The sequence below is a fragment of the Erythrolamprus reginae genome, chromosome Z, assembly GCF_031021105.1.
Source record: "Erythrolamprus reginae isolate rEryReg1 chromosome Z, rEryReg1.hap1, whole genome shotgun sequence".
Taxonomy (NCBI): domain Eukaryota; kingdom Metazoa; phylum Chordata; class Lepidosauria; order Squamata; family Dipsadidae; genus Erythrolamprus; species Erythrolamprus reginae.
The window spans coordinates 118,119,876-118,191,964 of NC_091963.1; the positions used below are offsets into that span (position 1 = coordinate 118,119,876).

Sequence of the window (72,089 nt, forward strand, 5' to 3'; positions counted from 1 at the left end):
CTGGTCAGTGGATTAGCCTGTATGAGTAAAATTGTCCACCTGGTGAGCTTGGCTGAGAGGGTCGCTGGTGTGGGATGATCTCCAGCAATAAATCCTAACAAGGGCTTGTGGTCAGTGACCAGCTCAAATTTCCTGACAGATAGATATTTGTGAAACTGCTTCACCCTAGCTACTGCAGCAAGTGCTTCCCAATCAAGTTGACTATAATTGCGAAAGCATGTTGGAAAAGTAAACGACCGGAGCCTCCTGGCCATTGGGCAATGGATAGCTCAGGACAACCCTGACCCCAAATTGCGAGGCATCACACACTAATACAACTGGTAGAATCCCATTAAATTGAAGCAGGAAAGTGACCTCTGACAGCAGGTGCGTTACTGCCTGGAAGGCAGCTGCTTTGACTTTTCCCCAAACCCAAGGTGTCTACTTTGACAAGAGCTCAGAAAAGTTGGCTTTATTTTTAAGGAATACATTATAAAAGTTCAGCTAAGAATGTAAGAATGCCTGCAGTTTGGTTTTGTTGGTAGGAGTAGGGGCTTCCCAGATTGCCCTAACTTTGTCCTTAGTGGGGTATATGCCAGACCCATCTATTCTGTTCCGCAGGAATTCTACTTATGGCACCCCAATCTGGCACCTGCTTTCCTTGGCTCTGAGTTTGATAGCCCTAAACCTGCTCAGAACTTCTCTTGGCCTTTGGTTTAACTGGCTTTCATTGATTGCAGTGATGAGCACATCATCAAAATAGGGCACTGCCCCAGGAATTTTATTTAATAACTATTCCATAATGCCCTGAAATATTCCTGGGGCCACACTGACACCAAATTGTTTCATCCAATGCCATTTGTAAGATCACATTAGGTTTGGCAAGTAGTTTCCTCTGCAAACAAATGTCGTGCACTCCACATACTAGTTGGCCCAATAATATGTCGTCAATGTCTCGGAAATCACAGTGCATGGCTGCTTTTTGTAATGTTGCTAGATAAGAGCTGGGATGGTGCAGCAGGTAGAGTGCTGTACTGCAGGCCACTGAAGCTGACTGTAGATCTGTAGGTCAGCGGTTCAAATCTCATTACCGGCTCAAGGTTGACTCAGCCTTCCATCTTTCCGAGGTGGGTAAAATGAGGATCCAGATTGTGGGGCAATATGCTGGCTCTGTTTAAAAAAGTGCTATTGCTAACATGTTGTAAGCCGCTCTGAGTCTAAGGAGAAGGGCGGCATAATAATCGAATGAATGAATGAATAAATAAATAAATAAATATTAATTTATGGATTCACCATCTCATTGTAGTCGCTGTTGGAATTCATGCCATTTGACCACTTTTGAGTGCACTGGAGCATAATATGTCTGCAGCATGTTCTGCAATGTTGCCCATGGAACCATCTGTACTGGTGTTGGTTCTGCCAGAAACTCAGCCATGTCGCAAATCTCATGTCCACAGTGACTGAGCCAGATTTTGGAGTTTGTTGGCCTTTAGGAAGCAGCAGAAGCGGATCGTGTAGTTTTCCTTTGCTGGATCATAGGGACTTGGCGGGTATTGCAGTTGAATATGCAGTGTAAATTCTCTCTACCGCCAGGCTGGATCTTTAGTGTCTTCTTCAGCTCTTTTACTCAGGGCCCTCTTCAGTATCCCATCCTCGTTGCCACATATTAAACACCAGGAATGAAGAGGTTTGAAACAGGGTTAAAAAAACAGCTCTTTTATTGTAACAGTGAATAAGATCCAGCGGAGAGCCAGGCTGACAACTTCCCCTTTTATAGGGAATGTCCAATGCCTCCACCAATCAACACTCTCCATTTTTCTACTTGAATAGTGGATCTATCTCTATGCAGTCTCAATATTTAACAGGTTTCCCTTCTGGAAAAGTATGTAAAAGTGTCATTGTCAAATGTAGCATTGCCTTAGAATACAGGTTTGGTGTTCTGTTAACACATTAGGTCAAACTAGTTTGTCATCTGCATGTGATTTAAGAGTATAAATTAAGAAACAATAATGAAAATATTATCACAATGGAAGTATCAAGTTTTTATAAACCATGGCGGAGTGCTGCAGTGCAGTGGAGTTTTAAATGATTGTTACAGGTGTTATTATTCAATGCCAAAGTAGGTAAACATGGACGCCCAGGAGAAATTAATAGGATATCAGAATATCTATGGGATATACGTTTTCCTCCTGCATTCATGATTAACCAAAGTTTCATTCATATGCAGTTCTGTTCCATTTGCTCTTTCTTACTTATCCACCAATTTAATCCACCCATGTATTAACAGGGGTGTCAAATTCAATTTCATTGCGGGCCACATTAGGCTTGTATTTGACTTCAGGGGGTGGGAGTGGACGTGGTCAGGGTGGGCATGGCCAGCTCGACATCACTCGTGTTGGGGCACCAGTGGTGGCCTAAGTGCTCTGCCAGTGAAAATGGGCTTCCAAGCTCCATTTCCAATAGACGGCCTCCTGCAACCCTCTGCCAGTGAAAACAGAGCTCACAAGGGCCGTACATGGCTCCGTTTTTGCTGGCAGCGAAGGATCACAGGCTGATCCTTTGCTGTTTCCAGGGCGATCCTGTGGGCCAGATCTGAGCACTCTGCAGGCCCGATCCAGCCCATGGGCCTTGAGTTTGATACCCCTGTTCTAGAGTAATCTTCACTTGCTCACAGAGTTACAGGGGCACCAAGAATATGAAGAATAACTATAAAAATAGTAATATTTTCTTAGTGGCCAAACATGCATTGTGTGATAAAAGCATGGATCCTCTGGACTTTGAAAATATGACCCAACAACTGTTGCTTCTCCCTCCCTCTCTCCCATCTTACAGGTTTATCCAAGGCAGGGTGGGCAACTGCTGCTTGCAACCCACCTGGTGGGGGGCTTCTATTGACTCTACCACCCTTCTTCTTGTCCCTCTGATCTTCAGCCCCATTCCATGGGGGTGGATGGCATGTATGAGAAGAGCAGAATGCTGAATATACAAAACAGCACATGGAGTAGTCGTCAGGAGTGGTACCAAGACAGTTTGGTGACAGGACAACTCAACCCTGGTATGAAATCCTCCTGTATGTATGTTTATATGTGTACAGGCAAACATATCCAGGATATGCTTTGCCTTTTGAGTTTCCTAGCAGTTCAATGTGTCCAGCTCTGAGTCTGGGGAAGCAGTGAGGAAGCCACACGGAAGCTATACTTTTTTTCTATTGCTCCAACACATTTTTCCTAGATTGTCTTCTTTTATTTACAAATAGACAAATCAGTGCTTCATTATAACCAGGAGATATTAAATCTAGCCTATCCAGCCTGGCAGTCTTCTAGAATTCTCATTAATCACCCTTTCCAGCAAAAATCAAAAGTTGGGCAAGATCAGTCACAGCCTTCTCCAACTATATCAAGATACAGTGGTACCTCTACTTAAGATCTTTTCTAGATAAGAACTGGGTGTTCAAGATTTTTTTGCCTCTTCTTAAAAACCATTTTTTACTTAAAAACTCAAGCCCGGAAAAATTTCCCAGGAAATTTGAGAGCAGTACGAAGGCCCGGCCCATTTCCTGCCGTTCCCCCTTTAATCCCGGCCATCTGGGCTGCCAGAGGAGCCTTTTGGTGGCGCTTAAGGAGACTTTGGCAGTCCAGAGCGAACAAAGCATTTTCCTTTCTTTGGGTGCTTGGGCAGGGAATAAGCCTCTGCTAGCGCCCAGAGAAAAGAAATGCTCTCTTTGCTCTGGGCAGCCGAGGAATCACCACCATGAAGGAAAAGCGGCGGCTACAAAGTGAGTGAGAGGAGAGGGGAGCCCTTCAGCATGGGAAGGAAGAGGCAACAGATAGCAGCAGCAGTAGCCAGTGTATGGGAGGCAGTGTATGGGATGCAGCCTTGTGCCGGATGTATTGGAGGTGCGTGCTCCTCCTCGCTGCCTCAGAGTCCCTCTTTTTTTTAAAGCCTTAAAGTTTTAGATTTTTTTTATTCCCCTCACCTCACTTTCTTCCTTCGGCAGCGACTGTCTTCCTCCTACTCCTCTTCTTCCTCCTCCTACTCCCACCCAAATTCCGAGCTTTAATTTCTTTCCTAATCGGTTTGCATGCATTATTTGCTTTTACATTGATTCCTATGGGAAAAATTGCTTCTACTTACGAACTTGTCTACTTAAGAACCTGGTCACGGAATGAACTAAGTTCTTAAGTAGAGGTAGCACTGTACTTGTTTCATCTCCAGGACCACTACATGGTGTTTTCTGGTATTCACCAGGATCAGGTGGGGATTGCTGCTCCACCCACACCCGGGGTGTCACGTGCATAGCTCCATGTCTCCTGTGGCACGTGCATAGCTCCATGTCTCCTGTGGCACGTGCATATGCTGCAGTGAGATTTTGCTTCTGCGCATGCTCAGGAAGCAAAATCTCACAGGGAGATGCACATGTGAGATTATGGTGATATTTTTGCTCCTAAGCATGCGCAGAGGCAAAAAATTGACCAAATCTCATGTGTGCGCGCCCACAAGAGCAAAATCTTGCCGGGCTGTGTGTACTTGTGGAAAATGAGAAGCTGTGCACTTAGCTCCATTTTTACTATCAGTGCGATGGCATTGATCATCCCCACTACTGACCAGGACACAAAAATGCTTTGGTACAGACCACTAATAACTCATAACTCAGGCCAGCAGGAGTTTATTTTGAGTCACAATTTCAATTGCCCACAAAATGGTGTTGTCATTTCTAATTTCTTCTTTCCATTCTTGGATATCTTTAAGAATGTCTTTGAACAGATCTTTTATGTCTTCCATCTTTTACAAAATTAATATATCAAAAGGTTTTGTCCTAATATCCAATTAACCTTTATATCATCTGTAGTAAAGGAACTGAGCAGTCACAGCAGGTATAACTCAACTTTATTTAAACACAGAACTGAGGTAACAAAACACAACGACAGGGTTTTATACTTCCCAATTAACCAATCAGAACACAAGACTACTCCCGCCAAAAGTCTCCCCCTGCTGGTAGCCTAGAACATGACACTCCTTTCCCCTAGGGGGGGGGGAGCATACAAAATCATCCAGGTATGCCGGCCTACGTCTGGTGCGCCCCGAACAACGAGGCATGCTCTGGTGCCCTTTGATTTCTCTAGATAACACTTGTGGGCCCTTTAACTCCACTGTTCCTTCGGCCAAACCCTCGGCTTCGACTGTTGGGACCTTTGGGGGTTTCCCATCGTTCCCCGTAAACATCTGGGGAGGACCCATGTGTAACTCATCCCTCTCTAGGACGGAATACTCCAAACAAGGAATGCCCTCCCCATGGCCAGGACCTTCTTCCTCTCTCCCTGGGTCAAGTACATCAGCTGACCTGGCTCTTAATTGGTCCACATGACGATGCCACTCTCGCCCATCAGACAACAACACTGTATATGCTCGAGGCCCCCGGGTACCGCTAACAGTGCCGGCAACCCATCTAGGCGAACCCATGAAGTTTTGGGCAAAAACCAAGTCCCCGGCTCTAAAACATCGAGCAGCTGTATTTTCTCGTTCAGGTTCAGTGTACAAAGGATGAAGTCTGTCTAACACAATTCGCAATTTCCGTCCCATTAAAAGTTCAGAGGGGGCCTTTGATGTTGAAGTGCAAGGGGTGGTGTGTTGAGCCAATAACATCTCATCTACTCTCTCCTGCAGCGTACTCGGGTGATTTTAGACAGCATCTCTTTAGTGCTGCGCACCATTCTCTCCGCCATGCCGTTGCTGGCCGGATGCCACGGGGCAGTCCTAGCGTGACGAATACCTAACCCCGCGAGGTAGGCCTCAAAACCCCCAGAAACAAATTGTGGACCGTTATCGGAAACGATAACGTCAGGGTACCCGTGAGTTGCAAATAGAGCTGATAGCCCCCTGATAATGTCTCTTGTTGTTGTAGATGACATAATCTTGACCTCTACCCACTTCGAGTACGCATCAACCACTATCAGAAGCATCCTTCCTTCCATCGGACCCGCAAGGTCGATGTGAATCCTGGACCAAGGCATATTGGGATTTTCCCACTGAAGGGGGGCGGCTGCAGGAGGGGCTGTATGATTTTGTTGACAAGGTTGACAACTGGCAACCTTATTTTCCACTGCCTTGTCTAACCCCGGCCACCAGATGTAGCCTCTCGCTAACGCTTTCATCCGGACTATTCCGGGGTGGCCAATGTGTACTAACTCCAACACTCTAGACTGTAAATAAGGGGGAATAACTACCCTTGAACCCCATAACACACATCCCCGTAACACAGACAGTTCCTTTCGGCGGACCCAGTACGGTACAAAAGAAGGCTCACTGCAAGAAGAGGGCCAACCGCGTAAAATCCATGACATCACCACAGAGAGAACAGGGTCTTTTGCTGATTCGGAAGCAATTGTGGCAGCAGATACTTTGATAGGGCACGACTCTATGGCTAATACGGTGGAAATGGGAGCAGGGTCTGTAACAGGTATAGATAACGGACATCGGCTCAACGCATCCGCGTGAGGAATGGTGCGACCTGGTCGGTACATCAGATCATATGAATAGTTAGCTAAAAACAGGGCCCAACGATTTAAACGAGGAGAAAGAATTTCGGGCGTTTGTCTATTTCCCGCCAGTATTCCCAGGAGGGGTTGATGGTCTGTAACTAATTGAAATTTGCGGCCATATAAATAATGATGGAAACGCTTGACTCCCGCCACCAGAGCCAAGGCTTCTTTATCCAATTGCCCATAATTACGTTCAGGGCGGCCTAATGTTCTTGAATAATATGCTATAGGAGCTTCCTTTCCTGAAGGTAGAATGTGACCCAGAACTGCGCCCACCCCATAAGGGGATGCATCACACGTTAATATCAATGGCAAGTTTGAGCTATATTGTACTAAAATATCATGAGATACCAACACCTCTTTAATGGCCGTGAATGCGTTGGCCTCCGCTCTACCCCAATGCCATGGAATCCCTTTAGCCAATAATTTATGCAGTGGTTCTACAATTGAAGCCTTGTGAGGGAGGAACATTGCATAAAAATTCAATAAACCCAAAAAAGATTGTAGTTCGGTTTTGGATCTTGGTTCCGGAGCCTCTGTGATAGCTCTTATTTTAGCAGGGGTAGGATGAATTCCTTTGCTATCTATGAGGAAACCTAAAAACTCAACACTTTGAGAAGCAAAAATACATTTTTCTGATTTAACTCGCAACCCCACGTCTTGGAACTTCTGAAGTACGGCTCTGACTCGCTCTAATAACTCTTGGCGGGATGAGGCGGCTATGATCACATCATCGAAATATGGCAAGGTGCCAGGGATTCCATATAGTAGGCGCTCCATAAGCCCCTGGAATATTCCAGGGGCAGAGCTTATTCCAAATTGTAACCTAGTACAACGGAACGCCCCCCGATGGGTAATGATTGTTTGTATATCAGCTGTCTCAGTGTCCACTGCTAACTGTTGGTATGCACGAGACAGGTCAATTTTCGCGAATACCTTTCCTCCCTCCAATGAATGTAATAGATGGGCAACCATGGGTACAGGGTAGGAATGGTGTGCTAATGCTCGGTTAACCGTGCACTTATAGTCCCCACATAAACGCACAGATCCATCTTGTTTAATTGCTACCACTAAAGGGGTTTCCCATTTGGCTTGGTCAACCGGCTCTAAAATTCCCAGGCTAATCAAACGATCTAATTCTGAATCCACGTTACCCTTAATAGCTAAAGGCACTCGCCGGGGCTTCAGGCGAACTGGAGGAACTAATGGATCGAGGGTCAAAGAAACTGGTGTGCCCAAATATTTCCCTAGAGTACCATCAAAAACTGTAGGAAACTCTTTTGCTAACTGTTGAGACATGGTTAAATCATTAACAACATTTATACCCTCTATAGTGAACCCCAATGCTGAAAACCAATCCAATCCCAGTAAACTTATAAAAGGGCCATTTACAATAACAATGGGTAACCGCCCCTTAAAACCTTTGTACTGCACAGGAAAATGACCTTGTCCCACAGTGGGAATGACGTTGCCTTGATAGTCCTTTAAGAAAACAGTGCACGGGCCCAAACGACTTTTAGACAAGCGGGGAAACAATCGCTTGATAGTGCTCCAAGACATCAACGAGACAGAGGACCCTGTGTCGAGTTCCATAGGACACAAAGATCCACCAATTCGCACGTACACAGAGATTTTTGAAGACTTCGCTGCTTTTCCTTGCTGAGATGACAGCTGCGGAGCTTGGAGAGTGTTGATTGGAGTCGCAATTTGAATGACGTTGCAGGAGTCACGGCGGCCGAACGGTTCCCTCTGCCACGCCCTCTGCTGTTGAAAAAATGGCTCTCTGACAGGAAAAGGCTGCGTGCTGGCATTCCTTCGCATACGACAGACCCTTGCTATATGACCTTGCTTTCCACAACGGCGGCAGTAAGCCTCGCGGAATCCACAGACTGCTCGGGGGTGATCTCCGCCACAACCCCCACACGAGGAACGCGATGCCCCCAGGGAACGGGGATCTCCCGAAGGTGCTTGCCTTTGCCTGGATGAGGTGGCTAATTTATTAATTTCTTCTTCCTCTTCTTGCCTCAAATTTTTTTCTATTTCTGGTGGCAAAATTGCAGCAGCTGCAGTGCTATGCGTAGTGGCTGTGTCTGCAGGCAGATCCATCTCTGCCAATGACTGTGTAGACATCTCTACAGCCCTAGCCTCTTTTAACGCAGCCGCTAGTGTCACTTCAGACATTGTTAAAAGCCTGCGCCGAAGTCTGGCATCCCTCACCCCATAAATTAAACGATCCAAAAGATAATCATCCAAATCTTGAAACTCACAGGATTTTGCTGCGCGCCGGAGGGCTGCCATGTATTGGTTAATTGTCTCCCCCTCTGCCTGATTTCTGTGATAAAATAAATATCTACGAGCGCTGCGAGACGGTGGGGGGGCATAATGGTTTTGTAGAGTTGTAAGAAATTCCCCCCATGGCACATCATGAATAGATCGAGGGGCAAATAATGACAGGGAAGTCTCTAACATGTCTGTCCCACAAAAACTCAAGAAATAAGCCCTTTTTCTGTCTCCAGAAAGATCTTTGTAATCATTTGAAATCAAGAAGCACTCAAATCGGGCGAGATAAGCTTCCCAAGATTCCCCTTGAGGATTAAACGGAGGAAAAACTATTTGTGTTGACATTCTGATTTACCGGTTCTTTTTTCCTCACGACGGCAGCTAGAAATGTGGATTCTGATCCAACTTTCCTTCGTCGCCAGTGTAGTAAAGGAACTGAGCAGTCACAGCAGGTATAACTCAACTTTATTTAAACACAGAACTGAGGTAACAAAACACAACGACAGGGTTTTATACTTCCCAATTAACCAATCAGAACACAAGACTACTCCCGCCAAAAGTCTCCCCCTGCTGGAGGTTTTGTCCTAATATCCAATTAACTTTTATATCATCCAGAAGCCAAAATTTTCCAAAACAAATTGTATCCTTCTTCCTTCTCACCCTTTCCAAGTTCAAATAAAGTTCAAGTCCAAGGTGCTCTCTTTCTATTTATTTTCAGTTCCTCTTTATCACTTGTTAGAGAGAAAACAATCTGCCAAATTCCATTGCATCAAGGAAAATTCAGTGAAAAAACAAATTCAACCAAATATTACCTCAACTTCACCAGCAGATATCTTCAGTAAGCAATCACAATTGTTCTCATTTCTTCTATTCTGGCTTCTATAGCAACTTTAAAGTTTGATTTATGCTAATTCCAAAAGTCCAATCTTATGTTCCCTACTTTCATAAGTAAAAACAGTTAAATTCTTGGATTTTTAAAGAAAATTTTAAAGTTCATTTAAATTCCAAATAATATATCCAAAAATAGTACAGCCGCAGCCATTTCCACTTCCGCCCAACTTCCAAAACAAAGAAAAATTTTAAAGTCCAAATCAGAGTTTCCTCTGGCAAATTCGCTCACCCTTTCCAGCAAACTTTTATTTTCCAGCACAAGAAATTATATTTCTTCTCCTTTCAGATGACTCCCGACGCTTCAAAACCTATCTTCCTAGCACGTATTCATGGCAGCTATGGCAACTGAGGTCGTTTCAACCACTGCCGGTTGAGGTCACAAATCTACCTGTCGCGGGGCATGCCAGCCCCAAAAATGGCAGGAGACAAAGTCTTCTTTTTCACACACAACCTTCCAGGGAGGTTACGGGCCGATCCGTCCAGAATTGGCATCCCCAAACAGCGGGGATTCGGCATCTCCCTGCAAGCATGAAGGAGAGGCTGTCTTGCTGCAGCGCTGATCATGCCCCTCTCGCTTTTTTTATTTTTTTAAATGAGGCTGTAATCTCTTGAATAGGGATGGAGTCGGAGCAACGGAATGGAGCTGAGTGTTTAAGGGCCAAATGCCCTTCCTGTCGCCAATGAGGAGTTTGCAGCAGATATTATGTCTTTGTGCCCAGAGAGAGAAATACAATCTGCCTCTACCTAATGCAGGAGTGGTGAACCCTTTCCCCCCTCAGGTGCATGAAAGTGTTTGCTCTTGCACTGTCTCACATTCCAAAATAGCAGTGGGAGGGGGGGAAAGCCTCTTTCCCCAAATGGAGCTGGGGGAAGAAGACTCCCAGTGAAGGGCTGCTCTTCTTACCTGCTACCGGAACTCCCTCGGAGGCCGTTGCGGACTTCGGTGCACCATCGGTTGCAGGTGCACCCACTGGCGCAAGATTTGGCTTCTGTGCATGCGCCGCAAACCAAATCTTGCGTGAAGATGTGTGTGAGAGCGAGATTTTGGTTATTTCTATCAATATTTTTGCTTCTGTGCATATGCAGAAGCAAAAAATTAAATCTCACGAAGGGGCACGTTGGGGGTGCGCAGCTGCGCAATCATCTGTGATTTTCCTCCCGGAGCTGCGCATCTGGGAGCACTGGCTGCTGCCCGCCACTGAAGTCTCCCATCTGCAAACATAGTTGGTAAGGGGAAGTAGCCTCTTTGCTCAAATGGAGCTGGGAGGTGGAAAAGCCTCTTTCCCCAAAAGGAGCCCTGCGGAGGAAGCCTCCCATCTCCAAACGGAGCTGGGAAGGGAGAAAAGCCTTGAAAGGCCAAACAGCACTGGGGTGAAATCTGCAGAGATCTGGGAAGGCCACAGAAAGTGAGGAGAAAGCAGGAACTTATCTGACCCCAAATCAGCTGGCCGGTGGGACGCACTTGCACATTCGCAGTGGAGCTGACCTGGTCAACGGCTCACGTGCCTGCAGAGAGGGCTCCACGTGCCACTTGTGGCACACGTGCCATAGGTTGCCATCACAGACTTAGGATCTGAGTCACAGCCCCCTTTTTGTGAGGTGAGAGCTCCCCCTCTAGGCCACCACACAACTCCTATTGTAGAAATGTAAATGGCAGCTTGGTTTGCCATCTGATGCTCTGGTGCTGCTGCCGACTTCCTCTTGATCAAATAAGCTTCTAAAGGGAACCTGTCCAGACCTCCAAATCATCTCAGAGCCGAGGTGGCACAGTGGTTAGAGTGTAGCACTGCAGGCTACTTCAGCTAACTGCTAACTGTAGTTCAGCAGTTCAAATCTCACCACCAGGCTCTAGTTTGACTCAGCCTTCCACCCTTCTGAGGTGGGTAAAATGAAGACCCAGATATTGCTATTGTTGGGGGCAATATGCTGACTCTGTAAACTGCTTAGAGAGGGCTGTCAAAGCAGTATGTAGCGGTATATAGGTCTAAAATACTATTGCTATCTCAAATATCGGTGCTGGAAATGCCCTTGGATTACTCCTCCTCCACCCCACCCCAAAATCTGGGATTCCCAGATCCTCTCCCTGCCAGGTAAATCTTTTTTCCACTCAGCATCACAGACACATCTGTCTAATTATTAATTGACTGTTCTATCAACTAAGGAAAGAGCTTATGAGAAAACATGGTTCACATTTTGGGCAAACTCCCTAGAAGGAGTGTTTGATGGAACAAAGGAGATAAGAAATGCTTTGAATTCCCAAGCATGTGATTTGCAGAGTCTGTTCTGTATGGATGCATTGGGAGCTCTGAAAACAGTGCTGGAGATGGCTGTGGGGATATTAGGACATATGTGGCTATTCACTATTCTAAACCAGGAGGGGGGTACTTTATGTCCTGCTTGACTGACATGTGAAATGACCAATAAGATTGCCAGATATTTGGTTTGAAGTAGCATGGCATTTGTACCTGCCAATATTGAAGCTCTACACTTCTTGGCATGACTTCCTCTGTGCTCTCGAGCATACTTGAGCATACAACCACACCACAATATTTACAGGTTATCATGAATTCAGCAAACCTTAATGCTAAAATGGAACTTCAAAGATGATGTGTCATTTAATTCTCATTTCTGAAGGCGATCGGGAAGGAAAAAATGGACAATGGATTATTTCATGGCTGGCTTTAGGATTTCCTGGAGCACCTATAAATTAGGACTCATTTTATTATATTGCAAACCTTAAATAATTACTTCAAATTACTTTCAATTAGAATAATGTAGGCTAATTATCCAGCGGATGAAGTAACCTAATATGTATCTCACCTATCCGCCCATTTATTATTTAGTTCTTAAGAAAACCTCAGAGCTCACTTTTCAGTAAAATATATTGCTAGTTTTCATTGCAAGAGACAGTTGAGCATGCAGGGGCATTGAACCTTCTCATCTCTCTTGAGCATTTGTTTCCAGATAGTGACTTTAGATGGATCACTAGATTTTTCTCATCCTCCTTCAGCATTTTTTTTTAGAGCTTTGGTTGCTGCGGACTTCAAAATCAAAGCCAATGGCATTAGCACATACGGTAAGATAAGAAGGTTGTGGGATCCTTCTGCATAAAATAATATGCCTGCTAGAACTAAGCCTTGTGTTTCTTTGCAATATATAGACAAGATTATCCCTGGAAGGAGTCAGAAAATCCAAAGTGGCAATCATGATCATGCCAATGAGGTTCTGTCCCTTTTTTCACATGTAAAATGGGTGGGATTTTCATTATGTGGTCCTTTGGGATTGGGTGGCATAGAAGTCAAATAAATGAATAATAATAATAATAGTAATTGAAATGAACCCAGAGGCAGGGTTGGTTGAGAACGGTACTTTTATTCAGCTCAGCATAGGTAAGTGACTTTCAGCGAGTACTGTCTGCTTTGCTTGGGAGAAACCGCTTCTTTTATACATTTGCGGTTCCCGCCAAAGCAAGAGCAGAGCGCGTCTGAGCCAATCAGGAGCGACTTCCTGATTCCAGCTCAGACAGCGCTTAAGCACGGAACAAACTATTTACAGAGATACAAGGTAGCCATTACAGGATACAACAGTAATAATAATAGTAATAATAATAGTAATAATAATAATAATAGTAGCAGTAGCAGTAGCAGTAGCAGTAGCAGTAGCAGTAGCAGTAGTAGTAGTAGTAGAAGAAGAAGAGAAGCATGCATTAGCTGACTATGTGAAGGGGAGCAAAGAATCAGCATTGATGGAGGTCAACAATAGGAAGCTTCTCAAGGTGAAGCAAACTAAGGACCAGTTCAGAAATAATGTAACTCAATGTCGTATGGACAGTTGGCGGAACAAAGCATTGCATGGACAGTTCTTGGAGAAGATTGAAGGCAAAGTGGATAAAGAAAAGACCTGGTCAAGGCTTACAAGTGGAACACTCAAATAGGAGACAGAAGGACTAATACTGGCGGCACAAGAACAGGCCATTAGAACAAATGCTGTCAAAGCCAGAATTGAAAAATCAACAGACGATCCAAAGTGCAGACTGTAAAAAAACAGATGAAACAATCGATCACATACTCAGCTGCTGCAAAAAGATTGCACAGACTGACTACAAGCATAAACATGATGCTGTGGCACAGATGATCCACTGGAACTTGTGCCGGAACTACCATTTACCAGTGGCAAAGAACTGGTGGGATCATAAACCCAAAAAAGTGGTTGAAAATGATCAAGCAAAACTACTGTGGGACTTCCGACTTCAGACTGACCGAATTCTGAAGCATAACACACCAGACATTGTGATCGTGGAGAAAAAGAAAGTATGGATCATCGACATCGCAATCCCAGGAGACAGCAGAATTGAGGAGAAGCAGCTTGAGAAATTAGTGAAATACGAAGATCTAAAAATCGAACTGCAACGACTCTGGCATAAGCCAGTGAAAGTGGTCCCAGTGGTACTTGGCACGCTGGGCGCAGTACCAAAGGATCTCAGCGGACATTTGAAAACCATTGGAATTGACAAAATCTCCATCTGTCAATTGCAAAAGGCCGCTTTACTGGGATCGGCAAACATAATTCGCCGCTACATCATGCAGTCCTAGGTGCTTGGGAAGTGCCCGACTGGTGATGAAATACGAAATCCAGCATAGTGATCTTGTTTGCTGTGTTGTATTGACATAATAATAATAATAATAATAATAATAATAATAATAATAATAATAATAATGGTGTTTTGACATTTTTGATCCATTCCCTCTTATAAGTCATTCCGGTAGAAACAGTTCTTTGCATTCCACTTTTTCGTAGTCTCCACTGAGATTCAAAAAGATGTTTTTGTATTCTGAAAGAATATTACCTATCTTTATTAAATATAAAAGAGAAAATTATTTACTTATTTATTAAACACGCCTACATGGACCCTCCCCACAGGGTTACAACAACAAAATTCCGCAATATAAACCCCCCATAATCTCCCCCTATAATAATAATACCTTGAGAAATCTCTAGGGAAAGTGGTGGGCAGAAGGTGGGATGGCTTTGACTTAAGCATGGACCTTAACATTATACTCTTGTTGCTGATATTCCAAAATCTTTCCACTTCAATTGGATGCTCCTGTTGCTTACGACTCCATGGTGAGACAGTTCATAAATGGTTCAGGGCCACCTCAAACCACAATAACACTTGTTGCTTAATGCTAGGAGGCAGTTGAGTCACATGGTATTGCTTTTCCTCAACCACCAACATTCAACAGCTGAACCGTATATCTAATAAAATTAATAAAAAGCTGTAGTGCTCTACTACATTGGGCTTTCTGCCCATTGACTGGGGATTTTCCCCACAGCTGAGTTGACATCTTCTCTATCCTCCGTGACACAGCAAAATGCACCAACTAACAAACCCAGCATGAATGTTGCTGTCCCATTGCCAATCCCTATCTTGCTTCTCTCACCTGTGTTTCCAGACATTACCAGTTACCTGATATCCCTACAAGGTAATTGATGACCAAAAGCCTAACATGTACTATGCACCCTGAGTGTCCCTGTGTCCAAAAAAGCTAGACTAGTCAATTTCATTTCATTTAATTTATTCAAATTCTATGCCACCCAATCCCGTAGGACTCAATTATCTTAAAAACATGCCTGACGATTGCCTGTTTTGTGTAATCTGGCTTGGAGGCCCATTGACAATCCAGCCCACCTGGAACCTGGAGCAGATGTCCTTATGGATAGAGTCTAATTCCAGATATTTCGTCCAACGTGGAGCATTCTAGAATCTAGAATTCAAGAATCCCTGGGCCAATACAACTTGCAGATCCAGAGAATATAATTACCTAAGACTCTTGGAAAGTGACCAGTCCGGGAAGGCTGTGCTAGCTGTCATATATGTGCACATTGTATTCTAATGCTCTTGACCACATCCACAGACAAAACACATAGCTGTTGTGGCTACCGAAGTATAAAAGCAGGAGGTTGTCTTTCTGCCCAACTTCTCCATTTGCGGTGATTTTCAGACACAGTTCAAGGCCTCCTTTCCTGCGAATTGCCCCCCCTCCCCATTTCCCTTTTCCCCTCCATCTCACCACCCTGCCCCCCCCCCGCCCCGTTTCCCCCCTTGGGTGTATGCAAGCGTGTTTCCTTTCTTTGCATTTTTTTTGCAAAGATATCTCAGCAAAAAATAGAACTGAGGGGGGTATGGGGCGGGGGTGAAGGGTGGGGGAGAAAGAGAGGCAGACTGGTTGAAGTGACATGGGCGGTGAGGACAGACCCTGACAGCCCTATATCTCGGCCAGGGCCGAGCAGAAATGTTCTTCACCAACGAGGCATTTTGGATCTCTTTGCTGCAGGGACTGCAAACGGTTAGAGGAAATGGGAGGTTGGGGGGGGGGGAGGCAGAAGGCTGTGTCATCTCACATTAAGGCACACTGGCTGATGCAGTGGCTTTGCGTTGCCTGCGGAGATCTGAGTGCTTGGTTTCGCCGAAGCACGGAAAGGTCATTGCTCAGGATAGAGCTCCCCTCGGATAAAAGGTTAAGCTCTCGTGGGTTCCCCCAAACCCTCAGTTGCCACCCATCCATTATCCCTTTCTCATGGGCTCCAAGGCCTCTCAAGCAGCTGTCACTAGTTCCCCTGCAGCCCTTATTTTGAGCCAAGCGGGAAGAAAACTTCCTGTCTCGGAGAGATCAAGATTCCCGCAATGCCAGATGTACAAAACCTACACGCTATCCTGGAAATGAAGTCTTCTTCCATTTTGGACCCTCCCACCTCTTTTCTACCAGAGAGAGACCGAGACTGTTTTTCTTTTCTTTTTTTATATCTTTATTAATTTTTCCATTCTTTTCTTTGAAAATAGTAACACAATAGTACAATAAGTAATTCTGCATTGTTGCATTTCTTTCCTTTGAGTGTCTTCACAATTTTATAAACTTAATCACATTATACAAGTACAAGTGCACTAGAGTGCCTTCCGTCCCCTGTCCTATTGCTTTCCTATATCTCCTATACCTTCTTCTATTCCTATATCTCTTCTTCTATTCTTTCATTGATATGTTCTATTACTTTATCTTCTTTTCTATTATTTCTTAGTTATATTTTACTATGAGTATCTCCTCTATAACCTTCATCATGTGTATATAGATATATACCCACTAAAACCCTCATTGTGTATTGGACAAAATAAATACAGTGATACCTTGTCTTACAAACTTAATTGGTTCCGGGACAAGGTTCTTAAGGTGAAAAGTTTGTAAGACGAAACAATGTTTCCCATAGGAATCAATGGAAAAGCGATTAATGCGTGCAAGCCCAAAATTCACCCCTTTTGCCAGCCAAAGCACCCGTTTTTGCGCTGCTGGGATTCCCTTGAGGTTCCCCTCCATAGGAAACCCTATCTCTGGACTTCTGTGTTTTTACAATGCTGCAGGGGAATCCCAGCAGGGGAATCCCAGCAGGGGAATCCCAGCATCGCAAAAACAAGTGCTTCGCTGTCAACGGAAGTCCGGAGGTGGGGTTTCCCATGGAGAGGAGCTTCAGGGGAATTCCAGCAGTGCAAAAACGGGTGCTTCGCTGGCAACGGAAGTCTGGAGGCGGGTCATCCCAGCGGCGGTGGTGGGTTTGTAAGGTGAAAATAGTTTGTAAGAAGAGGCAAAAAAATCTTAAACCCCGGGTTTATATCTCGAAAAGTTTGTATGACGAGGCGTTTGTAAGATGAGGTATCACTGTAAATAAAATAAAATAAAATACTTAATCTCATTTTTTGTTACAATAATTACAGTACTTATACATTTCTATATGCACATATTACACATCTATTTTAGCTCTAACTTTTCGTTTTTGTTTCTCTATGCGCAATCCATTGATACTATCTATCCCAGATTTCATAATATTCCAAATCTTTCTGGCCTCGCAAGCCGAGATTGTTTTTTCATGCCTTCGTGTTTGTTGTCCTTTCTGGTGTCGAGTCAACCTGCACTCGTTGTATTTGGTGTGCCATGTGTGCCAGGGATGGTTTTGCCCCCCACCACAATGAATTAAAAGTAGAGATAGGAGAATCAATCTCTGCTGTGAGTGTGCAGTCAAGGATTAACAATTTCTTAACACACATTATTCAGTGACGCTTTATAAACTATTAATAAACAGTTGTCTCACCACAGAGTCAGACAGGAAAAAGAAAAGGCCTGGGGTGGGTGAAGTTATGAGACTGGAGGAGAATGTCAATTTTCCATCAGGGGACGAAGCAAGATACCACAGGGCATTCAGAGATGACACCCAGTGATGGGCTGCTGTCTCCACCGTGGGGGGAAAGAAGGTCACAGTGGGGGTAGTATGTTTATGCACAGTTTATTGAATACTTTTCTTTCAAAGCAATTTTTTTTAATTTTTTCCTCCACATCATAACATACAAAAAACAATATACCTTCTATTTTCTTACAATAAAATGGTTTTGGATTAGTAAATCTTACATAATCAAATTATACATTCTTAAATCCCATCTATTTAATTTCAGTTATCATCACACACCCCTTATTCCATTCTTTCTAATTTCATCATCCAGATAAATCTCCATTAATCTCTAATTAAGTCCATCATTAATATTCCTTAAACTATTGATAAAATCAATATCTTTCACATCTTATAATCTTAATATCAAAGCCGTAGTGCCTTTTTCCCTCTTAGTAAAAATCTCGAAACGGACTAAAAACCCTTACACCTAATTTTATCAGTGAAAAATTGTATATTTATACTGTACTTTATCAGTTTAAACACTGTTTATTGAATACTTAATAGTTCTTTTTATTGTCCTTCTCTAATACTTTAGTATGATCCTTAATTATTTTTAAAATAGGAAATAATTAAATAATATGTTTTTACCCATAAACGCTTTGATCTTTTTAATCATTATTTAGAACTGAACTTTATTATTATTATTATTATTATTATTATTATTATTATTATTATTATTGTTTAGATTTGTATGCCACCCCTCTCCGTAGCAATTCAAGAAAATTGAGCTACTTGCCTAATCTGTTATCATACTGAACCTTGTGGGTTCAGTGCAAAACCTTAAAATGTTACTGTGCTCCTCAACAAATAATGCTGCCTATCATTTGTCCTTTTTGTGGCTATTCAAATAATGTGGCTTAATCCAGTGTTTCCCAACCTTGGCAACTTGAAAATATTTGGACTTCAACTCCCAGAATTCCCCACCCAGCGAATGCTGGGAGTTGAAGTCCAGTCCAGATATCTTCAAGTTGCCAAGGTTGGGAAACACTGGCTTAATCAACTGAAAAAGAGCCTAAGCACCTATTTGAAAACTTATCTTGGTCAGTAAGCCACTCCCACCCAGTCACATGACTTTTAAGCCACCCCTGGGTTACATGATTGTCAAGCCACTCCCACCTGGTCACGTGGCCAGCAAGCCACACCCGCACAATAAGCCATACCCACAGCATGATAGTAAAAGTTTTTGTAGCTGATTGTCTTTCTCTCTCCTTGGACAGCAGAAGAAAGCACAGGGTAACTCATGCGGCATTTATAGGTAGCCCTTGACTTACAGTTGATCACTTAGTGACAGTTTAAAGTTCTGATGCCAACCCCATATTTTGGGCACTCAGCAACAAGCCCACATTTATGGTTGTTTGCAGTATCTAGCAGTCAATTGTCAATCTTTTTGCCGAAAATCGACATTTACTCAAGTTTGAAGTAAAAACGCTCCAGGGTGAACAATGAACAACTGTGATGCTCAGTTAACAATTGCTGCCCCAAAAAAAAAAGAACATAAAATTATATCCAGTTACACAATGACCCACTTTAGGACTATTGTGATTTACAACAATTATGGTCATAAAACAAGGACTACATATAAAGACTGGTGCTGGTGATAACCACCACAAATCAATTCCCAAGAGCCTTAGAGAAACAGTTTGGTGCAGTGGTTAGGCAGAAAAGCCAATTAAGTTATTTTATACCTCTCATTTTCAGCCCAATCTATCTCATTTGTTATTGCGGAGCAAATAAAAAGAGAGTCATTACTACTTCACCTTGAATTGTACAAATAAAGACTACCTATAAAGCTAATAAATAGCATAAAATAGCACTGTTGAAATGATGTCTCTCCTTCTATCTCTGCTCCTAAACCATTTGAGAATTTATGGTCATACAGGAGGACCACAACTCCCATATCCCAGAGTCAACGTATCTGTCACTGTCAAGCATATCTGAAGAACACCAGTTTGGGAAAGAGTGCTATTAACCCTATACTGCCCATTGTTCTCCACCCTACCTCCTCAGACAGCTGTCAGCAGCTAGAAAGTAGCTTGGATTCTGAGCACCCCCAAGGTGGTGGCAGCCAAGACCTAGATGACTCCCAGATCCATTTGCAGCTGAAGCGCAAATTGCAAAGAAACAGAACTTCTTTTACACAGGACCAAATAGAGGCATTGGAGAAAGGTAAGGCAAAGAGGAAGCAAGGACTGTGCTCTGATGTGATGGTCCATTGGGTGGAATTTCTTTTCTGGGGTAATTTGAGCAGGAAGTTTTTATTTGTTTGTTTGTTTGTCAAACATATATAAGATAGCAGGCATAGGTATAATACAGTGGTACCTCTACTTAAGAACTTAATTCGTTCCGTGACCAGATTCTTAAGTAGAAAAGTTTGTAAGTAGAAGCAATTTTTCCCATAGGAATCAATGTAAAAGCAAATAATGCATGCAAACCCATTAGGAAACAAATAAAAGCTCAGAATTTGGGGGGAGGAGGAAGAGAAGGAAGAAAAGGAGGAGGAGAGTCACTGCCGAAGGAAGAAGGTGAGGTGAGGAGGAATCCAAAAAATCCAAAACTTTAAGGCTTTAAAAAAAAAAGAGGGACTCTGAGGTGGCGAGGAGAAGCACGTGCCTCCCATACACCCGGCGTGAGGCTACCTCCCATATATTGCGCCAGAGAGAGAAACCCAGGTGGGCGAGAGGGGGGAACCTCCTGCTCATTTGACTGAAATGCTGCTGCTGCTACCTGCTTCCTCTTCCTTCCCATGCTGAAGGGCTCCCCTCTCCTCCCCTTTGTAGCCGGAGCCTTTCTTTCACTGTGGTGACTCCTCGGTTTGGCTGAAGCCGAGTTGATTCGGCCGGGGGAAGTGCCCTCTTTTGCCTTTCTATGCCCAGATGCTCCGGGACGCAACCTCGCGCCGGGTGTGTGGGAAGCAGCATGAGGGAGTCACCACAGCGAAGTGGTTTATTCCCTCACCAAGCACACAGAGAAAGGAAAATGCTTTGTTCGCTCTGGACTGCTAAAGCCTCCTTAAGCGCCACCGAAAGGCAGCCCATAAAAGCCCGAGATGGCCGGGATTAAAAGGGGAATGGCAGGAAACTGGCCGGGCCTTCGTGCTGCTCTCAAATTTCCTGGGAAATTTTTCCAGGCTCGGGTTCTTAAGTAGAAAATGGTTCTTAATAAGAAGCAAAAAAATCTTGGACAACCGGTTCTTATCTAGAAAAGTTCTTAAGTAAAGGCGTTCTTAAGTAAAGGTGCCACTGTATTGCTGTGTAATAATTGTGAGAGGTATAACTTATTTCCTCTCAAACCCAGACATTAACATTAAAACAAAATTAACAATAGCTTCACCTGCATAGGTATTAACAGGCGTTCTGTTAATGATGTCTGGTTTTTTAAAGTCCAGAGTTGGTAATCCAATTTCAAAGAAAGAATGGGTGCGGGAAAATACATACATCGCCATCTGGTGGTCATAAACTGTATTGCACCTGTGCTCGAAGCTGCCTTTTTTTGTCAAAACCATTATAAGACATGACATTTTAAAATCATGCATTATATAAAAATGCACTTATGTACCAAAACCAGAATGCATTATATCTGCATTTTTCCAACTGGTCCACTTTAAAATGTGTAAGCTTCAGCTCCTAGAATTTCTTCAAAGTGTCCCAGTCCACACATCTTAAGGCGGCCCAATTTGAAAAACACTGCAAATGATTTTTAAGACTGTAGAGTTTCCAAAAGATATGGCTCTTAGAACAAAAAGGAAAGAAGATGACCATTGTGAACAGTAAATGGATATGTGCTGGACATAGCATTTGCAGTTTTGCTGAATTCCTATGGAAATCTGACACTGGAGTGTTGAGATGATAACCTAATATTGAAGGAATTATTGTCTTTTAAAATACATATTCTACTGCTGATCACAGAGGAAGAACCAAAGGGAGAGGAGGATCACATATGAAAGAACTGTTCTTTTGAACTCAAACATCAGAGTTGCAAAGGGAAATATGTATCTCTAATGTGATATGTAGAGCATGAGTGCTTGAAAATATGTTTTGTTGTAATTGTAACAAAATAATGGGCTGCTGCCCCCAGGGAGGGGGGGCACAGTGGGGTTAGTAAGTTTATGCACTATTTATTGAATAGTTAATAATTTTTATTGTTCTTCCTTCTCTAGTACCTTAGTATGATCCTTAATTACTTTTCACGAAAAATGAGCTACTTGCTTAATCTATTATTATACTGAACCTTTTGGGTTTGGTTACTGTGCTTCTCAACAAATAATGCTGCCTATCATTTGTCCTTTTTGTGGCTATTCAAATAATGTGGCTTAATCAACTGAAAAAGAGCCTAAGCATCTACAGTATTTGAAAACTTATCTTGGTCGGTAAGCCACTCCCACCAAGTCACATGATCTTAAAGCCACCTCCCAGTCACAGGATTGTCAAACCACTCCCACCTGGTCACATGGCTGGCAAGTCACTCCTACCCAGCCACATGACCATAAAACCACACCCACAAAGTAAGCTATGCCCACAGTGGGGCAGTAAAAATTTTGGCAGCCCCTCACTGACTGTAAGTGTTGGCAAAGAGGAGGCTATGTCTTTAAAATCTTAACGTGTTGTAACTTAAATCTTCAGAATTTGAGCGTACTCACTACCCTGATGTCTTTGCCCGTGAACGCTTGGCAGCAAAAATTGATCTTCCTGAAGCCCGGATCCAGGTAAAGGAGATGACCTTGTAGCCATTTAACAAAAACAAAAGGGCAGGGATTTTCTACCATTATACTCCTTGTTCTCTTGGGCAACAGAGTTCCTCTTTTTTTTTAATTTTTCCAGGTCTGGTTCTCCAACCGTCGAGCTAAATGGCGTCGGGAAGAGAAACTGCGGAACCAGAGGCGCCAAGCAGGTGGCGCTGGTGGGCACCTGATCATAAACAGCACTTTTGGCACTGTAGGCAGTGCTGTCTACCAGTCACTCCCCCAGCCCATAGGGTCAGGTGAGGGCCTTGTCCTCAACAAACTCATTCATTCCCCACCTATTCCGGGGGTCTTCCCAAGCAGCATAATTCATCAAAGTATCAGGTACCCTTTGGAAACATTTGGTGCCATGGGACGATTCAGATTCTGGATTTAAAAGATCACCTGGTGGCCTGTTATTCACTAATTCAATGCAGAAATCGATGAGACAGCTGAGCTCTTTTTAAGAATATACTTCCTCATTCTACTGAATGTTCTTGGACTATTTTTTAATTTGCTTCCTGGAAGGCACCACTCTTCTCTATCCCAAATCTCTTTCCCCCCTTTTTTTTCAGGGGCTATGCTGGGCCATACAGAAAGCGTCCTCAGCAACAACTATGGTTCACTCCCACCTTTAGCTCCCTTCTCCATGGCCAACAACAGCCTCCCTATCCAGGTGAGGTTAAAAGAAAGGACAGAATTCTTGAATGGTGCCAAGTGGGGGCTGCGAATGACTGGTGCTGATATATCAGCAATATTAATATCCTTTTTTTTTCTTTCTCTGTTGCATATTCCCTGGTACTCATTAGCAGGCAATGCCCCCTGTTGCCAGCCAGACATCGTCTTATTCCTGCATGCTACCTGGCAGCCCATCAGTGCGAAGTTATGATTCATTCACACCCTCCCAGCTCTCCTCTCATAGTCTGAACTCCAGCAGTGGGACCTCTACTGGTAATTATTTATTTAATATTATTTATTAGATTTGTATGCCGCCTCTCTCCGTCGACTCGGGGCGGCTTACAGCAATGATAAAAACAATGTATAACAAATCTAATATTTAAAATCTCTTTAAAAAAACCCCTTATTTAAAAAGCAAAACATACACACACACAAACATACCATGCATAAACTATATAGGCTTGGGGGAGATGTCTCAATTCCCCCATGCCTGATGGCAGAGGTGGATTTTGAGGAGTTTACGAAAGGCAAGGAGGGTGGGGGCAATTCTAATCTCTGGGGGGAGTTGGTTCCAGAGGATCGGGGCCACCACAGAGAAGGCTCTTCCCCTGCGTCCTGCCAGACGACATTGTTTAGTCGACGGGACCCGGAGAAAGCCAAATCTGTGGGAGCTAACTGGTCCCTGGGATTCGTGTGGCAGAAGGCGGTCCCGGAGATATTCTGGTCCGATGCCATGAAGGGCCTTATAGGTCATAAGCAACACTTTTAATTGTGACCGGAAACTGATCAGCAACCAATGCAGACTGTGGAGTGTTGGTGTAACATGGGCATACCTAGGGAAGCCCATGATTGCTCTCGCAGCTGCATTCTGCACGATCTGAAGTTTCCGAACATTTTTCAAAGGTAGCCCCATGTAGAGAGCGTTACAGTAGTTGAACCTCGAGGTGATGAGGGCATGAGTGACTGACTGAGCAGTGACTCCCGGTCCAAGTAGGGCCGCAATTGGTGCACCAGGCGAACCTGGGCAAATGCTCCCCTTGCCACAGCTGATAGATGGTTCTCTAATGTAAGCTGTGGATCGAGGAGGATGCCCAAATTGCGGACTCTCTCTGAGGGGGTAAATAATCCCCCCCCCAGGGTAATGGACGGACAGATGGAATTGTCCTTGGGAGGCAAAACCCATGGCCACTCTATTTTATCAGGGTTGAGTTTGAGTCTGTTGACACCCATCCAGACCCCAACAGCCTCCAGGCACCGTCACATCACTTCCATTGTTTCATTGACTGGGCATGGGGTGGAGATGTACAACTAGGTATCATCAGCATACTGATGATACCTCACCCCATGCCCCTGGATGATACCTCACCCCATGCACTTGGATAATGTAGCAAGTACAAGAGGAAGTGGGACTGGGGCAGGGTGAGATGGAAGCAGAGCACTTGGGATGAGAGAAAACAGAACTGACATCAGAAAAACCTGGCAGGAGGAAGTAAACAATCATAATTGTGAAAGGGATCTCGGAGTCCTAGTGGACAACCATTTAAATATGAGACAGCGGTGTGCAGCAGCTGCCAAAAAAGCCAACATAGTTGTAGGCTGCATTAACAGAGGGATAGAATCAAGATCACGTGTTAATAACACTTTATAATCTTTAGAATGCATTCAGTTTTGGTCACCATGATGCAGAAGGGATATTGAGACTCTAGAAAAAGTGCAGAGAAGAGCAACAAAGATGATTAGGGGACTGGAGGCTAAAAAATATGAAGAACGGTTGCAGGAACTGGGCTTGGCTAGTTTAATGAAAAGAAGGACCAGGGGAGACATGATAGCAGTGTTCGAATATCTCAGAGGTTGCCACAAAGAAGAAGGAGTCAAACTATTCTCCAAAGCACCGGAGGGTAGAACAAGAAGCAATGGGGGGAAACTAAGCAAGGAAAGAAGCAACCTAGAACTGAGGAGAAATTGCCTGAAACAATTAATCAGTGGAACAACTTGCTTCCAAAAGTTGTGAATGCTCCAACAGTGAATATTTTAAAGAAGAGATTGGATAACCATTTGTCTGAAGTAGTAGTGTAGGGTTTCCTGCCTAAGCAGGGGGTTGGAATTGAAGATCTCCAAGGCCCCTTCCAATTCTGTTATTCTGTTATAATGGCCATGGCAAATACGAATGAAGGACATGGGAATTAATTCTTACGCTGTGGTGGGGAGAAGATGTCCACTTGTGTGAATTTCTTTTAATATTTTCGAAAACAAAATAGAAGATGCTTCTTTCTAGCCTCGTGGCCATGGAAAAATAATTTGAGTTTCATTTTTCTTTCATTAATAGTAATATTTACTCATTAAGTACCATTTTAATTACCATATTGGGTGTCAGAGTCTTCCTTTACAGACCCCATAAGGCCATTTTCAGCCTCAAGAAAGACAATAAAGAAAATAAGTAACAAGCCATACCAAAGTCTGTCAAAGAAACTGGACAAAGAAAGAAATTGTGTTTACAACAGATTTGCTCGTATTTCATCCCAACAGGCATTGCCCATTTCATATTGTTTTCAACTCACTACTAAATTATCTGTTGAATATCTGTTTATAAACGTTTCTTTCTTTGACAGTAATGGTCTAGCATCTTTGGGGAATAATGGAAAGGGAAGAAAATTAAGTGGGGGCTCATGGTGCCCTCTTAGCTCGGTTGTTTTTCTGCAAATGTTTCATTATTCAAACTTGGTAACATCATCAGTGCTAATAAAGAATAGCCTTTGCTCTCTTTTTATATTATAGTGCCTTGTCCTGTCAGTGTTGATGGAAATGGCCTCGATGGTTCTTTGGTTGGGCTGTTTACTGTTATCTTGCTTGGCAGTTCCTTGTTGAGGATATTATTTGCTTCTTGATTGTTGGTCTAATATTAATCTTGATGTTATTTTCTGCTCCTCTGGGTGTTGAAAGCTAAACAGAAATCCTGCTTCAGAGTATTTCTGTTTTGCAAAAGCGGAGGCTCTTAGAAACGTCTATTTCATCTCCTTTTCTTATGCAAGAAGTCTACACGTTCTCTTAAATCGTTCTTAAGAATGCAACGGTAGTAACCACAACGAACACACATTATTTCAGGGCCCCAGAAATGTCTCTGGAGCTCTGCCATGTCTCTAGCCTTTAAAGAAGCAACCTTTTTCGTTGCCTTTTCTACATTCAGAGACATTTTATTTAAGGAATCCGAAATAGCCTTGGCAGTCTGTGCACAGGGAACATTGTTGCAACAAGATTGTTCAATTTTTGTTTCAGTCCTTGTCCCCAACTTCCTACAGTTTTCTGTGTTTCCTACTGAGCTGAAAATCCTGGGTTTTGCACTCTATAAACAGATCTGAAAGGATTTCTCCCCCTCCCCAACCCCCACTGATGCTTTGTCTCTCTTTCTAGGGTTGATCTCTCCAGGAGTGTCAGTTCCTGTACAAGTCCCAGGTGGGGATTCCGATCTTGCCCAGTATTGGCCACGACTACAATGAGCACAAAAGTGGTGGAGGAAAAAAAACAATCAAAAAGGAAGGAAGGTTAAAAGAGAGAAGAAAAGGGCTTTTTTCCTCTGCAGGGGGAAATACAGGAAAAAACTCTCGATGCGCAGGGGGTGGAATGGCAAATAGGCAAAGCTTCCCTGTCTTTCTTTCTCTCTTTGGGTCTTTAAGTTAGGTAACCTCATCTGTCTTGGTTCCAAGGCAGCGTTTTTCAACCTTGGTCACTTTTAAGAGCTGTGGACTTCAACTCGTAAAATTTCCCAGCCGGCGTGGGGAATTCTGGAAGTTGAGACCCACATTTCTGGAAGTTGCCATGGTTGAAGTAAGCTGCTCTAAAGCTTCTCTTGCCTCCTTCAACATTTGTGTATGCATAGCTGATTGGCATTCTGTCCTACGAGCCTCCTCTTGTTGTTTTAACTCCAGAGGTATCTGCAAGGTCTGGTCCAAAAAAAGTTATGATGGAGGCTAAGCTTCAATCACGCTTCTGCATATTCCATCCTGACTTTTTTTATTTTTTAACCAGACCCTTGCAAAACACCCTGTTTGCCTCCCAGCGAGAACAGTGCGAATCTGAACAAATAAACAGGTCAGAAAAGAAAAGGGAACTCTTTGGGGAGAAATCCAGCATAAAGGATTTTTGGGAGGAGGGGAGAGGGGCAAAGATAACTGGTTCCCCTTGCAAGGATGGCAGGAAATGAATAATGAATAAAAGAAAGTAAGTTCAATGTAAAAGAAAGTTGGAACCTTGGAGAGTAATACTTAGCAAAAGCTTGGAAAGTGGCAATGATATTCATTCATTCATTTACTTCCTTACTATTTATTTATCTGACTTCTGATTCCCACCTTTCATATGGGAATCATTCATATGCAGTGGGAAGCACAGGAATGTTCATGGGAAGAGAAATATGCACCAATCCTCCTTTTGACCTATTGCAAAAGTCTGCAGGAAAGCACAGCATTCCTAGTTTGGGCAAGTTTTGCAAGGGATTGTGAGGATGAAAAGCTTTCCTGTAGTACTGTGAGGAAATTAGTTGGTGCAAAGGTTACTAGTTTACTTAATTGATGTGTGATAATCAGTATTTTGGGTTTTGTTTTCTTAAACAAAATTGTCCTTAAACCTATTCCCCATAACCTAGTTTCTGCTATCTCTGCAGCCCCACATATTTTCTCTCCTGCATGCAATTCATTTAGCTGAATTTTACATGGATCTCAGAGCTTGGAATGTCTGACCACCCTCTAACCACTTACACAAACACAGATACTATTTGTAAGTTCGAACTGTTCCATGTGCGTTAATAAAGGACCTGTGTACATAATACTCCATACATGTCTGTGTTGTATGTGCACATGTATGCATGCACATGTGAACAATACAGTCACATCATCCCAGTTCTAAGCAATATGGTCATGCCAGAAATGGGATAGCGAGGTAGAATGGGAAAGATAAGAGGCTAGGCAGAGGGAAAGAGGATGTATTATTACAATGCAAAAATGTAGTACACATCTATTAAATCTGCATAAACAAAGGAAAACTCCATGTCAACTTTTCTGCAAGTGCATCCAGTTTGATTTTAGCTTTGGATGTTGTGGAGGAGATTTTAGAATCTGTCTGTTATAAAGTAATGTTAAAGCTGCCTCTTACTCGTTCAGCTTCTTCCAGTGCCTCGTCTACTGCCAGTTTATCAAGAATGCTTTCTATTGTATCACCCTATCTTTTTTTTGTTCAGCAAACATCTCCCACCTTGGTGTCTCTTGCTTTTAGTAAGACCTGTGGTTTGGGGTGCTGATCAACAGAGAGAGATGTGTGTCTTTGGGCTCCAAACCACATGCAGATTGTTGTTGATTCAAGACATAGTAAACTTCTGAAGGGCTGAGCAATTGTAATCTGCTCCAGATTTTTTTTTTTTTAATAACAGAAAACAAGAATAAATGAGGCAAGAAAAACAGTTAGGAAATTATGCAACGATAATAGGCTTGCATTCAGGATGAAGAACACAGGGCTAGGGATGAAGAAAGGGAGATACAGAACTCAAATATTTTTCCTTGGTTTAAGCGTTAAGACTAGTCCAGCTCAGAAAAAAAAATGATGAGTTCACACTGGAGTTTGGAAGCAATAAGTTGTGAATGCCCCAACACTGGAAGTTTTTAAGCAGATGGTGGATAACCATCTGTCTGAAGTAGTGTAGGGTTTCCTGCCTAAGCAGGGGGTTGGACTAGAAGACCTCCAAGGTCCCTTCCAACTCTGTTATTATTATTATTATTATTAAGAATAAGAAAAAAAATCGACTGCTATCTTGCTAGGGAGTTCTGAAGTGGAGTTCAGATTTGACAACCCAAATGGGCCTCCAGACATTATTAATCATTAACTCACACTGACCTCTGGGAGCAGGGAGTCCAATATAAGAGGGGCAAGTAGAATAATTTTCTTCATCTTTATATATATTCCATTTCCACATCTGATTTTAAAAACAGAAAGAACCCTGCAGATCTATTCCTTTGTGAACTGCAAAGAGTCTTTTTGGTTACAAATGGGATGGGAAGGTTAAAAAATATTTGTGAAACGTCTTTCCTGCATTAGAAATTAACTTCTCATCAACAGTTAGGATATTTCCACTGGAAAAGGCATTGAGTTGATTCCTTCTAATTCTTATCTGTAAAATAGGCATCTCCAATGAAAGAAGTGGGGTGAGTGGGAAGGATGTCAAAAGCATTATTTATGGGGAAAAGCATAATACATTTTGGTGAACATTTTGTTGGGGGGGGGGGGGTTCTGGGCCAAATGATGTTTAAGGCCTTAAGTGACTGGTTAGGTGCCATTCTCTGAAAATAGTAAGAACAGGAGAAAAAGTGAAATTGATGTTAACCTTTACATTTAATTAAATATATTAATTTTATATTGATAACTTTGAATTAGGTTTAGTTTGACCTGGCAGGGCTTTTTTGTTATAAGATAAATTGAGGAGAGACCCTCCAAAAAATTCATTCTGAACTCCCAAAGAAAAATGAGACAGGAACATCACAACATTAAAAAAAAATCTTTATCATTAAAAAAAATCTTTATCAAATACAACTTTGGGGAACTTCTAGGAGTTTTGCTCAAGGTTTTTCAATATCATATGTATTCCTTAAGGTTATGCATCTCTCTTTTAGTCCAATTAATAGTTTACATGTGCACCGATACCCATCTCCATGTTTATAAAAGATTTTTATTAGATATGTCCTGATTTCTAATGGAGTGGAACCAGTTTCTCAGCTATCTTTATTTTCAAGAACCTGTATTACTAACAAACTACTAACACATTCAAAAAACATGCTTAAATAATTGACAATGGTTTTTTTGAATATATAAATTTTTTTTTTTGCTGAATTTGAAAATTAAGGGAGACTAGGATAGATCTATTTCGGCCTTATTTTGGCCTCATCAGCTAGCCATACCCACTGGGACTTGAACCTGCAACCTTTGCCTTGTAAGGCAGAGAATTATCCTCTAGGCTACAGTATCCAATCCCTTCAGCTCTGCACCAGGGAAGGGTTACATTTACGTTTCCGTGAAATCACATTCACCATCATCAGGCTGAAGTTATAAGCTTCGTGCTGCTGTAAATATAGAATGTTTGCAACTGCCTATATTTACAGCAGCACGAAGCTTATAACTTCAGCCTGATGATGGTGAATGTGATTTCACCGAAACATCGCATAGACACTCAAAATATTACACGGGGCAAAACCTGAACTCAGAACAATCTACATACATATACCCGTGAAAATCTACGAAAACAAATATATATATATATATGTATGTGTGTGTATATATATATATATATGTAGATTGTTCTGAGTTCGGGTTTTGCCCTGTGTAATGTTTTGCATGTCTATGCGACATTTTGGCGAAATCACATTCACCATCATCAGGCTGAAGTTCCAATCTTTGTGTTGGAACTTCAGCCTGATGATGGTGAATGTGATTTCGCCGAAACGTCGCATAGACATGCAAAACATTACACAGGGCAAAACCCGAACTCAGAACAATCTACATACATATACCCGTGAAAATTTACGAAAACAAATATATATATATATATATATATATATATATATATATATATATATATATATATATTTACACTGTTTTAAATTGATTAATGCAGCTTTTCTCAATCTGATGCCCTCTATGTATTGAATTATAAACCTCCATGCTAGTTTCCCCCAACCTTCAGCTAATTTTTTTGCTAAAGACCTTGGTAAATACTACTTGTAAACTGGCAGAGTTCTCATGAATGCTGCCTTATCTCCGAAATTCACAGCATGTCCTCAAAATTGTAAATGGTACCATATCCAAGACAACTGGAGATGCATTAATCAACAAATTATAACAAATTAATGTTGTTATACTTCTAGTAATTTTCCTCCAAGGTTATCACAGCAATCCTGACTAATGTGAATTGTAATCAACAAATGTAATATATATAACAGTCTAATATCTAGGGCACAAAAGCTACAGGTATAATCTTCAGTATAGGTAAGGGAAAAAAAATTAATCTGGATATGACCCACTCTGGATATGGTTTGAAAGAAATGGGAATGTTACTTGCCCCAATTCAATATTCTTCTGTTTCATTTTGTAATACAACCATATACTGTATTATGCTTTTAATAGTTGCAGAAATACTATAATATGCAAAATTAGCCCAACATTGCAGCTCTGTTTTGGTGGGGAAAATCCAAGTACATTATAGACAGGTGACCAGTTAAAAAATGGTCTTCCTTTAAAAATGGACACTAGGAGAAGGTGGTGATAATGGCAATAGCCCAAATTGGGGATTCCCAAGTTATGTCCACACTTGAGACAATTTTTCTGGCCAAGGAAATGTGGCTCTGTTTACTAAGATATTTTTTTTCTTCTCAGCGTTGGCTCTGTTCTTAGTTCCTGTTTATTGAGAGACCCCACCCTTTCCCAAGAGCGAGTTTGAGAACCACAAACCACCGCACCCTCCTGAGATTGGAGCACCTGCAAGGAGGAAGTGGTTGGAGGCAGTTGGCCAAGGGTGTGGGATGTATTTTTGAGCATCTGCCAAGATAGACTGGAAGGGGGGGGGGAGGTGGACAACAGCAAGGATTGGGTACCAACTCCCACAATGGCATCAACTTCAGTTGGAGATACCGTAAATAAGGGTGAGATAAATGTGCCCTCCGCCTGCCCTCTTGAGAACTGGAGCAGAGGATTGTGGGTAAAATATCTGCTGGATCTTTTAGGAGATTGGTAGTAGATGTTAAAGAATAAGCCTTTTTAACCCAAGGACTAGTACAATGCTCTATTTCAAGAGTAGACTACAGTAGTCCCTCGCTATACCACGCTTCACCTACTGCGGCTTCACTTCATCGCGGGTTTCTGAGGAAGTCAATCGGCAGATTTAAACAGCCCGCCGAACTCGATCGGCAGGTTTTTAAAATATATATATATATATATATATATATATATATATATATATATATATATATCTAAAATTATAAATAATGTATTTAAATACTGTATCTAAAATAAATACTGTGTGGGAAGGGTTTATAAACACTTAAAACAATGAAAACTTACCAAACAATTACAATATAAATACTTAAATAAGTACTATCAGTCGATAAATTCCCCATCGCGGATTTCACCTATCGCGGCCAGGTCTGGAACGTAACACCAGCGATAGGTGAGGGACTACTGTACTTGGCTACCAGTGAGGGACTAGCACAATCTTCTCCTCCTCTTCCTTCAATCATGTGAATGGAAGACTGGCCCCAGTATTGCCAGGGTGTTGATATAAGCTAAACAAAAGACTCTGAAGAACTCAAAATGTCTTTCTACCTCCCCAATGAATGTTCTTAGGCAGCCTGTCACTCTCCTGTTTTAATGAACGTGCAGTCGGTTGCCATTTCTTCAGCAAGAAGAATCCTCCTCTAGCTGCTGGCTTGAGCCTTTGATTCCCAGAATGGAAATCCTGTTCATTGCAAAATAATATACATATTGCTTCTGGCTGGGAAACAACTTCAGATGGCTCTCTAGCTTCCAGTTAAACACATTCAGTGAAGGGGCCTACTGTCCCCCACCTCCCAGATAGCTGTTCTGTTGTCCAATTGCTCTTCTTTTGGGTATGTTGTCTCTGGCATTCATTGGAATATGCCTTCCTGCCATTCTTCCACAATTTGAACTCTAGAACGGAGGAAATATTTCCCCGATGATTTTATCAATCTCTTTCCACCCTGCAGCAATCACAATCCTTTAAGATGTTTAAGCCATGGGAATATTGATCTTTCGATCTCAGGAAAGATGTGGAAGATCAAGAAATCAGTTTATCTCTTGGAAATGATCTTCATAATAGATCCCCCCCTTTTCATTTTTTTTTTTACTGTTTCTAAAAGCTAACAGTGTAAAAGGAAAACGTATGACAAGTATGGAGAAAGCATTCAGGCTTCTACATTCTCCTGTCAAGTCCTACATAGTTGGGCAAGATCAAGATATCAAGAATTACATGTATTTCACTGGGGGTATCTTTAATGCTAGCCTGCGGTTAATGCGTGTCTTGGAAACTATAAAAGGAATTTATAACCCTCATTTAAAGATAGTTCGTTAAGGTGGAGCCTCTTTGAAGGATCTGAAACACTTTCTCTCTCCACCTGGGCTAAGTGGCCGTTTACGAGATAAGATGTCAACTGTTTTACCTGTTGTCTATTGATTGTTTTTTTCTTTCATTCCTTTTGGAGCTTCTCCACAAACGGTCACTCCTTGATTCCTGGCACTGACTTCCTTTTCAGGGGTATGTGTGAGTACTGAAGTTAATTAGAAACTTGGCCTTTGAGAGAAACTACTCTAAAATTCTTTCATTCCTATCATTCCATTCCTATCATTCACGGGATTTCAAATTAAGAGCCATTGGATTTCAGAAACAGCATTTTGCCTTGCTGTAGGCATAACCTCCTCTCCCAAAGTGATTGATGAGGCAGGAGGAATGCAATGATCCACACAGGAAGTATGGAGAGCTTGTACAATTTGATCATCAAAGAAAAACTGAAACATTATAAGGGGAGTAGATAATCCCAGGAGAAATACAGCATTACAATAATAAGGGGCCGTAAGCCTTGGTGCTCAAGGATGTCTCTCCCAGTTCTTGTGGAATGGTGGTAATACTACAGATATCAAAGCAAGATACGGAGAGCTGCCAATATTTGATTTGCAGTTACAATCCAGCAATTATTTTGTCAGGTGATATGGCTTGCAAGGATGCTGTCTGGACCAGTAGCCAAGGAATTTAGGTATATGGGGGGGGACGACAGTCACCCAGAATATAACACACACACACACACACACACACACACACAGAGAGAGAGAGAGAGATAATAAAGCCTAGCATCAGTTTCTCTCTTTGAAGGACAACAATTATCCTCTTTCCCAATTATCCTTTCATCTGCTGTACCAGATGTAGGCATCTATATTTTTTAAAATTTGTGCTTCTTCATCTTCATCTAAAGCATATAGGGAGAATTTGGATGGCAAATAACTCTGTATAAAGTATCACACTCTAATATACTGCAGGATATGTCATGAAGGCTAAATGCAGATTAAAAGTTTAGGAAGTTTGGAGACCGGGAATATTGATTTCCTGGAAGGTCCACATTCAATTATATATATATGAGATCAATATTCCCATATATTAATAGCCACTGAGACATATACCACTTCATAATGCTTTGCAGCACTCTCCAAATGGTTTGCAGAGTCAGCATATTGCCTCCAACAATCTAGATCCTTGTTTTACTGACCTTGGATGGATGGAAAGCTGAGTCAACTTTGAGCTGGTGAGGATCAAACTGGTAATAAACTGAATTAACCTGCAATACTGCATTCTAACCATTGTGCCACTATAGCTCCTTTCCAACCCTTCTCCGTTAAAAATAAATGGAGGAGATCAATGCCCAGTGAATGCCTTGAGCGGAGGCATGCCCGAAGCAGGTTTAACCAACCAATAGGAAATGCGTAGTTTGCAACACCTAACCATATCATCACCAGTAGCATCATCAATGTGCTGTGCACAATATGTATGGCAATATTTGTGTTGGGAGAAGAAGGAAAATTCTGGTGTGAATTGTTTTACAATGGAACCCAAAAATAAGACATAAGATGAACGCAACTTCATGAAGACGTGTCCCTCAAAAATTATTATAAAAGCATCTTCATAGTGTTATTAATTGCTGGAAAAATACTGCATTTCTTCTCATCTGCTATTCAGTACCGGACTTTCAGGCTCTTTTAAAAGGACAAATTTCTAATCTTCTCAAACATCCTCATTGGCCTTTTCTGAAACTGTCTTCTGAATCTTTTTAAAGTGTGGTGCATAAGACAGCATTTTAGATGGCATTTGGCTAAAACAAAAAATATATATATGCTTTTTGCAAATATATGAAGTTGAAAGAACCAAAGGTTTTGACTGTAGGATCTGATTTAAATATGAAAAGTTTGGGTTATATAAATTATGTGGAAATAAGTTTTATATGTTGTGATTTTTATTTGTATTGCTATTATTATATATCAAATAAAACTACTAATACTGTGATTTGGAAGCATGCTTTTATGATTCAGCCTGAAATTGCATTTGACTTTTCTGTAGTCACAGCTGCGACTCACATTCAGCTTACAATCATTATCCAACCTGTGACAGCTTTCTCACAGGTAGCCTGTACCAAGTCAGGCATCCCTCATCCTATATCTTCTTATGTAATTTTTTAAAAAGAAAAAAATTACTTATTTCTGTAAATCCCTTCCTGCCCATTCATCCAGAAGCCAGCTGAAACAGTTTCAAATCAAAATCATACGACCCCAAGATCCTGCAATTGTCCTAATACATGCAGGTTGCCAAGACCTCAAATTTGGATCATGTGATACTACAACAGTTGTGAGAAGTGGTTGTAAGCAGTGTTCCCTCTAATTTTTTGGGGGTTGGGCGGAAAAGTATAGTGTCTGAGCGGCAGTCCCTTTGGGACTGGGCGGCACAAAAATATTAAATAAATAAATAAACAAACAAACAAATAAATAAAAAACCCACCCTGTTTTGCCTCAGAGAATTTAAAAATAAAATACTGTACTGTGTGTCTATAACAGTGAGCTCATAGTAGGGCAACTCTATCAATATCAAAATGCCACTTAAATAGTTGAGCTAGTTTCAAAATAGATTTTGATTTTCTTTCTCTCTTCCTTACTCCCATTCTTTTTCTTTCTCTTTTTCTTCCTCTCTTTTTTCTATCTGTTTCTCTCTCTTCCTCTCTTCCTCTATCTCTCCTTCCCTCTCACTATTTCCCTCTCGGCTTCTGGGCAGGTTTGAAAAACTCTTGAGTTGATGATGATTTTTAAGTGAGCGATTGCTCACTGCTCAGCTTAGAGGGAACTATGGTTGTAAGTCTCTTTTCAACCGTGTTGTAACTTCAAACGTTCGCTAAATGAATAAGTTGAGATCTACCTGTACCAGAAATTGAGTGTAGTGGTGAAGGCATCAGGCTAGCAACTAGGAGACCAAGAATTCTAGTTCCACCTTAGGCACAAAACCATTTACTACAACTAGCACCAGTCATTTACTATTTAGTCCTAGAAAGGAGGTAATGGCAGACCATCTCTGAAAAATCTTGCCAAGAAAACTGTAGGGACTTGTCCAGGCAACCTCTGAGAATCGGTTTTGACTGAATGAAAGGGGGGGGAAAAACCCAGAAATTATCTTTGCAAGATCTCATTTATTATCCACCATGATAAGTAACCATTCTGAAACTCTGAGTATTATTTTCAAGCCTGCTAACTCACACTTAAGCAGTATCCTAGCCAAAACAATATGTGTCAAAACTAATGCAGAATTTTGGAAGTTGCTTTTAGCTTGTCCATAAATGTAGCCTATGCTTGGACGGATCACTTTCCCACCTGATTATAGCACATGATGACCAAGGGACTGGGGAAGTGAGAATGTCCTGCCAGCAAAGAAAGGGAACTTCATAAAACTTCTGCCCTAGCCAACTAAGCCCTTGAGTCTTGGACTTGGGGTTGCAAACAAGTCATGACCCTATTTGAAAGTAAGAATGACTATATAAAAACTACTCAAAACAATCCATGCTGCCTCAGTGAAGCACACATGTCTTAAAAGTTTTTTTTTTTAAAGATTTAAATAAATAAATCTCATTAGTGGGCAACTGTACTGCTGGAATTGGTGTCTCCCAGAAATAAAGGACTTCAGTTCTTACAAGTGTAGGAAATTGAAATACAGTATATCTAAAGGAACTAAATTAGGGGGAACTACTCTATGGTTTCATATATGTAATAGTTTTGCTTGCACATGACTGGGATTCACTGGAGTACAGTATACAGGTAAAAAAACCCATTTTTAAGTACAAGTTGCAGCCTTACTCTCAGCAAGGTGAGTTCTCAGATACAAATTGTTATTTTTATTATAGCCTTAGACTGGACTAAAGCACAAGCATTTATCTGGATTTTGTCTGCTGTTAGCTCAGGATTGGAATTAATCCAGCTTTTAAAGCAGGTCTTTAAAAAGCATTTACCACCCATCTATTTGCTTTTCGCCTTATATAATTGTCAGTCACAGAGACACATCTTCCCGTATTTGGTCAGAGGTGTTTGCAACACGATGAAAAATGGGTGGGGGTGGGGATTACTTATATTAAACATACAAGAAAAAAGGGAGCAATTGAGGGAAAAATATTTTTTAAAAAATTTGCTGCCCACCATAAAGCGACTCTGGGCAGCTTGCAATATTACATGTATGTAAAATGTATTCCAAACGACTGGACACACACAAATTCATGAGTTCGCAAAACCGGGATCCCAGATTTCCTGAGCCTCAATTTTCCTTCCCCCTCCCCCGCCGTTTGGTGAGAATTTTTGGGAGCACCCAGTTTAACCCCACCCTGCCCTTGACCCCCCTCCCGCAAGTAATCTCTCCCCACCCTCGACTGCTGCTTCCTGTTTACAAACTGGAGCGGGAGCTTTCATCAGTGGGTTTCTGAGCTCACTTCCCCCCCAACAGGAAACCCTGCAGGACACAGCTTCCCGCCACACCGCATCGACTGGGGTGGGGTGGGGTACAGGGCAGCAGAGAGCGAGGTGGGGAGGGTGACTTTAAAGGGTTGCGCGCCGAACCTGCTGTCATGCGGGGGGAACGCAGCAAAGACGCAGGAGGCACAAAGGGTAAGAACAGGGAGCCGGGTGGGCAGCCGGGTGTGGGCGAGTTTTGGAGATGCGTAATTTGGGAGAGCGTGACATACTGGTTCCCCCCCCCCCCCAATTCTCTACTACAGAAAGGATCCTACCTACCCAACATGGGCCTCTCTACTTTGTATTCCTTAAACTTAGCCGTACAAATATCGCATTAATTGCTTGACTGAACGGTTGGGAGGTAATTAGACACCCCCCCCCCTTCCCAAATCTGCAAGTATGATTTCTGTAGATTTTATTCTAGGACATTACTGGGAAGTACGTTCCGCTCAGTTCGAGGGGAAGTCGGTTTTACTTATTTAAGTGATTGGTGTGCATCCAACTTTTCTCTTACTCCCAAGAAAATGACACCCTCCCCGCCTCCAGTATACCTTTAATTTACTAAATTGGTAACGTTCATTGTTAAAGTATTGGGCAAGGACTGGAGCGGATCACGTTCAAATCTTTCCTGACTCATAGAAATTCAGAGTAATTTGGGTCCAGTCATACTTTTTCAGCACATCCTACCTCACAGGGTTGGTGTGGTGAAGAATTAGAGAAGGCTAGATAAATTGCTTTGAAATCTTGGGGGGAGGGAAGGTTGGGTATAAGTGTAATAAAATAGTTCAATTAATTTAATTTAATTAATTTGACTTCTATGCCACCCAATCCCAAGGGGAGTCTTCATCAATTTTATGCCCTTCCTATACAATGATTAGAGTGGGTTTAGCGGTGATCAGATTGAGAAAAATCTGTATAATTCTTTAGGTCTTCAGAAGAAAATCTATCCATGTTCCCTTTTCTTAATTGCTGCTAACTTTTTGAATAGAGCTGCATACAGTATTTTTCTACTATTGGATTTGTAATGCATGGTATCACTGTTATGTTGTGAGCCGCCCTGAGTCTTCGGAAAGGGGCGACATACAAATCTAATAAATAATAATAATAATAATAATAATAATAATAATAATAATAATATGCTTTAAAAATGAATCTGAAATGCTTTAAAGACTTTTATTCTGTACCTTAAAACAGTCCAACATCTTTCAGGCACCTCCATGAGCTTTTAAAAAGTGATGTTTTTCCTATTAATTCACTTATTAAGGTTAACTTTAATCCATGATACATACTTTTTTTGGCATATGTGGAAATCTGAAAAGAGTCCAATTTAGCAAAGAGGTTCTATATTCATCAGATATCCAAAGCATGCAGATTTGATCTTTGGACCCAGTTCAGTATTTTGTCAAGATTTACCAAACAAACAACCATTTCAGTTAAAAGTTAAAAGTACAGCGGGTGCATTTGCTTAGGAGGTTTTAATTCTTGTTTTTCTTAAACAATGGCTTAGCATATTATGTGAACTCATTTGGTTAGTTTATAATTTGGTGTGAGTAATTTATTAACCCAGGATAAATATGTTCTATGAAATCAACTGCTGTGAACTTCATTTATAGAGGACTGCTAAAACTAGGAATAGCAAGTCTCTTTTGGCATTTTTCAAAAGAGAAAAATTTGGCCAAAAAAAGCAGATTTTGCCACTTCTCGGAACTGTATTGCATTCCCTTGTCCTAATTAAATGCAAAGGAAGGCCAGCCTATTTTGTAGCTGTTCTCATATTATTTTTCTAAAATGACTACTAATATGTTTCTCCAACACTATTGGAACAAATCTTTGGAATTACTGAGTAAATGTCATTTGCAGTTGTAGAATCTCAGGTGATCTTGATTTCTTTGCTTCCTGGGAGAAAAAAAAACTAGCCCTAAAAAATTGGGGTGTCAAACTGCCTGATAATATCTTTCAATAATTAAGTTGCCTTTATGAAAGTTTTTTCATAGGTCACTCTTGTGGAGTAGCTGAGAGTCAAGTTGAAGATCCATAAGTAGAATACAGTACTGCTATTCTCTTAACTATAGATTGCATAAATTATTGATTGGAGGGGCAGTTTAATTAGCATAAATTATATTCTTCTAATTTACAGTTAGATGAAAATTAATGTATCTACCTTTCGCAGATTTACATGGTTCAAACCTAAATTGTATGTCTTCCTTTATTTCATACAAATTAAAAAACAAACAAGCAGAGGCATATATGGTCACTAATCTTCATTCTTTTGAGTAAAATTGTGGGGTGGGTGGGTTTAGTACTATATAACTCATCTTTAATATCAAAATCATTCATTCCATGAATTCTTGGGAAAGAAAGTGTTAGTTACTAAATTATGTGTCAAGTTACAATTACAGATAATTGACCAAGCCTAGTATAATTTTCTAAAATAAGTTATTTTGCTCTGACATAAATATTTATAACATTTAAAGTGAATGCACTTTTTGTTGACCCGATTCTGTAATCAAAAGGATCTTGAAGAATTTGGAAAGCCTGTAATTTTGTTTTAGGGTAGTTATTCTTTTCCTGTAGCTAATTAAGAAAGTAGATTGAAAAGTGGGATATAATTCCATTTGCTTTGGATAGTGAGATGGGTGGATGAATGAATGAATCACGTGGAGAAGAAAAATTAAAACAATTACCCCCACCAATTTAAAATCTTACAGAAATTTGATAGCTAAAAAGGACGAGAGCTCTGTTAAGCTAAGCAAGAAATCAGGAATCCAGAAGCAACTTTTCCAACAAACACATTTTTTAAAAAAGCCTGTCTTTTAATAAAACTTCTTAAGTAGAGAAGATGTTCTTAGATTGCTGACAGATAGCTAAGGGTCAGGACCAACTAACTAATGTTGGGGCTGATGTGTTTACAGGCTCTGAGCCCATAAGATTAATTCAGTCTTTAGTCATGCCATCAGTCAGCTTGCCCTGTGTATATAGGTGGCTTTCAAAATAAAATAAGGGAAGATGCCATTAATGCTACTGTCATGTTATTTTAAGAAATGATGTCCTCTAAAAAGCAATAATGAAGCACCAGCCAATTATATCTATTTGACTAGTAGGAATCCATCACTGCTTCTTATCATCATTTCTTTCCTGATGTACAAGATGCAATTGTTTCTTCACTTCTCTATCTGCTTTTTTTAAAATCAGGTACCTAAATGGATTGAATTACAATTCCCATTATCCCTAGTCAGCACAGTCATGCCAGATCAGATGATGAGAGGTACAATCCCTAGTATGGTCTTACCATATACCGGCAGGGAATTACAAGATTTAGAATAAAGAACTTTGGGGGTGAGACTTTTTTTTGGGGGGGGGGGGGTGTGTGACTCCACCGACAATGACAACATTAAAATGTTGAATAGATGGCCAAATTTTATTGGACTAGAAACACTCATTTCGTTGAATTAGTTCTTCTTATTCCTAGATATTGCAGAAGTAAACCATGTCATCAAAGTCAAAATTTCTAGGTTCTTTGCTTGAGCAATGCAGGCTGCATTTGCTCACAGCTAGCTTCCCTTCATGAATGATTGCTCATTTGGAAACCATTAGCTGGACAAAGTGCATTTTTGTGCTGCAGTTTAAAAAAGGCAATTATACCAGGGTAAGCAACTCTCTTTGGCTGTGTTTCTTGACTTCAGTGACTTTAAGAGGTATGGAGTTCACCATGTGTAACCTTTCTAAGCAGGTTCCAACAAGCAAAGTTAATGGGGGAAGCCCGACCACATGATTCTCATGATACAATGATTTGCTCAACAAGTGTGGCAAAAATCATTAAACAGGACAAACCCTGCTTAACAAAGAGTCTTGCTTCGCAACACAACTTTTGGGCTCAGTTTTGTTTGTAAATCAAATGAGGTGAACATTGGTAAGCAAGTTAGGTAGCACAGTATTAATCTTAAATATAGTAACCATTTCTTTGCAGGACTTCCACCCAGCCTTTCAAACAGATGCTATTTAGCATAAATAGCAATAACTTTTACCCTGAGGAGCACCTGGAGACCACAGCTTCACACCACAGCTTTATACTCCTCTCTAGAATAGCATGTTTTACAGATAATTTGTCATCATCAAGGCAAGGCATGCACCATTACTCACTGGGAATAAGAAAATATTAAAAAGCAGTTAGTGCAGAAGGGGAATGTGGCTGTAATTGCAAGTGTTGATATGACCTCAAATGTGATATATTTCTTGATTGTCTATATTTTAATAGAATAGTTGGTTTTCCCTTCTTACTTTTTTCCTGATCTGACCCCCCCACCCATCTTTTGTATTGACAGTACCAGTGAGATAAATTATATGGCAGAATACAGATAAGGCTGTCAAATATGAACAACAAAATTCTAGTCAATGACTTGAACAGGTCCAAAGACGGGCTACAAGAATGGTGGAAGGTCTTAAGCAAAAAAACATATCAGGAAAGACTTAATGAACTCCATCTGTATAGTCTGGAGGACAGAAGGGAAAACCAACATGAGAAAATATTATTTTACTAAAAGAATAGTAGATCCTTGGAACAAACTTCCAGCAGACGTGGTTGGTAAATCCACAGTAACTGAATTTAAACATGCCTGGGATAAACACAGATCCATCCTAAGATAAAATACAAAAAATAGTATAAGGGCAAACTAGATGGACCATGAGGTCTTTTTCTGCTGTCAGTCTTCTATGCTTCTATGTTTCTATGCAGTAAATAATTGCTTATTTTCTATTATTTCAAAGTAAATAATTATTTGTTTTTCTTTATTACCATCTATTTTGCAATCCCATATCTGTAAACTTTATAAATACATTTCCCCAACATAACTGTTCTGTTAAAGTAGAATGCAACCTCTTCACAAAGAAGTCCAATATATGCCTACTCAGAAGTTTTAATTTGTTTAGTGAGGCTGAACATCCAAAATACATGTAAGGGACATGGGCAAATTTGAGATGTAGGCCCAAAGCTCCTCCAAAATATGTCTCTGAACTCTTATTCTGGATCCAAATATTCAGGGCCAGGAAAATCACTGCTATTTAATTTTAATTAACATCATATTATCCATGTTGTTTTTAGGAATCCCCTCATTAATAGTGTTATTAAAGCTTTCCCCCCACCTAGGGTCATAGAGTATCTTGTATTGCTTTGCTAAATAGCAGAGAATTTGCACATGGATGAATCCAAAGCTTTTTATGAACATTTTTGAACATCCATAGCTTTAATGAACAGGTCTCTGCAATCAAGATGGAGGTATGAAAAGCAAAGCAGTACCTTAGAACAGGGGTCTCCAACCGTGGCAACTTTAAGACTTGTGGACGTCAACTTCCATTCCTCAGCCAGCAAAGCTGACTGAGGAATTCTGGTAGTTGAAGTCCATAAGTCTTGAAAGTTGCCAAGTTTGGAGACCCCTGGCTTAGAAGACACATTTACGTTCTACTGTTGAAAATTATCTTCATCAAAGATGTCCTATACGAAGGAATATTTGGGGAGAAAGAACCAGAGGCATCATTTTTCATGTGTGATTCTTTTGGATTTTCTTAATAGCTTTGCCATCTTTCCCTCAAATAAAGTCTATCAAGGAGGAAAGAAAAGGTAGTAGCACTATATGTTAAAATCGTCTCGATAGGGGGGAAAAAGATGACGTAATTTTTGTCACTGCCAATCCCCCACAGCCCACTAAGCAGTTACAACTACAACACTTAACAAGATTGGATAGGCCAGAATAAGAGGGAAAAGTTATTTTAACATTGCTACATCTAAGAGTGACTTATTGGTCTCACTTATGAACTTTGAGCAAAATGAAGACAAGGGAAATAGCAGGATATGTTTTATGCTATGGTGAGATGCAAACAGTAAGCAACTGTACAGTTCCAAGACCCTGGATTCTTTTAATATTTCCTAACTACAAATATTTTCCAAAAACTGACTGTACCCTCCCAAATAGTTTGCCATACATAGCTACGCTTCATTTACATCTATGCGTTTTTGTAGAGAATAGGACTAATCTGACAAATATTGGAATTATAATAATGGGGGAATACATAAAATTATATTTGTGTCTATCTACTCATGACGTATATGGGCACCTATAAAATGACTTGTGTTTGTCTAGGACTAAAGAGGATCAAACTTGCCAAATACTGTCAAGCAATTTATTCTGCCTTGTGATAATCCTGATTATTATAGTATATTCTTAGCTCTTCTCGTTTCTTGTCTGTTTCAGGGATCAATGTGCATATGTACTGTTTTTCTAGTGAGTCCAACAGGTCTTTAAAAATTATCCTATCAGCGCTGGGGAACTGGGGTGCAGAGTTACTGCTCACAATCAAAAGTAGAGATTTTGAGCACAGTTTTAATTATGGGATTCCCCTGGATTAGGCCAGTGGCCTCTACAGGGAAGCCTCTTGTTTTAAGCAGCTTTAGGCAAAAGCTTCTGTCTCCTTCTGACATCTGCAGATGATATTCCAAAAGACACTGGGGGTATCATGAATAATTGCCCTGATAATTTCATGGCCCCCAAATTGGTCCAATTTCATTATTGTATATTGTTTGAAGAATATATACCTTGAATCTACTTACAACCTATTACAGTGGTACCTCGAGATACGAGTTTAATTGGTTCCGGACCTGGGCTCTTAAGTCGAGCAGCTCTTATCTCGAACGACTTTTCCCCATAGGAATTAATGTAAATAATTTTAATTGGTTCCAGCCCTCAAAAAACTCACAAAGTTAGTCTAAATTATGCAGAAAGACATGTTTTTAATGAAGAAATGTACATGTACATATAAATGAATAATGAAGTTTCTTTCACTTAACTTGTAAACTTTCTTAAACTTTTAAATTTACATATGTTCAACTTCTCTGCCACCCAATCCTGTAGGACAGAGGTCCCCAACCCTTTTTGCACCAGGGACCGGCTTTAAGCGATCAAGAGAGGAATGGGTGAATGAATGGACGGAGGGTGGGAAGGAAGGAAGGAAAGAGGGAAGGGACAGGAACAGAGGAAGGAAGCAAGGAAACTTATGAAAGGGGAGAGTAAGAGAGGAATGAGTGAAGGGAGGGAGGGAGGGAAGAAGGTGGGAAGGAGAAAGAAAAGAAGAAATAGAGGAAGGGAAGGTAAAAGAGAGAAAGAAAAAGAGCAAGAAAGAAAGCAAGAAAGAAAGCAAGAAAGAAAGAAAGAAAGGGGGAAGGGACAGGAACAGAGGAAGGAAGCAAGGAAACTTATGAAAGGGGAGAGTAAGAGAGGAATGAGTGAAGGGAGGGAGGGAGGGAAGAAGGTGGGAAGGAGAAAGAAAAGAAGAAATAGAGGAAGGGAAGGTAAAAGAGAGAAAGTAAAAGAGCAAGAAAGAAAGCTGCAAGCACCCCCCCGAGCCCCCCAGGCCGGCTGCAACCTTTTAAAACACGCGCGCCGCTTCGCAGCTGTCTCCTGAAGCCGAACGCGGAAGTTAGCGTTTGGCTTCAGGAGACAGCTCCTTGGCGCTTGTATCTCGAATTTGGGCTTGTAAGTAGAACAAAAATATCTCTCCCCTCCCAGCTCTTATCTTGAGTTGCTCTTAAGTAGAGCAGCTCTTATGTCGGGGTTCCACTGTATTTAATAATTCTGAGCACAGGTATCTTTCTCTATCAAGAGGGTCAATGTCATGAATAATTGTGTATAGATTCTTTGTCTAATTTCTCATCATTTTTTTTCCTTCCTCCAAACTAGAGAGTACCTGAAACCTCCCATACCTTTGGCTGAGATCCTCATAGCCACTTTAAAAATTGCTGCTGAATTGTAATTTATAAGGTAAGAGGAGGGAAAACCCAACACAGTTTTCAGCCAATTTGGGCTAGGGAACTACTGTAAATCCACAAGTTCCATTTGTATGGTAATCACTCATTTAGAACTATGCAAGGGAGCTCCACTACATTGGGAAAACCTATGTGTTTTGAACTATTCTGTTTGCAAACATTTTCATTCATTCAGCCAGCAAATGGTGAATAGGATCTGCTAAACCCCATGACACATGAAAATGCTGTAGACTGAATCTTCAAAAAGTCGGTGTTGAATGGTGTTCAGCCTAAACTGGGATTATTATTTTTTTTTTAAATCGTACTAAGGCCATGTATGTGATCTTGAGGGGAGAAAACAGCTGCTTTAAAAAGTTGTAGACAAACAATACAAACAACATTTAACATTTAAAGGAGCTACCATTGCTCCGCTAAGCATAGAAGTCTTACTAATACAAAAAAAAAGTCTAACTGTGATCTAGATCAATACAGAAAAAACAATTCATGATATACTACTATATTATAACATCTACTTCAATGTCTCCACTTTGACATTGTAATTTGCGTAATTAAAGTCAGTTCTAATATACTAATACTTTTTCCATAAAATTTCTTAATATACTACTAAAATATAACATCCAGTTCTATATTTTCATTTTGATAATATAATTGTTTGTCTTAAAGAAAAATTAATAAAAAATATTTTAAAAAGTTGTAGACAGATGCAACATTTCTGCCTTCACATGATGTAAGCATTTTTAAAAAAATTGAAAATCCAGCATTGCACAAGCTGAATATTTAGCTGATCAGTTTGAGTAAATCAAATGTGGTGCCTAAGTTTTCCAATTTTTTAAAAAAATATACAAATACTTTAAAAATGTACAGATTGCAAACAATATCAAATGAAAGGAACCCTTTGTGGTAGTGAATTTATGGATATATTTTTCTTAGCAGAATAATACATGTCTTTTCAAAACCAAGTCCTTTTAAATTAACAAGATTTCATCCCAAGTAGCGTGTAGGATTGCAGTGGAAAGATTCTACTATTTGTGACTTGCTTGATATTCTTTCCTTATAAGAATAGAATAGAATAGAATTCTTTATTGGCTAAGTGTGATTGGACACACAAGGAATTTGTCTTTGGTGCATATGCTCTCAATGTACATAAAAGAAAATATACATTTGTCAAGAATCATGACATACAACATGTAATGATTGTCATAGGATTCAAATAAGCAATGAAGAAAAACAATATTAATAAAAATCTTAAGGATACAGGCAACAAATTACAGTCATAAATGGGAGGAAATGGGTGTTAGGAATGATGAGAAAAAACTAGTAGTGCAGACTTAGTAAATACAGTACAGTGGTACCTCGGTACTCGAACGCTTCCTTTCTTGTACATTTCGGATAACGAACAAAATTTTCGGCAAAAATTTGCTTCGGTATCTGAACAAAAATTCAGATACCGAACAGCCAGAGAAAATTTTGTTCATTATACGAAATGTAATCCCGGCAGCTTCAGGGGGCTGAGGAGCTCTCTAAGAGCTCCAAGCTGCAGGAAAGGTGGGGGCTGCTGCAATCTTGGCAGCTTCTGGGGGCTCTTTTCCTCATTGCTTCCTTTTATTACCTGTAAGCAGCTTCAAAAACTTTCTCCTTCCCTGTGGCTGCAACAGCGGCGATTTCCCTTCCAGTAGCAAGAGCGCCGGGAAGTCACGTAATGAAGGGAAGCTGCTGGAGCGGCAGCAACTGCTGAGATGGCTCCGGCGGCTTCCCTTCATCACGTGACGTTCCCGGCGCTGTTGCTACTGGAAGGGAAATCACCGCTGTTGCAGCCACAGGGAAGGAGAAAGTTTTTGAAGCTGCTTACAGGTAATAAAAGGAAGCAATGAGGAAAAGAGCCCCCAGAAGCTGCCAAGATTGCAGCAGCCCCCACCCTTCCTGCAGCTTGGAGCTCTTAGAGAGCTCCTCAGCCCCCTGAAGCTGCCGGGATGGCAGCTTCTGGGGGCTCCTTTCCTCATTGCTTCCAGCAGCCCCCACCTTTCCTGCAGCTTGGAGTAGCGAATTTATTTATCCCATTGGAAATAAAGAAAATAGATTTAATTGGTTCCCAGCGAGTTAACAGGGGCTGGGAACCAATTAAATCCATTTCCATTATTTCCTATGGGATAAATAAATTCAGTACTCGACCAAATCGGTTCTCGACCACACTTCTGGAACTTACCGAGATACCACTGTAGTTTGACAATGTTGAGGGAATTATTTGTTTAGCAGAGTGATGGCATTCAGGAAAAAAAACTGTTCTTGTGTCTAGTTGTCTTGGTGTGCAGTGCTCTGTAGTGACGTTTTGAGGGTAGGAGTTGAAACAGTTTATGTCCAGGATGTGAGGGGTCAGTAAATATTTCCACAGCCCTCTTTGACTTGTGCAGTATACAGGTTCTCAATGGAAGGCAGGTTGGCAGCAATTGTTTTTTCTGCAGAATTTGCTGATTAGATGCCAGGATATGTTGTACTAAACCACAGGCTGTTAATCATGTAAAACAATTAAATACATTAAAATGACAAGTATTGTAGAATATTCAGATTGGACTTTCCTGGACTTTACCAGAAAGTGGCTTTATTGGAAATTCTCCTGTATTCAGGAACATTACTTTATAAGATCCTGCTTTGATTTATTTTTTAAAGGATGTTTGCTTTTCAGCATCCTAATCCCATTTGGCATAATCCCAGTAGGGCAGCTATGAAAAAAAGTTATTGTTATGAGACGGGTTTTCTTGGGGTCAGATAGTGGATTGACGCACAAAGATATTTGACTTTTAGCAGTCTATAAGGATTTTATCAACCAAATAGCCATCTTCTTTCAGGATCCTCTCTTAAAACGTATGAAATAAAAGGAATATATAATATGTTAATAATGTACTAATTTAATATACTATAAACTTCAGATATTTGCTGAATTCCCAATTTCTAGAATGCTTCACCATCAGCTATTTTGTCTGTGGTTATTGAGAATGATATTTCAATAAAATCAAAGTTATCAGGCCCTTTGAAAGCCCATCATACACTCTGTTTATTCTGACATTAAGAAACTTCAATAACCAAAATTTTTCCTAATGGATTTTGTAATGTATTATTTCAAACAATATAATTAATAATCATTAATTACAAATAGATATTCTTTTGTTAAACTATTATATAGATTTATGAAAACCTAGAAAAAATGTTTTAAAAAAGCTAAAAGAAAACCAGGCTATAACACTAAAGAAAAATTAATGATGAAAAACTTTAAAAAACCAGAGAGAAATCTAATGATAAACAAAATAATGAACATTTTTATGATTTCTACTTTTCTCCAGTTTCAAAATATAAACATTTACAATTCAATGTTTAAACCTTATCTTAAATTCGGACTCTGTAGCTTTATATTATATACAGTTGTTTCAAAAATCCAAAGTCAACAAGGAGCATGTGATCACTATCTTTGCAAGGCATGATAATCTGAAACTCTTCACAAATCAACCAGTTCCAATTTTTTTGGAATATAATTTAACAATTTATTAACCTCTGTAGGCCTTATTTTCTGTCCAAGAGCCTGAGTAGGAATAATATTTAACCAATTAGGGAACACCAGTGGAGAATTGCAAGAGATGCAAAGTTAAAGCTATTTGCAAAGCAAGACATTCTTTGAGTGGCCTAATAATCCTCGCCTAAATATATTTTATTGTATCAAACAAATGCCCCATTAACTGTTTCTTGAACACATGAATGTGCAGTCCTCACAGGGAAGATGGTTTCCTGTTCCACTTCAAAACTTGTCATTTTCAGCTTCAGAGTTCAATTTGAGGTCAATCATTCCTATATGAGTTTGAGGTAGGGAGGTGTTCTGATGAATACTACCCATCTGGCAATCTGTGCAGGCAGCTCTTCCCCCTCATCCCATTCCCTATTTTCTGTTGAAATTGATAGCTGGAACAGTAGAGTCAAAGTTTTCCCATTGCAATAAAAGGCTCTGTGTCTCTCTGCCCCATTTACTTATTTATTTATTATTTCGATTCCTAGGCTGCCTTTCTCCGGAGATGCATACAAATAAAACAGTACAAATTGAAAATTAAAACTAAGAATTTAAAACTAAATCCCTTAAACTTCCTAAAAAATAATTTACCAAACCTAAAAAAAAACCCCTCATGTCATTTAAAACCACTCACATTTATCCCTGACTCTGTCGTAACATGGGCTGGAACAGTGTCTGTATTTAACAGCCCCAAGCCTGCTGACAAAGATGTGTCTTTAACATCTTCTGAAAGGCCATGAGAGTGGAAGCCGTGCGAATCTTTGGGGAGAGTTGATTCCAAAGGGCCGGAGCCACCACAGAGAAGGCTCTTCCCCTAGGGCCTGCCAGCCGGCATTGCTTGGCTGACAGGACCTGGAGAAGGCCAACTCTGTGAGCCCTGACTGGTCTGTGGGATACATGAGGCAAGAGACGGTCCTAAGCCACGTAGGGCTTTATAGGTAACAACCAACATTTCTTTTGCCAACCCATGGATAATGTGAGAAGGGGAGACAGAGCAGAAGCAAATCATCTTAGTGTTGGTTCATTGAACCTCCTCCCATCTGCTTTCACTGGCTTCCCTTCCTGCATGAATAGAGAAGTAGGAGAAACCACCTGCACCAAGACCAAAGCAACTTTACTATAAAAGCTAGGCTGCACAAGGATGAGCTACAGATCTCTTGATTCTCTGTGTTTGAGGCCCTGCTGTGCCAAACTGCAGAAGATGTAAATACACAAGTAACTGTCAAACATGAGCATTGTCATCGCACAAATACAGCCCCAGGCTCTAGTTTCTTCTTAATGGTTTTCCTGTGCCTGCTAATTGATGATGATTGTCTTTCCTTAATTATCAGGATGAGAATTTGTGATCTTCCCAGTGCAGCTGAGCTACAGACCACCGCATATTCCAAGCAGCATAGCCTAAGTGAAAGATGTTGACAGATGGAAACCAACGATTTCTGCAAAGGCAAAAGGGTTCCAATTTTTGGACCCTATCCATCCATCTATGCAGGTGGGTTATGCTAGCAGAAGAATAAACAGCAAGACTGTTTTGATGTTTAATCGTGGCATAAGGGGGCTGAAAGTGGGATGGGAGGATGGAGGGCTGCAGGGAAATTGTTATTATGTTTAAGAATTACTGCTGCTAAAAGATGAGTGCTACTTGAAGATGAATATTGCCTGCCGAGGTTCATATCATTTGACTTTCTTCATCTTCACTCTATTACGAATCCTTTAGAGACTTCAACACCTACAGTTAGGCTGGCATAATTATCTTGTTCAAATTGCAGCACAGACATTCATTCTATCTAGCTAAAATTTAGCAAGTAAATAGCCTCTTCTTGGAGACGAAGGTAACTTGTGAACCAATGTGGTGCACATCATTCAAGCAAAAAGGCTGATGTGGTTACCGACTTCTGCAACATCTAGGAACAAGATATTTATTTGCATTAATGTACCATTAAAAGCAGAAACAAACAGAGCCTTACCCAAAGAAGGGGATAGAAATCGATGCTCAAACATGTCTTATTTTATTTTTGTAAAAATCAATTGTGAAGTAGGGCAGCTATCTGAATCAGGTCCATGGTGTCCAGGAACAAACACACACACACACACACACACACACACACACACACACACACACACACACTTACCCTTCAGATAGGTGCAACATAAAAGAAAAAGAGCTCATGCCAACCAAGCTGCTTTATTTCACTGTGTATTATAAAATGAGATAGTTGGAAGGGATTTTAGAGAATTTCTATTCTCTGCTCAAGCTGGAAACGATATGCCATTCTGGATAAATGACTGTCCAATATCTTCTTTAATTTTCTGTTTAATCTTCAAAATATGTAATGACAGGTTAATGCTGCAGTATGGAAGTGCTGCCCCTATAGAAGTATTCTGCAAAGGAATTGATGTCCTTCCAATGTGCCATGTTCTAAGAAATTATAGAGCAGATATAACATCCGCAGCTCAGTTGGAGAAGTGGAGGGAGGAGAGAAACCTACATCTAATAAATTGCATTTGGCTGACTAATGAGTGAATATTTAGAGCAGGAGTCCCCAAACTTGGCAACTTTAAGACTTGTGGACTTCAACTCCCAGAATTCTCCAACCAACACACATTCTCCAGTTCGCAGGTCTTAGAAGTTGCCAAGTTTGAAGACTTTTGATTTAGAGAATTACACTAAAGGTCTGTTTCAGGGCAACTAGACAGGACAAATATGCAAGAACATTGATATTTCCAGTGTTATCTCGTCAATATTTATTTGATGGTTATTTATTAGCTTTTAGACCATGGCTTCCCAACCTTGGCACCTTTAAGATACATAGACTTCAACTCTCAGAATTCCCCAGATAGCAAATCTTAGCATGAAATGCACGATTCCTAGTCTCCTAGGTAAAGCACTTGATCTTAATTGAAATCTCTTTTATGCTTTTTACCTGAAACTCCTGTGGTTTTTATTTTTGTGTGTGTTGTTTATTTATGTAGCTCATTCTTACTGGCAATTGGTAAAATGACTGGGGGCAGAAAGGAAATGTTTTTTTAATAAGCACAACATGCAGTAAATAGACAGAAGTAGGAAACACGGTGGTCCTATTTTTTTTTAAAAGAGAGCACAAATAAAAACACCCCCACCCCCCCCCACACACACATACCTTTGGCTAAATTGATTCTTTTTAAAAAATATTTTTTTTATTTTTTTCTCCACCATAAAACCATACATATATAACAACATGTATATTCAATGAATAATAGTATACTTATAGAGTCTCTGTCATATAAAATAATAAAAAAATCCTAAATCTCAATTATTCCTTCTATCTAAAAAAGAAAAGCTATATCTAATTTTAACTTAAGAAAATAGTCAAAGCAATTTTCTTTATTTTTCAATTCTAGTACTCTATTTTTCAAGTCTTCCAATTGCATTTCAAATCTATTTTTAATTTAGTTAAAACACATGTTATATATTTAACTAATGCTGCCTCCTTTTCTATTTCTGTCATCCAGGTTTTGTCAATTCTATTTCTCATTTCTTTATTACTCCTACATTAAATTTACCTTACATTAACTATTTTATTTATTTATTATTTTTATTCTCAATCCATTCATAAAATTTCCCCTAAATTTTGTAAAACTCCGAGTCTTCTTTGTCCTTAATTTTCATTGTAAGTCTATCCATTTCTGCACAATCCATTAGGTCCCACAGAGTGGGTCTTCTCCGGGTCCCGTCAACTAAACAATGCCGCTTGGCGGGACCCAGGGGAAGAGCCTTCTCTGTGGCGGCCCCGGCCCTCTGGAACCAACTCCCCCCAGAGATTAGAATTGCCCCCACACTCCTTGCCTTTCGTAAGCTCCTTAAAACCCCCCTCTGCCGCCAGGCATGGGGGAATTGAGATGCTCTTTCCCCCTGAGCCTTTACAATTTCATGTGTGGTATGTCTGTATGTATGTTTGGTTTTTTATATTAATGGGTTTTTAAATCATTTTTAGTATTTATTGGATTATTATTGTACATTGTTTTATTACTGTTGTTAGCCGCCCCGAGTCTCTGCAGAGGGGCGGCATACAAATCCAATAAATAAGTAAGTAAGTAAGTAAGTAAGTAAGTAAGTAAGTAAGTAAGTAAGTAAGTAAATAAATAATCAATCAATCAATCAATCAATCAATCAATCTTCCTCAGTACAGACCATGTCTCTAGACCAAGATTTCTGTACCTGGAATTTTAGTTTTAACTCCAGCTTCATCTTCCCCATCCAGCAAGCTTGTGCTGATTTAACGCTATTTTCCCTGTCTTTGTGGTACTCTCAGAAATGATGGGTGTTGTGGAAGGCATGGCCTTTATTTATTACATTTTGTACTTAATAATGTAAAAACAGAATAAGATAAAAATATAGTACAGCATCCGTTTTTAAAAACCAAAGAAGAATAGCTTAACATGATTTTCTATGTATGTGCCTTTGAGTCAGTGTTGACTTATGTCAAGGTTCGACAAACCCAGGCGCCTGGTCGCCAGTGGCGCCTAGAAAATGTTGTCTGGCGCCTAGAAAATGTTGCCTGCTGTACTGTATGTCAGCGTTTCCCAACCGGTGTGCCGCGGCACACTGGTGTGCCGCGACACACCGCCAGGTGTGCCGCCTGGGCAGGGCGCTGCGGTGCCTCTGACCTCTCCGCTCCTGCCCGATGCCGCGGTTTCTGGCGCTCTCCTGCTGGGTCCCAAAGAAGGCAGGCAGGAAGGAGAGCTCCATTCTTCGCGCCTTTTTCCCACCTTCCTTCTTTGGGGCCCAGCAGGAGAGCGCCAGAAACCGCGGCATCGAGCAGGAACCGGGAGGTCGGAGGCACCGGCACGGCAGCGCCCGCCCAGCTGAAGGTTCCCTGTCGTCATCGGCAAGTGTCCTTTGGGGCCCGGCGGGAGGGCACTGGCGGTGGGAGCGGGGGGGGGGCCGCGGCTGCAGCGGCACAGGCAGTCGCGGGGAGATGGCGGGGGGAGCGGGGGGCGGCTAAAGCGGCCCCGGGCACCGTTCCCTGTACGCTTTTCCAGGGGCGCGCAGGGAGCCGCGGCCACCCGCCCGCCTACCGGATTTCCCTCCGCGCGGCTGGGGAGGTGGATTCGCCGCCCCCGCCAGCCCGATCTCCCTCCAGTGGCTGGTGACGTAGTTCTACCGCCCTCGCCAGCCTGATCTCCCTCCGTGGGGGGGTGGGGGGCGACGAACCGACGACCGGGGGCTGTCCGTCCGTGTTGGGTGGTGCAGGGCAGGCACAGGCAGCCCCAGGGGAGAACAAGGGAGGGAGAGAAAGGAAAGAGAGAGTAAGGGAGGGAGAGAAAATTGAATGAAGGAGGGAGAGAAAGAAAGAGTAAGAAGCAGAAAGGATAGAGAAAAAGGAAGAGAAAGGGAGGGGGAGAAAGGAAAGAGGGAGGAAGGGGGGGAGAGAAAATTGAATGAAGGAGGGAGAGAAAGAAAGAAAGAGTAAGAAGTAGAAAGGATAGAGAAAAAGGAAGAGAAAGGGAGGGAGAGAAAGGAAAGAGAGAGAAAGGGAGAGAAAGGGAGGGAGAGAAAATTGAATGAAGGAGGGAGAGAAAGAAAGAGTAAGAAGTAGAAAGGATAGAGATAAAGGAAGAGAAAGAGGGGGAGAAAGGAAAGAGGGAGGGAGGCGGGAGAGAAAATTGAATGAAGGAGGGAGAGAAAGAAAGAGTAAGAAGTAGAAAGGATAGAGAAAAAGGAAGAGAAAGGGAGGGAGAGAAAGGAAAGAGGGAGGAAGGGGGGGAGAGAAAATTGAATGAAGGAGGGAGAGAAAGAAAGAGTAAGAAGTAGAAAGGATAGAGAAAAAGGAAGAGAAAGGGAGAAAGGAAAGAGAGAGAAAGGGAGAGAAAGGGAGGGAGAGAAAATTGAATGAAGGAGGGAGAGAAAGAAAGAGTAAGAAGTAGAAAGGATAGAGAAAAAGGAAGAGAAAGGGAGGGGGAGAAAGGAAAGAGGGAGGAAGGGGGAGAGAAAGAAGATATGAAGGAGGGAGAAAAAGAAAGAGAGATAGGAAGGAAAGAGGGAGAGAAAGGAATGAGAGAGAAAGGGAGGGAGAGAAAGGGAATGAAAGAGGGAGAAGGGGTGAGAGATAGAAAGGATAGACAGAAAGGGAGAGAAAGGAAAGAGAAAGGGAGGGAGAGGAAGGAAAGAGATGAGAGAGGAAGGAGGAGACAGAAAGAGAGGAAGGAAGGAAGAAAGAGAGAAAGAAAGAGGGATGGAGAGAGAAAGGAAGGAAGAGAGAGAAAGAGGGAGGGAGAGAGAAATAGAGCGAAAGGGAGGAAGAGAGATTTTTTTTGTCCAAACTTTTTTTAGCGCCCCCCCCCCCATGTTCCCCAGGATTTTGAAAATATGAAAAATGTGCCGCGGCTCCAAAAAGGTTGGGAAACACTGCTGTATGTGTATACAGTATATTTTTCCCGCCTTGTGTTTACGCCCAGAAATGGTACATCTTGGCTTCCGTAGCTCCGCCCATCAACCTCGGAGCGAGCTGCTTTCCCAGCGTCCCCTGCGCTTGCGTGCGTCTCTCCCTCCCCCCCTTGCCTCCATTCCGCCTCCTACTCGAACCCCTTCACTCCCCCCCACCGCACACAGACGCTCCGATCTTGGCCGCTCACCCGCCTTCGGAGAGAAGCGGAAGCCCCTCCCCTCCCGGCGTGAGGTTTTGTTCATTCCTCCTCCGGCCGCGTGCGCGGTGACTTCCGACCAGTAACCCCTCCTCCCCCCTCCCCCCCTCACCCGCGTCCCCGGCCCGGTCTCCCTTTCCTTCTTCTCTGTTTCGGTTTCTGACTAACGGTCTCCCCTCGGATCCCGACGGGAGTACAGCAGAGCCGGCTCGGCGGAGCCAGGCCTGCGCCGGGGGGGAGGGGGTGAAAGCGATGTCAGGTGGAGACTCGGCAAAAAACCAAGTTTGCTTAAAAAAAATTCTGGCTCCTAAATTTTTTGGCTGGCTCCTAGATTCTGAACAACTTTGTCGACCCCTGACTTATGTCAAATGTCTGGACAAGTCTTTGCAGTTTACCTGGCAAGATTTTGATATGGTTTGGCATTGCCTCTTTTTTTGGGCTGAAACAGAGTGACTGGCACAAAGTCACACCTATCTGACTTGTGCCTAAGGTAGGACTAGAGTTCACATTCCCCCAAATTCTAGGCTGGCGCCTTAACAAGTACACACATACACACACACAAAAGGGAGGGGTTTAAAATACAGTGGTGACATTGTCCAAATATTCTGCAGAATAGCTCAGTATTACATTACAAATAATTTGTAACTATTGGGCATTTTACTTAAATGAGAAAATGTTGGGATTGAAGATATAACTTTGTTCTCCTTTCTTAAAATTTATAGTGCTTTTCTGTAGAACTTGAAAGAACCCTCCCTCTGTCCCATGGAATAAAGATATTTATTCATGGCAAAGACTATAAAAATCTGTGGTTAGATTCACTGATTTTTTTTTTTAGTTTTTCCGTTATTGTACTTCTATTCTAAGATTGTCTAATGTGAGAACTTCTTTCAGAAATGTATAATTGTCTCTGCAAATGGTGTAAATGTTTAAGTAAAAACTTTAAAATACTAATAATTGTTTACATTTCAGTATATTGATGATATTTATCACTTTCTCTAGTGATCTATAGTAGCCTACAGTTGCAACCATTTCACTTTGTAAAGAACTGTAGATTAAGTAGAGCAAAAGTGTAACTAACTTTAGATTACCCACAGATAAAATAAGCGTATGTATTGTCATATTAAGCAGAAGTTTGCATGCATGGGTGGGTGGGGGGAGAGACAGACAGACAGAAACAGGGAGAGAGAGAAGTTTATCTAAAATGCATATTGTAATTGATAGATAAAAGCCAGTTTGGTCTAGTGGTTAAGTCATCAGTTTAAAAACCACAAGACTGAGTTCTACTCCTGCCTTATGCAAAACAAAACAAAAAGCCCAACAACAGTTGGATTACTTTGAGCCAGCCACTTTCGCTCAGCTTTAGGAAGCAGACAATGGCAAAACACTCCTGAAAAGATTATCAAGAAAACTGCAGAGATTAGCTCAAAACGATCATCAGGAGTGATTGATTGATTGACTGACTCAAAGGCACTAAAAAGAAAAGAAAAAGATAGGTATGAATGCAAAGTTTTACATTATTTGACTGGCTATACTGGAAAAAGACTTTGAACAGGTGACTTAATGTAGTTTTATTCCTATTCAACCCTATTTACTGTTCAGTTAAACTGGACTTGAAACCCCTACAAATAAAGGAATTCTCATGGTCACCTTAACACCTATTTCTCAACTGTTAGTTTAAAGCTGTAAACATGATACCTCACTGATATTTAAACAAAGCTTGCAATTTCCTCTCTGTTTCAAGATTTCATTTGTAACTAGGTTCTTTCTAATTATTATTTTTTTTCCTCATCTGCCAACCCTTACAGCTCCCTCACTCTGTTGAATGTCTCTTCCCATCACCTGAAGAAAAGATAAAGATTCCCAAACTCTCTTCTTTCTCTCCCAACCCTTGTACCAGTGTCAGTTGTAACACCTACTGGTGCAGAGGATGGAAGGAAAAGTGGCTCAGGGGTTTTACACCAGAATTATATATTTTCCAGCTTGGATGTTCTCTCTAAATCTAAGAAAAAGACCACCAGCAGCAGCCTCCTGCCCTTCATCCAGTACTGAAAGCAAATTGCACAAAACTCTCCTGGAAAAAAACCCTGTTTCTGTTATTATGGTGTTCTGTCTGGGTCCCCCCAGACGCCAACACCAACCAAAAAGAGTATCCAGACACACTGGTAAAAAGCAAAGGCAGTTTATATAATTCAAAGCAAACACAGGTAACAAAAACTGTTCGTACAGACAGGAACACTATGAAGCTTCACAGAGGTTTCACGAAGGCCAGGCAATAAAACAGGATTCTTGCTGGCAAAAACAACGCTGGAGATAATAAAACCCACGCCTCCCCCAAGTCTTCCAGACTTCTAGGCCACAAGCCAAGATCAGAGACGCCGAGAATCGAAGCAAGGTCACAGGACTCCTAGTTAATAACTCTCCACAAGACTGTAAGGGCGGGCCTGCCTTTTCAACCCTGCTGAGGAGAACCACACCCAAACCCAGCTGTTGCCAATTCAGGGTTGGAAATACCTTTCTAATTGGCCCCGTCTTTGAGCTGCTCGTCGCTGCCTCATGTCTATTATAGCCTGTGCGTCTTCATCCAATGAATCCAGGCTACTAGCTGGGGAGAGGGCCCCCCCCCCGGGGGTGTCAGGCTGCTCTCCCTCCTCTTCCTGACGTTCCTCTCCCCCGTCTGCCTGGTCCTCCCCCTCCTGTTCACTGTCCTCCTCCTCTGGGCATGGATCCGGCAGAGAGCCAGCCGGTCCCTGAGGAGCCTCAGGCTGAATCACAACATATGGTAGCCACTTTTTGCCTTTCAACTGCTTGGCAAAATCTCTCTTGTTGCTTTCATATAGCCTCCTGTTTGAAATACCATCAAAATAAATGTTTCTCTGACTGAAGCAAGCGAAACTTGAAGATGTTGATTATTTGCAGAGATTCACTTGTGATTTGGGCTGGAGTGGAATGTGTTTGAAGGGATTTAACTATAGGTATAGGGGTATGAGTAAGAATAGGAAGCATAAGAAAGGCTGGGTTTTGCCCATAGCACTAAATTGGATTTAATTCAAAATAATTTACCACACAAAACCATAAATTCCTGGGTTCTTAGAACATGCTAAGCTTTAACTAAACAAATTACTGTTGTTTAGTAGGAGACAACGTAAAAGAGTTTAGGTGTTTCACCGCAGAGCAGATAGACGAGAGCTCTACCAATATTGGTTCCATGTTTTTGAGAATGGGATGGAAATAAGGAATCACAGCTCCACCAAGCTTTTATGCAGCAGAGGACAAATATTCCCAAATTGGATTCAGCTAGGATGTGATTTACTTACTTTCAGTTTAGTTTGGAACATAGAGACCAAAGGTAGGGTTTGTTTAGGACAGAAAGCCAGTGCTTGAATGTTGTATGATTGGGAAAGTAAGCGTGCAAGTGAAAATGGATAGTTTGCTTGTGATTTGAAGATAGTATGGGTCAAGGTGATTGGCATGCATTGGACAACGTACCATATATAGTTTTCCCCAACATAATCTTCTGATGAGTTAGGATTATAACTTCCAACATTCCTAGCTAGCATGATCATGGGGATGACAACCTAATCAATCATAGGCAAAGGGCTTGGAAGAATGAAAATAAGCAATTCACAGTTTATTTCAAAATTTTCCATTACACTTTAAGAAAAAACAATTTTATAATACCAGTTTCAAAACTTTTAAAAGATTGTGATAATTTATAATAAAAATTCTAGATAGAGAAATTACAGCTCCACAATCCAGATGTTACAACCCAGCAATGGTGACACTGGGATTAGAATGTGATATTGCAGGCTGACTCTGCCCATAGACAGGAGTTCAATCCTGACCAGCTCAAGGTTGACTTGGCCTCCCAACCTTCTGAGGCTGGTAAAATGAGGACCCAGATTGTTGGGAATGAAATGGTGATCCTGTAAACCTCTTGGAGAATGCTGTAAAACACTGAAGTAGTGGTACATCAGTCTTAAGTCCTATTGGTATAACCCAAAGCTTCATTAGCAAAACAAAAGTGCACATTTAACCAAAAAGTTACAGCAGTGTGAACAAGCAGGTTTCTCCCAAAATCTAATTTAATCGGTTTTGTGAAAGCATTCATGCCTCACTTCTTGTCCTCAACCTACTGTCTTTAGTCAGCAACTTTAGTCTTTAATAAGTGGTCAGATTGTCCACATCAATTCCTTCTCCCCTTGTTTGAATTCACTCATAGCACTAAGTCAAAATGAAATTAACTCCATACTGAATAATAAGATACAGTCTTATATAAGACTAATCCCTATGCCTATTTAAATTATACTTTCTGCTCTGTTTAGTCCAGTTATGCCAGGATAGAAACATAGAAGTCTGACGGCAGAAAAAGATCTCCTGGTACATCTAGTCTGCCCTTATACTATTTTCTGTATTTTATCTTAGGATGGATATATGTTTATCCCAGGCATGTTTAAATTCAGTTACTGTGGATTTATCTACCACGTCTGCTGGAAGTTTGTTCCAAGGATCTACTACTCTTTCAGTAAAATAATATTTTCTCATGTTGCTTTTGACCTTTACCCCAACTAACTTCAGATTGTGTCCCCTTGTTCTTGTGTTCACTTTCCTTTTAAAAACACTACCCTCCTGGACCTTATTTAACCCTTTAATATATTTAAATGTTTCGATCATGTCCCCCCTTTTCCTTCTGTCCTCCAGACTATACAGATTGAGTTCATTAAGTCTTTCCTGATACGTTTTATGCTTAAGACCTTCCACCATTCTTGTAGCCCGTCTTTGGACCCGTTCAATTTTGTCAATATCTTTTTGTAGGTGAGGTCTCCAGAACTGAACACAGTATTCCCAATGTGGTCTCACCAGCATTCTATATAGCGGGATCATAATCTCCCTCTTCCTGCTTGTTATACCTCTAGCTATGCAGCCAAGCATCCTACTTGCTTTCCCTACCGTCTGACTGCACTGTTCACCCATTTTGAGACTGTCAGAAATCACTACCCCTAAATCCTTTTCTTCTGAAGTATTTGCTAACACAGAACTGCCAATACAATACTCAGATTGAGGATTCCTTTTCCCCAAGTGCATTATTTTACATTTGGAAACATGTTTAGTTTATACGTAAAGCTATGAAGAGCATACTCTATATGTCCTGGGAAATTTTTAACTCTTCCAACCTTTAAACATGGCCCTGGAAACAGGTCTGAATTTGAATATCTTGGAAAGGAATGAATAAATGACCAATGTACTCCTTTTGCAGATGTATTGCCAAAATCATGGGTGATTATTTCTTTCTCAAGCAATATGATGCCACCCGGAGCCTTTTTTAGAAATTGCACTATAATTTCTATTTAAATAGGCACAATTGAATTAAATAGCGTTTACTTTAAATCTGTATTGGATTCAGGCTTCAGACTGACTGCCAAAAATAATTATAGTGCTTGATTCTCAGAATAATCCTTTGTTCTGCTTCTTTAGTGATTGTTTAGTAAAATTCCTCAGTTTAACCAGCCCTATTATTAGAAAGAAAAAGGGTTTGCTTCAAGTGTAATAACTTAAGTTACTACCATTCCAGTGCAGGATGCAGTTGAATATTATGCCACTGTAAAGAAGTGTTCCTTACACTTCCAAATCCTTATTTTATCTTGGCAATACAGCAGAAATGGGAAAGAACAAAGTGGAATGAGGCCAGTGCCTCTGTTGGTACCAGTAACCATGGGTTCTGCTGTCTGTTCTTCAATCCCAGGTGGTAATTAATTCTTGAGATTGGAAGGGTGGCTCCAAAAGAAACGTGGGCCCCTTCTTTATCTGCTTCTCCTGCTTCCAATGGCAAGAAAACTGGGTAAAAGACCCATTCCCTCTTTCTCTCCCCACCACTTTCTTGCCATGGGAACAGATGGGGAGAAAATGGGTACTTTTACTTCTCCCAAACCCATAAATTGATGATTCCATCCAATTGGAAAACTGAAGGATTGGCAAAAAGGAAAGAAAAGGGGCACCCAAAGGCAAGTGGCTTTGAATATTAGTGGTGAGAGATCAAAGTAGTATCCTTGTAGTAGCCTCACATTGACAAGCGCTTCCCTTGCCCCAAATTTCCCTTCAAAGGATTTGCTGTCGACTGATCAAGCCACATGGCTTCCGTAGGCAGAAAATGAAAGATTAAACTCTTGAAGAAAAGCAAGAAAAAAGATAATGTAGAATGCCATGTTGGATGGACTGGGAATAGGTTCAGGACATGGCTGCATTCATGTCTTCAACAAATAGCTAGCGGTCCATTTTCCCACCTAGATAAGCTGACTGTGAGCATAGTTCCCTCTAAGCTGAGCAGTGAGCAATCGCTCACTTAAAAATCATCATCAACTCCAGAGTTTTCCAAACCTGCCCGAAAGTGAGGGGGAAGGAGAGAGAGAGGAAGAGAGGAAGAGAGAGAAACAGAAAAAAGAGAGGAAGGAAAAGAGAAAGAAAAAGAATGGGAGTAAGGAAGAGAGAAAGACAATCAAAATCTAGTTTGAAACTAGCTCAACTATTTAAGTGGCATTTTGATATTGATAGAGTTGCCCTATTATGAGCTCACTGTTATAGACACACAGTACAGTATTTTATTTTGAAATTCTCTGAGGCAAAACAGGGTGGGGTTTTTGTTTGTTTGTTTGTTTGTTTATTTATTTATTTATTATTTCTGTGCCGCCCAGTCCCGAAGGGACTGCCGCTCAGGCACTATACTTTTCCGCCACCCCCCCAAAAAAAATTAGAGGGAACACTGACTGTGAGAGTGAGTCACAAATGGACGTTTTTCCCTTGGCAAGCTGGATCTGCTGAACATGGACATGTAGAACCAGTGAATATTTCTCTGGAATAAAAATGGCTGTGTTAGCTTTCCCAAGGAGTTGTAGGAAAGTACAGCAGTTTTTGGATAGCCCAGACACAACACTACCTTTATGCATGTACCAACATTGCAGTAGATAATTTCTACTTTGGTAATGTCCCTAATATATTCCCTGCAGTGTTGGACATGCCTCCCATTGTCCTTAGAGAATGATGGGAAAATAGAAGAAAATGAAAAGGAAACATCCATTTCTCTAGAACAGTCTTTCCCAACCTTGGCAACTTGAAGATATTTGGACTTCAACTCCCAGAATTCCCCAGCCAGCATTTGCTGGCTGGGGAACTCTGGGAATTGAAGTCCAGATATCTTCAGGTTCAATTCCTATAAAGCTTAGTATCGTGCACAAACACAGTCACCAAGTCTTTAACTGGTATAATATATGGTGTGAACAAAACAAAATGAATAATATTAATCCATATAGATCAATTAAATAAATTAACCCAGAGTTCTTCCTCAAGGCACAAATGACCAGATTCAAATCATTCCACTTTGGACATGTTACGTGAGGGCCCAGCTATCTAGAAAAGTCTTTAATTCTAGAAAAAAAATTGGGCCTATCAGGCCCTCTAGAAGTTGGGAAATGGGCCGTTTCTGGCATCCAGAGGGCCTACGGGGTGGGGGGAGGACATTTTTGCTATCCCCAGGCATTGAGTTATGGGTGTGGACACTTGCACATCCACAATAGCACACACACACACACACACACACAAACACACACACGCTTTTGGCACTTGAGGAAAAAAAGGTTCGCCATGACTGATTTAGTCCAACCCCCTGCCCAATCAGGAGACCCTACATCTGCCTCTACTTAGGATTGAACTCACAACCTCCTCATTGTGAGGCAAGATCTCCACTTCTAGGCCACAGATGATTCTGAAGAAGTACCATGCTAGAAACAGATTGTCATGGAGTTCTGGTCTCTAGGGTGTTGGGTTCCCCTCAGCATTCCTCACCTGGATTGTCTTAGCCAGCCCAGAGCTATAAGTAGTTGCAGTGCGACAATATTTGAACATCCTGAAAAAGAAGCTCTCTACATGGGGCTATCTTTGAAAAGTGTTCGGAAACTACAAATTGTGCAAAATGCAGCCGCACGAGCTATCGTGGGCCTACCAAGATACCAAGATATGCCCATGTTTCTTCAGCACTTCGCAGACTGCATTGGCTGCCAATTGGATTCAGGACCCAATTCAAAGTGTTGGTTATGACCTATAAAGCCCTACATGGCATAGGACCAGATTACCTACGGGACCGCCTTCTGCCGCACGAATCCCAGAGCCCGGTCAAGTCCCACAGAGTTGGCCTTTTCCAGGTCCCGTCAACTAAACAATGTCATTTGGCAGGTCCTAGGGAAAGAGCCTTCTCTGTGGGGGCCACGGCCCTCTGGAATCAACTCCCCCCAGAGATTTGCTCTGTCCCCACCCTCCTTGCCTTCCGTAAGAACTTGAAAACGCATCTTTGTCAGCAGGCCTGGGGTCACTAGACACCAGCCTCTGCCCAATAAATGTATTGAATATGACAGTATGGATGTGATTGTTCACTTTTAAATGACTAGTTTTTAAGACAATTTTTAAAAGTAATTATTCTATTAATTGGCTTAGGAATGTTTTATATTGTATGTTTTTATCGGAATGTTGTGAGCCGCCCGAGTCCACAGAGAGGGGCGGCACATAAATCAATCAATCAATCAATCAAACAAACAAACAAACAAACAAACAACCAGAAAGATTTATAGTAAAGACACAATTCCAGTGATCACAACATAGAAACATAGAAGAATTGATGGAAGAAAAAGACCTCATGGTCCATCTAGTCTGCCCTTATATTATTTCTTGTATTTTATCTTAGGATGGGTTTATGTTTATCCCAAGCATGTTTAAATTCAATTACTGTGGATTTACCAACCAAGTTTGTTTGAAGTTTGTTCCAAGCATCTACTACTCTTTCAATATTCTTAATAAATTATTTATAATCATCATTATTATTATTATTATTATTATTAATAATAATAATTAGATTTGTATGCCTCTCCTCTCCGCAGACTTGTATGCCGCCCCTCTCCACAGACAAATGGCCTCACTCAAACAACCTGCCAAGTACCTGGCCATGTTTTTTGGGGTGGTGGGGGAATTGTTAAATTGGGTGAGGATATCTGCATAGTGCTTTGTGCAAATCCAGAGTTTGAATTACGGGTAATTTAATAATCAGATTAAGTGTGTTGGCCATTAGGGGGCAGCCATTTGTAGGTACAGTATGTGACAATTTTGAAGAACCTAATTAAAATTAATTAATGTTCTTGTTATTTCTCATACCAATCTCAAAATCTGAACTAGACTTGCTGAAGATAAAATATTTGAACGTCCAGTACTTGCTACTGATCATTACATAGACAAGTTGATATTGTTTTCTTGCCTACAATACTGCCATGGTTTGTCACGGTCTCCTTCGGAGACGTGTCTTTATTACCAATCTATCTACATTCCTGAGATTTTTCTACTGATTTCCCCTTTCATACTAATTTTTCAAGACCAACCACCAAAGTCAGTTAAAGACTGCTTGCTATCAACTTCCTTCCTCACATCTGCTTACTTGGATGACAAAGAAAAGTCTCTGTTTAAAAAATGTACCAAGTAGCTTTAATATATATATATATTATTAGATTTATAATCTATTCGTATTTCATTCATTCATTCATTCATTTATTGAATTTATATGCCACCCCTCTCCGAGGAATCCGGGCGGCTTACAACATAAAAGGAAACAATAAAATACAAGGACTAAATCCAAGTAATTAAAACTAGATAAACTAATCTAAAGCCCCCAATTATATTAAAAATCAATTGTACCCATTCAGACATCAACCATACATAACATTCGTCGGCCAGGGGGTCAAGTTCTAATCGCCCCAAGCCCGGTGACATGAGTCTTACGACTCTTGCAGAAGGCGAGAAGGGTGTGGGCAGTGCGAATCCCTGGGGGGAGCTGATTCCAGAAGGTCGCTCCCCCCCACAGAGAAGGCTCTTCCCTTAGGCAAATGACATTGTCTGGTTGATGGGATCTGGAGAAGGCCAACTCTGTGGGACCTAACCGGTCACTGGGACTCATACGGCAGAAGGCGGTCCTGCAAGTAATCTGGCCTGATGCCATGTAGAGCTTTGTAGGTCATTACCAACACTTTGAATTGTGTCCGGAAACCAATCAGCGACCAATGCAGTCTGCAGGGTGTTGGAGAAACACGGGCATGTCTAGGAAAGCCCATGACCACTCGCGCAGCTGCATTTTGCACGATTTGCATTTTCTGAACTCTCTTCAAAGGTAGCCCCATGTAGAAAGCATTGCAGTAGTCGAATCTCGAGGTGATAAGGGCATGAGCGGCTGTGAGTAGAGACTGCCTGTCCAAATAGGGCCACAACTGGTGCACCAGACAAACCTGGGCAAACACCCCCCGCGCCACAGCCGAAAGATGATGGTCCAAAGTCAGCTGTGGATCAAGGAGGATGCTCAAGTTGTGGACCCTCTCTGAGGGGGTCAAAAGTAATGGACGGACAGATGGAAGTGTCCTTGGGAGGCAGAACCCACAGCCACTCCGTCTTGTCGGGGTTGAGTCTGAGCCTGTTTACACCCATCCAGACCCTAACAGCATTACTTCCACTGTTTCACTGAGTGGACATGAGGTGGAGATGTATAGCTGAGTATCATCAGCATACTGATGGTACCTCACCCCGTGCCCTTGGATGATTTTTACCCAGCGGTTTCATATAGATATTAAATAGCAGGGGGGGAGAAGACTGACCCCTGAGGAACCCCACAAGGGAGGGACTTAGAAGCCTACCTCTGACCCCCTGCTAACACCGACTATGACCAACCAGAGAGATAGGAGGAGAACCACCATAAAGTGGTGCCTCCCACTCCCAACCCCTCCAGCTGGTGCAGAAGGATACCATGGTCGATGGTCTCGAAAGCTGCTGAGAGGTCAAGAAGCACCAGGATAGAGAATAAACCCCTATCCTAGCCCTGCCAACAGTGTGACCAAAGCAGTTTCCGTGCTGTAGCCAGGCCTGAATCCTGACTATTTTGCCCAGTTCAAGAGGTCTTTCTCCTGTGTTCCATATAGCACCTGTCCTATAAAGAGAATTGAGCGGAGAGTCAATGATTGGCACAAATCAGGTGATTTTCCTCCCTAAGAAAGGAATAGAACCCCGTAATATCAGATCATTAATTCACAACTTTCACCATTACACTAAAAGTGTCCCTCTTTCCCCCCACCTTTCTCTCTGGTATCGGAGAGAAAGGAAAATAATGCAAAATGTGAATAAAAATAAGAGATTACATGCTGTTTTTATCACTGTTGTTAGCCGCCCCGAGTCCACGGAGAGGGGCAGCATTCAAATCAAATCAAATCAAATCAATAAATAAATAAATTTACTTGTAGGGGGCTATTTACAAAACATTTTGCCTTTTCCCGAAGCATGAAGCTTGTTCATAATCTTGACCATGGAATGGCTTGTTTTAGGGGGCATATTTTACTTTTAATTTGGCCCCTCTTGAAAATTTAGCTGTTCACTCCAAATAATTAGGTTTCAGCCCACTGTTGATTGACCTTAACTCCCTACTGGGGTACTTTTGTTATATGTTTACGGCCCATTTTCCATTGTAAGATCCGTCGACATAAGGTTAGTTATAAATATTTAAAATAAATAAAATAATATAGAGTTTATACAAACACAATTTTCCAGCGGCCTTTCTCGGAATTGAGAACAATCCCTTCAAAGGCCAGTCCTAATAGCCATGGGGCTTTCCAGGCGAAGCAAAGGAGGACTGAAGTGGGTGGGTGAATGGGATTGGATATCCTGCCTCTCCAGTCAAAAATAGACCATGGGCAAAAAGTTAAGTTTATTTCCCGACATAATGCAGGTACATTTATTTCCAAAATAAACTTGATAAGCAGATTGGCCTTTGACTGTAGGACAAAGAAGAGACCGGTCTTGTTCTGCTATCCAAGGGCCTTAACTATTAGTTAATTCTGCATTTCCCAACAGACAAACAATCCGATACATTCAAATCAGTGTGAGAGATCTTAAATACCCAGATAGCCAGGAGATAGTTGCCTAGGCTGACAATTTCCAAAGCATGAAATAACCATAAATCAAACATTAGGGTGACCTAAACACTTCTTTAACAAACGCTTATAAAACAGTCACACACACACGCACTCAGAAAAAAATCTCACTGTTTTCAGCTCATATCTTTCATATTCAGCATTATGGATTGGGAAAGAAAGCTCTTATCTTTAAATGCAAACCTGCATATTTAACTATTAAAGATAGTTAAAAGTAAAATATGTCCACCATTCCATGGTCAAGATAATATCACCCTGGTGAAATCTTTATCTATTAAATCGAGCCAGTGATTTCATGATTCCAACATCGGTAACTTCAAAAAATTCAACATGCTTCAGCATTTGTCCTTAGTGCTTAACATCATTTGTACATTGCTTAATGTTAATTGTTGTGAGCCGCCCCGAGTCTTCGGAGAGAGGTGGCATACAAATCTAATAAATTATTATTAATAATGTATGAGTAGAGTAATTCTTGTTTACCAAGGTTGTACACATACAGAAATGTTTATATTGAGATTAGTTGTGAACAACTATCAGCCACACACAGATATACTAACTTGAATTAAAGTTTACTTTGAGAAATAACATATTTCTATAGACAGTCTAAAAGTCATACTCATAATAAGTCAGAATAACAATCCAAATATTAATAACAAATACAAGTACATAGTCTTTTTTATCAGTTGTCTTTGTCATAATCAGCAAACAAAGATATCAAGCTTAAACACATTTTAGCCATAATATATAACTACAATACAGAGAGATAGCAGAGAAAATGCAGAACAAACCCGCAGTGAGTAGCCATTAACACTGAGTAGCCAGACAAAGAGAAACAGAGAGGGTGACACAGAGAAATAAGCTATAAACTCAAGCTCCCTCTTGTGGCAGTCTGGAACACCTGCAGCCAATATATTGTCAACCCAATAGTTATGGACAGAGTCCTAACACTTAAGTTCTGCCAAGCCTATTTTTTTCACTGAACTCATCCCCTATATTTGTGGACCAGGAGTCTCCAACCTTAGCAACTTTAAGACTTGTGGACTTCAATTTTGGGAGCTGAAGTCCACAAGTCTTAAAGTTTGGAGACCCGTGGCGTAGACCATTGTTTACAGGTTGGCATGTTCTTTGAACTCAGAGACTATGATTTATTCTACAAACTAATTCAAACAAATAATGGACTAACACAATGGGTAATCCTGGCACATGTATGTTATTTATCTTCCATTAATTTCAAGGGATGAGAAGTTCTACGGGAAGTGCTTAACCCAAGTTTGGTTTCCTTTGGACAAAAATTAACTGGAAGTTACAACATTTTTTGTAATATTTATGCTTATTTACCTAAGCCTATTTATTTTATTTTTTTTAAATGTGTAGTGATATAGACAGAACAGACCTAATAAAAAAAGCAAATTCTCTGTTTATATTTCTGTGGAGGCATCTGATTTTCAGTTTTTTGCTTTCTTCTTCTTATTTTTTCTTTCTCTCCTTGTAAATGTATTGTATGGAAATTTCATAATATAACTATAAACTGGAGAAACTGTATATATGAAATTGTTGAATCTTAGATTCTAAGAGGTTTAAAATACAGTGTTCCCTCGATTTTCGTGGGGGATGCGTTCCGAGACCGCCCGCGAAAGTAGAATCTCCGCGAAGTAGAGATGCGAAGTAAATACACCATTTTTGGCTATGGACAGTATCACAAGCCATCCCTTAACACTTTAAAACCCTAAATTACCATTTCCCATTCCCTTAACAACCATTTACTCACCATTATTACTGGTATTCACCATTGAATAAGACACTTAGTAATCCTGATATTTATAAACATAATTATTTATTAACAATAATTAATGTTTTTGTTATTTATTTGCAAAAATTATTAGTTTGGCGATGACGTATGATGTCATCAGGCGGGAAAAACCGTGGCATAGAAAAAAACCCGCGAAGTATTTTTTAATTAATATTTTTTGAAAAAACGTGGTATAGGCGATTTGCGAAGTTTGAACCCACGAAAATCGAGGGAACACTGTACCTACTCTATACATTAAGCTATTTTATCTCCAAGATCTGTTTCTGCTTTAGCAACAGACTAAATTCAGATCTATCTTTCCCAATCAACAGAAGTGAGGTATAATACATCAGGAAAAAATATAATTATGATAAGAAAGCTTTATTATAATTTCCTTATTCGGAATACATCATACAGTATTAGAAAGACAATCTAGTATTAGTATTATTAGCTTTGCTGGCTGGAGAATTCTGGAAGTTGAAGTCTGCCAGGTTTAAAATTCCCAAGGTTGGAGACCCTTGATCTAGATTGCATCCCTCTGTTAATGGAATTTAGAATTTTGGCTGCTGCTGCTCACTGCCGGCTCATTTAATACATCAGGAAAAATATAAGAAAAATATAAATATAAGAAAGCTTGGTGAAATAGTTTCAGGCAAAGTTTATTATAATTTCCTTATTTGGAATACACCGTAGAGTATTAGAAAGACAATCTAAAAGGATATAAGGATATAATTACAAATTAGAATCCACTTGCTGCCCTTGTTTGATGTAACTGCCAGTCAGCTGGTAGTCGTCCTACTAGCCTGAAAATAAGGTCAGCTTGTGTGTTCAGGAAGTGGCTCAGCATTTCTGTTATAATCTGTTCTGTTATCATCACCATCTATCTGTACATAGCTGGCCACAGTATGCTACTTGCGCAGTTTGTGGAGAGGGCAGGAAAGCCAGGCTGGCCACCAAGGTGAGTTGTATTTCAGGTCACTGAAATTCTTTTTCTTTCCCAGCACAAAGTGGAATGCTAGAGAAGAAATTCACAAAGAGCTTTTCACGTTGTTCCTGGACTGGTATTGTCTTTCTGTGGTCCCCTGTTAATATCCTCCCAATCAAATCATTTCATTTCCTGTTGGCTATTGTTCAAGAATCATCATAAAGTGTAGAAATTTTGAAGCAGTTCTGGCCTCTTCATTGGTGGGAACTCCTGCCTGTCTGGCTCTCCCCTTTCCAAAATGATTTGCAAATCCCCTCATCTCCTTATTTTATCCACACCTTTCTTAATCTTCAAATCCAGTAATCATCAATTCTCTTTTCTTCTTCTTCTTCTTCTTCTTCTTCTTCTTCTTCTTCTTCTTCTTCTTCTTCTTCTTCTTCTCCTCCTCCTCCTCCTCTTCCTCTTCCTCATCTTCCTCCTCATCTTCCTCCTCTTCCTCCTCCTCTTCCTCCTCCTCCTCCTCTTCTTCTTCTTCTTCTTCTTCTTCTTCTCCTTCTCCTCCTCCTCTTCCTCTTCCTCATCTTCCTCCTCATCTTCCTCCTCTTCCTCCTCCTCTTCCTCCTCCTCTTCCTCCTCCTCCTCCTCCTCCTCCTCCTCCTCCTCCTCCTCCTCCTCCTCTTCTTCTTCTTCTTCTTCTTCTTCTTCTTCTTCTTCTTCTTCTTCTTCTTCTTCTTCCAACATAAGGTTTCAGTCTTTGGGGGTAAAATGCCATTTGTTGCCTGATCAAAAATGTTAATTTTACCTTTCTGCAAATTCTGATAGTCTTCCAATATAGAAGTTTTGTTACAGTTGTGTAATTGTGTATATCATACACAATGTTAGTCTATCATAGTCTTTTCTGATTCATTGCCTAGAAGCCTCAATGAAAAAAATTCTGGTTTCTTAGCAATATTGATCTCTAAGTTTCTTGGCATCGTTATTTGAATTTGTATCCAAAACTTTTTAGCTTTGTTACAAGTCTCCCAAATGTCCTCTGGATTAAAATTCCTTTGTATTTTGTACTTGTAAGCTTCTCTGCTGCCATATGCCCAGGATACATAATTTTATATAAATCAATATATAATATAAAAATATTATGAAGAGATGGCAGTTGCTAATAGATCCTGCTTCTATGTTTGTTCACTTTGGAAAGGGTTATGATTAGCAGATATGCAACCAGTGCAATTGGCAACCAGTACAATTTCTTTAAGTTAGTCAGAAGTAGTTCCATAATTGGATGCAAAAGAAAATAAACCTTATAATTCTGTTTAAAGATGATGTACCTTAAATATCTAAATTTTAAGACTGAAGCGGAAAAGGCAAAAAAGATGGGAGGACATGAGGAAAAACAATGCTCTCTACATGGGGCTACCTTTGAAAAGTGTTCGGAAACTTCAGATCGTGCAAAATGCAGCTGCGAGAGCAACCATGGG

General features: G+C 41.0%; 1 protein-coding gene and 1 long non-coding RNA gene across 2 annotated transcripts; both read left to right on the forward strand.

Moving 5' to 3' along the window:
• The first annotated feature begins 2,919 nt into the window (after positions 1-2,919).
• Positions 2,920-28,176, forward strand: LOC139154850 (paired box protein Pax-6-like). The gene is made up of 7 exons (XM_070729868.1): positions 2,920-3,034; positions 19,968-20,126; positions 22,580-22,662; positions 22,778-22,937; positions 23,253-23,353; positions 23,487-23,628; positions 26,764-28,176. Exons 1-7 carry the CDS (start codon positions 2,920-2,922, stop codon positions 26,847-26,849), a joined length of 846 nt encoding a protein of 281 aa, XP_070585969.1. The 3' UTR covers positions 26,850-28,176.
• A 9,820-nt stretch (positions 28,177-37,996) lies between these two features.
• On the forward strand, positions 37,997-58,793 carry LOC139154952 (uncharacterized). The gene is made up of 4 exons (XR_011556994.1): positions 37,997-38,076; positions 45,651-45,731; positions 50,618-50,775; positions 57,713-58,793. It is a non-coding gene; the product is annotated as an uncharacterized lncRNA (long non-coding RNA).
• The last annotated feature ends 13,296 nt before the right edge of the window (positions 58,794-72,089 follow it).

Excerpts from the sequence above, each read along its gene's own strand:
- LOC139154850 (XM_070729868.1), top strand. The coding sequence starts at position 2,920 with ATGGGGGTGGATGGCATGTATGAGAAGAGCAGAATGCTGAATATACAA. Across the intron at positions 22,663-22,777 it reads TTCCTGAAGCCCGGATCCAG|GTCTGGTTCTCCAACCGTCG; the intron begins GTAAAGGAGATG and ends TAATTTTTCCAG. Across the intron at positions 23,354-23,486 it reads ACAACAGCCTCCCTATCCAG|CAGGCAATGCCCCCTGTTGC; the intron begins GTGAGGTTAAAA and ends GGTACTCATTAG.